At 40.7% G+C, this 72089-nt stretch overlaps 2 protein-coding genes, 3 long non-coding RNA genes and 1 pseudogene across 6 annotated transcripts in view; 4 read left to right on the plus strand and 2 right to left on the minus strand.

Moving 5' to 3' along the window:
* Positions 1 to 16441: 16441 nt before the first annotated feature.
* On the plus strand, positions 16442 to 18889 carry LOC146561534 (uncharacterized). Its single transcript, XR_014894751.1, has 3 exons — positions 16442 to 16545; positions 18376 to 18557; positions 18656 to 18889. It is a non-coding gene; the product is annotated as an uncharacterized LOC146561534 (long non-coding RNA).
* Positions 18890 to 21224: 2335 nt separating this feature from the next.
* On the minus strand, positions 21225 to 46806 carry LOC146561535 (protein TANC1-like). The gene is made up of 8 exons (XM_085242999.1): positions 46674 to 46806; positions 38005 to 38127; positions 35311 to 35592; positions 34865 to 35019; positions 31362 to 31593; positions 31085 to 31251; positions 23192 to 23252; positions 21225 to 21811 (listed from the first exon to the last, which is right to left on the minus strand). The coding sequence occupies exons 1-7, from the start codon at positions 46699 to 46701 to the stop codon at positions 23196 to 23198; spliced, it is 1044 nt and encodes a 347-aa protein (XP_085099125.1). The 5' UTR covers positions 46702 to 46806; the 3' UTR covers positions 21225 to 21811; positions 23192 to 23195.
* A 5870-nt stretch (positions 46807 to 52676) lies between these two features.
* LOC146561536 (uncharacterized) lies at positions 52677 to 54344 on the minus strand. Its single transcript, XR_014894752.1, has 2 exons — positions 54128 to 54344; positions 52677 to 53240 (listed from the first exon to the last, which is right to left on the minus strand). It is a non-coding gene; the product is annotated as an uncharacterized LOC146561536 (long non-coding RNA).
* Positions 54345 to 54439: 95 nt separating this feature from the next.
* Positions 54440 to 62862, plus strand: LOC146561537 (uncharacterized; annotated as a pseudogene). The gene is made up of 6 exons (XR_014888004.1): positions 54440 to 54534; positions 55315 to 55583; positions 59115 to 60130; positions 60373 to 60536; positions 60827 to 60914; positions 61348 to 62862. The product of XR_014888004.1 is annotated as an uncharacterized LOC146561537 (transcript).
* Positions 62863 to 64675: 1813 nt separating this feature from the next.
* LOC146561538 (uncharacterized) lies at positions 64676 to 66250 on the plus strand. Its single transcript, XM_085243198.1, has 4 exons — positions 64676 to 64718; positions 64923 to 65016; positions 65203 to 65290; positions 65404 to 66250. The coding sequence occupies exons 1-4, from the start codon at positions 64676 to 64678 to the stop codon at positions 65785 to 65787; spliced, it is 609 nt and encodes a 202-aa protein (XP_085099324.1). The 3' UTR covers positions 65788 to 66250.
* A 2155-nt stretch (positions 66251 to 68405) lies between these two features.
* LOC146561539 (uncharacterized) overlaps positions 68406 to 72089 on the plus strand; it is a 4653-nt gene continuing 969 nt past the window's right edge. Inside the window, exons 1-2 of the long non-coding RNA XR_014894753.1 lie at positions 68406 to 68538; positions 70389 to 70421. This is a non-coding gene — a long non-coding RNA (uncharacterized LOC146561539). The remainder of the gene's footprint in view (positions 68539 to 70388; positions 70422 to 72089) is intronic.

The following is a 72089-nucleotide window of genomic DNA, read 5'->3' on the forward strand; positions in this document are numbered from 1 at the left end:
AACATTTTACAAGATGATAAATGGCAGATTTAGGTGATTAAGGACTGTTGACAAGATTAAAAGACACGTCCGTCAGAGTTCAACAACATTACAGTTTGATTAAATAAAAAGTTTTTAAACTACACAAGGTTCATTTTCTCCTCTGATAGTAATCACATTAAACATGTCAAGAAAGAAAGAGTATAAAGAAAATAGTAAATGTGTGTCTAATTAAACTCTTCCTGTGAGCCTTACATCATCCTTTAATATGTTGTCATGTTTCGGCTGTGTGGCAGGCAGGAGAGGACCCAAACGCAAACTCACAGAGACAAAAGGTAAACTCAAAAAACACAGCTTTATTGCTGGCGTGAAGTGGGACCCGAAAAACAATACAAAATAAACTAAACTGGGAAAACTAAAGAACAAAGAGCCACAGGGAAAAATCACACAGCTATGATGGAGACTACGACACTGACAAAGAGAAACACAGGGCTTAAATACACAGAGGGATAACGAGGGAATGAGACAAAGGAGGGCACAGCTGGGAGAAATCAGGACTGGACGAGACAGAGACGCAAAACTAGAAACACTCACATGAGGCATGGACCTTCAAAGTAAAACAGGAAGTATCACACAGAGACGCGAACTAGACACAGTGGAGACAGCAACTAAGAAACAGAGACAAACCATAAGGCAGAGGTCTAAGAACCAAAATACACAGAGGGAAATACTCAGCTTTGAACACAAGAGACTAGACTAGAGGGAGTAACAAAAGACCAACCATGAGAACATAATGCACAATGCAGGGTGACAGAAAACAAGAAACTCAAACATGCAAAGACACACAATAAACAGAACAGAGGGGGCACAGAGAGACATGAAGGGCAGGGGAGACTTAACATGGGTTGAAACACAAGGGGGAACTAATAAGCAAATGAACATAGGAGGCCTAATGAGCTAAACATACTATAAACATCAAAATGAACTAGAATTCAAAACACTGGGTCCTAAGACCCAGGATCGTGACATATGTTCGGTGTTACAAACTTGAAGAAGCACAGAAAAGATCATCAGACATTAATCTAATCACTTTTCAGCCTTCATTCATATTGAAAAGTTGAAATCTTCCCTGCTAGACCCAAGTGCAGCGTTTAACACCGTTGGCCATAACATTTTATTACAGCTATTATTAAATGGAGAGTCCTCTTCACACACTGAGGTTAATTATGAAGCTCCACAGGCTTCTGTGCAAAGACCAGTTTTGTTTACATTATACGTGCTTTAGAAGGCATAGCATAGCATACATTTTCACTGCTATGCATATGATACCCACTTTTATTGGTTAAACTGCCGGGATGTCTTAGACACATAATGAGCTTTAATTTTCTGCTTCTAAGTTCAGATAGAACTGAGGTTATTGTAACGGGGCGTAAACATCTTAGAAACACTGTGGCTAACAAGATCCTTACTCTGGATGGCATCGTCTTGAGCCGCCTGTTGTAGTGATTTGGCACATTATAAGTAAAATTGAAACATACAATCCCATAGCACAACATCAACATTTATATAAAAAAATAAAAATGCTCTGTAGTTTGATACTGTCGTTACAGACAAAGCAGAAGTTTAAAGCCTTTGGACGCTCATTTGAAATGCACTCATTCTCCTTATCAGCTGGAAACATTAAAGCCGTAAAATGACTTTTTCGAACGGATAAAAACTATTGAACAGCAGCAATGTTGAACCTGTTCCAAAATTTGAATGTACATGTGTTGAAGGTGCGGGTCTTGTTGAATTATTAAACATACTTTCTTTAATTTTTCGAGCCACGAAAACAACAGCTTTTAATTTTCTTCTGCTTGAGTATTATTATTAACATTATCCTTAACACATTTGGCCCACATAAAGTACTATGGCCATCACACTGTCATTTAGAATTGTTTAAATAACTCGTGTCTAACGCTACCTTGTGGCAATTGTGAAGTGCTGAGGAAAATACTGTGTGTCTGATGGGGTGTTTTTATATAGGTGGGGCTACTTTCAGTTGACCTCTGAGATGTAGAGATAAAAGAGCACGATGTAAGGAAGAAAGGTGGCAGGCCTTTGGAGACTCTGTTGGACATGGTTTCTGTTGGCCTCTGACATGATAAGATAAGATAATGGAATTAACTGTTTGTGAAGAAACACCTTTGGGCTGGGATGCTCTTGATAAGGGAGCCTCTTTTGTTGCGTCATGACTTCTTTTGCAGACTGTTGGGAGCCTAAACCCCCCCTGTCTAACTGTTACAGGGTGTGGTTAGGTGTAAATATGTGTTTTTTAGAAGTATCTGGGATGGGTGCTGGGATGCTCTTGATAAGGGAGCCTCTTTTGTTTGCTTCATGCCTTTTTGCAGACTGTTGGGAGCCTAAACCCCCTCTGTCTAACTGTTACAGGGTGTGGTTAGGTGTAAATATGTGTTTTTTAGAAGTATCACAGTTTATTTCTAAAAGAATACATGTTCTGTCACCATGTAACCGTATTCTGTTTAAATAGATTTTCCCTGAGAAAGTTACTCTTTAGTGCCCCCTTTTGGCATGACCTGGTGTAACGTGCTCAAATCTGTTCTATGATGTCATCAGAAAGCGCATGTTATTGTTTGGGGAAAGGACTGTCACTACCCGATCCGTACCGGAAACCCGATCGGTACCCCGCATGCGCAAATCTTACGTCACTTCCTCTCTTTGCCAACATTGCGACATTCAATATATTTGAATGGTACGGTTAGCGCCCAGTTAGCTCCTAGCATTTCTCAACAGCTCTGCCTCCTTTTCGACTGCCCGGGACATTTAAACAATGGATAATCCGTATACAAAGAAATTCATGCTTTTCTCCTCAACAGAGAGCGTCCCCCGATTGAGCAACAGCGCCGTAAAATAAGAAGAATGGCGCCTAATTACAGAGTTAATAATGCAGACTTTGTAATATCTCACGTGTAGATTCATCAGCCAGATTAAGTGTTTACTGACAATTGACAGTGATAGCGCACATCATCATCACTATTCCAACAATCCTCTCCTCACAGACAAGCATAAACACACTCGACTATCGCTAAATCAGATTTAACACACGTTTGTAATGACGATAATTCAGTTTATAATAGGGTTTATTCGCTCGGTCAGCAGGTGGCGGTATCCTCGTACACTGGGGAGTAAACTGCCATTAAACGAACAGAAGAAGAAGAAAACATCTGCACATGCGCGGTACGGATCGGGTAGACCCGATTTGTACGGTCAGACTTTACACATGCGCAGTAAGGATCGGAGAGTCCTGATCTGTAACTTTCTTTTTATTTTTCGTTTTTGTCTACATCGTACTGAAATGCTTCATTATTGCAAACATTTTAAGATATACTTGTTATTCTTAACATTTTAACAGATACGCTGACCCATAACTATCGTAAAACGCTACGACCGGAAGTAAAAACCTTTCGCGCATGCGGGGTACCGATCGGGTTTCCGGTACGGATCGGGTAGTGACAAGGACTTCTCCCGTTCTCCCGTCCGCTGCTGTAGTGGCATTTGTCTCCCTTAAGACGGTCTTTAAGAGCATTGTCGGTATGTTATTCTGTTCCATCTTTACTAATGAACAATCTACTTGAAGAAATGTGATTGCAGTGTTTGCTTAATAGAAAAGTTTGTAAAGAGGGAATTAGCTAACGCTTTCGGCTAAACAAGTCATTGTACTGTTATTGTGTATTTCTCCTCATCTATGGTTTCTAAGAGCATTTCATGTCATGTTGTTTCTCAGTTTTACCCTACTTCAACTGGCCTAAGTAAAGGGAGTGAAGTCAAACCCTCTTGTCTGCGTGGTCATTTTGAAGAGGAGTTTAGTCTGAATGTCGACTCTAGCAAGGCGTTAGAGGCAGAGGACATGACAATACATGTTGTTTGTGGTGCTCTATTTAAAACTGTTGGCCTGTGAAACTTTTAGAAAAGTGAAATGCCCCTAAAGTAGTTAAATCATCTATGTGTAATCATCGAGTCTAACTGTTGCAGACTAGTAGATAATTATAAGACTAGTTGCATTAAAGCCACATTGGGGTTGATACAGGTGAATATGTACTTTTAGAAGTATCACAGTTTATTTCTAAAGGGATACATGTTGTTTGTGGTGCTCTATTTAAAAACTATTAGCCTGTGAAACTATTAGAAAAGTGAAATCTTCCTAAACTAGCTAAATTAAATGCTGTGTGGGAATACACGGTTTTTAGAAGTATCACTGTTTATTTCTAAAGGGATACCTGTTATTTGCGGCACTCTGTTTGAAAACTATTTGCTCCTAAAGAAAAAGCAAAATGCTCCTAACTAGTTAAAATACCCCCAAAGTAGTTAAATTAAATCATCTATGTCTAAATAACAGAACTCTGAGACCTATACAAAAAAAAAAAGTACAGGTATATTACTACTGACATTGTAAAGTTCTTCTTTAGATGTTGGCTGCTTTTTCTTCTGTTCTGTGTCAGGACTATCTTTTTGGGGTCTTTCTGTTGTATTCCTGCTTCAGTAATATTGAGATCCGGGCTCTGGGAGGTCAATCCATCATGGATAGTGTTCTACTGTATGTTTTTCTATCCGGGCCTGCTTTTACTGCATTGGCAGTGTATCATTGGCATGCTGAAAAAACAAAGCTGTTGCCAACCAGATGCTCTTTAGATGGTAGATCAAAATCTGATGATACGTTTCAGCTTTAATAAGACACTCACTGTTGTATCTCTTCTCCTGACAGTCCTCACATTTTTAAGGATACACTGCACAACATGCAGAGATATGCCAAGATATTCTAATAGCATTTTAACAGAAAAACTAAAATTTTATACCTGTCACACTGTGTCCTTTGTCATTTTTCTTTTTTACAGAATCAACTAAAGAAACGGGAACAATTATGTGTTTTTGTGATTAACAAAGTGCTCAAAGATTTGGTTTTACCTGTGCTATTTGTCAACTAACACCGATTCACCTGTGTTACTTGCCGTTTTATGCTTGACTGAGTAATATATAAAGAAATGAGGAGTAGATCAAGACTGTTTGCACAGGACTGGATATCAGAGATTGTAGCTTTCCTAAAATGCAGCCACAAAAGGATATAATAGTATTACCAGCTAACATCTGGCAGACACAAACAAATGCTTGTTGAGTTAAATGGTAATTAGACTGATTGTTATATAGTGTTTTTCTGCTCTCCTGGAGCCCTCAAAGCACTTTATACAACATACCACCTTCGACTATTCACACAAGCACTTTCTTCTATGCTTCTAAGCACTTTCCAGCTAACCTTCACACACATTCATACTTGAGGGGGGTTAAGACTACACTGAAATATTTAAGTCCACTGGGTTTCCTTAACCAAAACAATGCCAAGATGTGTGAAAAGTAAAACAAAATAAACAAGAACCCTAACCCTAATTACTTTTCCAAGAAAATAGAAACTTGATGGAAGCTAGCAGCTAACATTAGCTTACTCTTTAGCTTTCAGGAAATCACACCGATAAGCACATAAAACTGATATTAATTAACTTCATATTTAATACACGACTTAGCAGATTTTTAATGAATTGAAAACTGAAATAACATCTATGAAACCATCTAATTAATTTAGGTTTTTGACAGACCTTTACCTAACTAAAGTTTGCCAAAATGATAGTTAACTCTTGTAATGATGACAGCAAATCCTTATTTGCCTAGTATCATGTTTTATGTTGTTAATACTCCTAGACTGTAGGGGGAGCTAGAGAGCAAGGGGAGTTACCTCAGAGTAGACTGTGATGGCGAAGCTTTGTTTACATGTGAACCACAGTTCGATAAAATACCTTCTCTTCAAGTAATGGTGTCATTCTTAAGAACCCACAACAACATAAAGAAACAAGACATGGTGTCAGAAGATGGACTTGAAGAAAGGTAACGGACTACAATATAGCAGTACCGACGGATCAGCTTAGCAGTGAACGTAGTGTAGCTAACTCGCCGAGGGAGAGAAAAGAGACCTAGCGACGTAAGCATGGACGGCTTACACCCACCACCGATTCTTCAGTTGACTGGAAATGTGGCTGAAAATTGGAGAAGATTTAAGCAACGTTTCACGTTGTACCTATCAGCAATTGGACTTGACGAGGCAAGTGAGAGAGGAAAATCTTGACCTGGAAAAAGCATTAACACTGCAGAGCAGCTGAAACGGTGAGGGCACAAGCTAAAGAACTGCTTAGTGACAGCTGCAGAGTGGATGCTGTGAATAAGAACACACACAGAGTCAAAAAGGAGAGTGCTGCCGCTGAAATGAAACTGCAATTGAAATCGCCAGCAAACAGGGACAGAAAAGAAAAGACTTGTGGTCGCTGCGGAATGCAACATCCTCCTAAAAAATGTCCAGCATATGGGAAAAGATGCAATACATGTAACAAAAATAACCATTATGCTAGGTGCTGCAAAGCTCAAACCCTGAAACAAAGTGCAGTCCATACTGTGGATGAAGAAGACACAGAGGAACTCTATGTAGCTGCAGTGACAGACAATAAGACAGGTGAAAAGGACTGGATAATGACACTCAAAGTGAATGACACACTCATGAAAGTCAAGCTGGATACTGGAGCTCAAGTGAATGTCATATCAGAAGCAGAGTTCAAGAAAATCAGACCTAGACCTAAAATGCATGCAACGAAGGTGAAAGTGAGTGGATACTCAGGTGCAGAAATACCTGTGAAAGGAAAATGCATGGTTAAAGTGACACACAAAGACAAGGAGCATACGCTAACATTCATTGTGGTGCCGAAGACTGTGCAGCCTATACTAGGGTTACATGCCTGTGAGAGTCTGAACCTAGTGAAAAGAGTGCTCGTTGTGGAACCTGATGATGACATGGACTATAATGAGTTGATGAAGGAATATGGTGACCTATTTCAGGGACTTGGTTGCCTTGCTGGAGAACACACAATCAGAGTCGATGAAAGTGCAACACCAGTCATTCATCCATGCCGCAAAGTACCATTTGCTCTACAAAAAAAAAAAAAAAAAAAAAGCCACTGAAAGCCGAGTTGGACAGGATGGAAAACCTGGAAGTGATTGAAAAGATCGATGAGCCAACAGAGTGGGTGAGTTCTCTTGTTATTGTGGAGAAAAAGACTGCAAAGCTCAGAGTTTGCATGGATCCTAGAGATCTGAATAGAGCAATAAAGAGAGAAGATTTCAAACTACCTACAAGAGAGGAGATAATGTCACAGTTTGCAAAAGCGAAGTACTTTAGCAAGCTAGACGCTTCATCAGAATTTTGGCAACTGAAGCTGGACGAAGCAAGTTCAAAACTGTGCACGTTCAACAGCCCATTTGGCAGGTACAGATTCCGGCGACTGCCGTTTGGCATTGCTTCAGCACCTGAGGTGTATCACAAGACAATACACATGATCTATGAACACCTGGAAGGAGTCGACACGTCAATGGATGACATCATTGTGTGAGGTAGCACAAAAGCTGAACATGACATGAGACTGAGAAATGTTCTTGAAGCAACCAGAAAAGCCAATCTGAAGCTGAACAAAGAGAAATGCCAGCTTGGGGCGAAGGAACTGACATTCGTTGGAGATATCCTGAGCAGTGAAGGCATCAGACCAGATCCTCAAAAGGTGTCTGCAATTGAAAACATGCCGAGGCCGCAATGCAAGAAAGATGTGCAGAGATTTAATGGCATGATAAACTACATGGGAAAATTCATACCCAATCTCTCAGAAAAAATGGCGCCACTGAGACAGCTAACTGAAAAGAGAATCGAATGGGAGTGGAATCATGAACATGAGAAAGCATGGCGTGACTTGAAAGATCTGCTTACAAAGGAACCAGTTCTGAAGTTTTATGATCCAATGAGACCTATTAAGATCTCATCAGATGCATCACAGAGTGGGCTTGGAGCTGTTCTTCTGCAGAAGTATGATGAGTGGCAGCCTGTTGCATATGCATCGCGATCCATGACAGACGCAGAGACAAGATATGCACAGATTGAAAAAGAACTGCTCAGCATAATGTACGCATGTGAGAGATTTCACCAGTTTGTGTCTGGGCAGGCCATCAGTGTTGAAACTGACCACAAGCCACTGATAGCATTGTTCCAAAAACCACTAAATGACTGTCCACTGAGAATCCAAAAAATTATGATCCGGCTGCAACGTTACACGCTTAACGTGATGTACACACCTGGCAAGCTGATGTACACAGCTGACACATTATCCCGAGCTGTTGATCCGAATGAGCCAGCGAACACCAAGATGGATGATGATGTAAGAGCATATGTGAGCATGGTCACAAGTGCACTTCCTGTTGCAGAAGGGAAGATGGAGCTCATCAGAACGGAGACAAGCAAAGATGGAACGTTACAAGCACTGCGCAAAACCATCATAGATGGATGGCCCAGCTGTAAGCAAAACTGCTCACCTGTTATTCAAGAGTACTGGAACTGCAGAGCAGAACTGTCTGTAGTGGATGATGTGGTGTTCAAGGGAAGTAAAATTGTCATCCCAAAGAGCCTGTGAGGAGAGATGCTCAAAAAGATACACGCAGGGCATCTAGGCATGGAAAAATGTAAAAAGGAGAGCACGTGAGGTGATGTACTGGCCACGGATTAATCAGGATGTGACAAATGAAGTGTCGAACTGTTCAACATGTCTGACATATCAAGCAAGCAATCCTGCCGAGCCACTAAAGCCGCACCCAGTGCCAGACCGACCATATCAGAAAGTGGGGGCTGACCTCTTTGTGTCTGGAGGAAAGGACTATATTATGGTCACAGACTACTACTCTTTGTATCCGGAAGTATGTAGACTGCAAACAACAACAGCAGAGGCTGTAATCACCTCTATGAAAGCTGTATTTGCACGACACGGTGTGCCAAGTGAAGTGTTCACAGACAATGGACCACAATTCTCCAATATTAGGTTTGGGCAGTTTGCCAAAGAATGGGACTTTGTTCACACAACATCAAGCCCGCACTACCCACAATCTAATGGACTAGTGGAAAAGTCCGTCCAAACAGTGAAGAGGCTGATGAGTAAGGCGAGAGACAGTGGTGCTGACTTCTACCAAAGCCTGCTAGTATACCGCACAACGCCACTTGAGTGTGGTATGCCACCAGCACAGCTTCTTATGGGACGACGCCTGAGATCAAACCTGCCCATTCAGGATAATCTGCTTAAAACAAAAGAGGGAAACAGCGTGAAGAAGTTTAAGGAGCAACAAAAAGCAAAGCAGAAGTTCTATTATGACAGAGGAACAAAAAACCTACCTGAACTGCATGCTGGGGATCAAGTGAGATTCAAAGACAAAACCAACACATGGGCATAGAAAGCAACTGTTCTAAGGAAAGATCAACCACGATCATACATCATTCAGAGAGAAGATGGAGCTATGCTGAGAAGAAATCGCCGAGATCTTCTTAAGGGACCAGTAGTAGTGGAGCAGAGGTTGGAGGCTGCTGAACAACCCCAACACACACATGAGACACTATCACCTGAAACACCTATGCATACACAAGAACAAACACTGAGAAGATCTGTAAGACAAGTAAAGCCACCTATGAGACTGATTGAGCAGATGTAATGTGTTGACATGTTGTTTGGAAGATGATGTCATAGTATCTATGCAAGTTTCACTATGTTTGGTTACTAGTGTTGAATGGACCATAATTGTTGAAAACTAGTTGTGTTGTTAACGTTACTTTGATAAAGCCTGGTTTAACAAGTAAAAAACAAATAGAGACTGTTTATGTTTGTGAAAGTAGGTATGTTATTTTATTGTTGAAAAAAAAGGAAGATGTAATGATAACAGCAAATCCTTATTTGCCTAGTATCATGTTTTATGTTGTTAATACTCCTAGACTGTAGGGGGAGCTAGAGAGCAAGGGGAGTTACCTCGGAGTAGACTGTGATGGCGAAGCTTTGTTTACATGTGAACCACAGTTCGATAAAATACCTTCTCTTCAAGTAATGGTGTCATTCTTAAGAACCCACAACAACATAAAGAAACAAGACAACTCTGGGAACAGATATTCTTGCTTGAATGTTAGCAGATCCTATAAATATTTGCTAGTTTAGCAAATTTCAGCATACCCTGATTACAAACAGTTTCACAGCACTGTTCAAATGCTGTCATTGTGATGCTGAGGAGCAAATAAAACACCGTTGGCAAATAGTTTACTCACCATGAATGTAGCCAGGCTCAGCCATAGCTAATGTTAGCTGCTGGATTCCTCTTCCCTGCCTCCTTTCTTTCTGAATTCTGTGCTTGGTATGTTTTTGGTACCAAGCACACCATTGCTGATGGATATTTAATTAGAATATTAATACATTACTCAGCAATTCTTCTTTGTAAAATTACAATAGATGATTGGAAATGTGTTATTAGAATTTACATGCAAGGTCTAACTGAATATGCTCTGACTTCCGAAAACATTTTATAGAAGCAAAATTATGAAAATCAACCAGTGCATGAAGCTACTGTTAAAACGACAAGTTAAGCTGAAGATGGTTATTTCAAATACCCTTTATATCATATGTTGTGTAGTCTAATCCTCACAGTTTAAGAGTGAACAGGCATGGAAGATGGGGGATTTTTGAAAAGCAGTTAAGTGATGTTATCTTTTGCGCCTTTCTTTCATCCCTGGTACACAGAGATGTGGGGGTGGGAAGAATGGTCAGTTTACAGTGACCACCACTTAGCCAATAAAAGATCAGTGTGTGACAGAGAGGGAGGGAGAAAGAGGAAGCAAAGAGAATGTGAGGGCAGAGAAGGAAGAAGGCAGTGAAAAGTGTCATGTTGCATTATCAGTTTCTTGAGATGGAAGAGTGAGTGATCCTTTTAAGTCACTGTGTAATGTGTAATCATTCCTTTAATGTAGAAGTTGATTCTCTTTTTGATTACATTTTTTTTAACTACCACGACTTTGAAACCACCTTCATAAATACACTTTATTTATTTATACATTAGATACTGGAAGATTAAACTGGAAGAATTTAAGATTTAATGTTCACAATAAATGTCTGTTCAATGCAGGATTATGACACTATAATGTTCTCTAATGATGGCTGTAGAGTTGCACTTTCAGGTATCCATGTTTGGTAAGACTGGAATATCTCAAGGACCATTAGATAGAATTCCATGAAATGTTAAACAGGCATCCTTGGACTTTAGAGCAGGAACTAATGAGATGCTCAAATCTTTCTTCAAGCACTTGGCTGACTTTAAATGGATGCGACAAACATGTCACATTATGCTACGTGAGAGTTGGGGTGGACTGACAAAAACATTCTGGTTTAATTAGATGTTTAATATTAATAACTCTGTGTAAAAGAGTGGATTGTTGCCCCCCAGTGTTAAAATACAGAAGTGCCTGTTACAGGGCTAGTTCTTGGTTGACCAATATATAACAACAAAAAAGGGTAGTTTCTGCACCGCTAAGAAACAACAAGTTAGTGTGTGATGTCCTGCTGTTCAATAAAGGCACCTATCCACGTCCTTCTGTCCTGATCTTTTTAAGAGCCTAATCCAGAATATCACAACTGGTGACGAGGATTCTAAAGATTTCCACAGCGTGACAGAGGCTGTAGAAGGGCTGTGTTCACATGTAAAAAAAAAATACAAACAAAGACGTTTTCTTCACGGCTGCAGCGAAACAGCTTTTGGTGAGCTAACATGGCGATGCATGTGGGTCGTGTTGAAGAGTATAATGAATCGAAGGAAGATTTTGAGTCATATTTGGAGCGGTTGGAGCAATGGATGTTGGCAAATGATGTTTCCGATGAGAAGAAAGTGTGCACGTTTCTCTCTGTGATCGGAGCAGATACATACAGGCTGCTAAAGAATCTTGTGTCTCCGAGGGTACCGAGTACCATGGGATGTGCAGCGCTGACTGGGGCGTTAAGTGCGCATTATAAGCCGACTCCAGTGGTGATAGCTGAGCGTTTTCGTTTTCAGAAACGTAACCAGAAAGAAGGGGAGGCAGTTTCTGACTATGTTGTCGCCCTGAGGCAGTTGTCAGCCACATGTGATTTTGGACAATATTTGGATGAGGCCCTGAGGGATCGTTTTGTTAGTGGGCTGCGTTCTGATGCTGTGCAGCGCAAGCTACTATCGGAAAAAGATCTTACATTTCCACGTGCATGTGAGATTTCCGTATCCATGGAACTCGCTTCGAAAAATACGATGGAGTTCTCAGGACGCCAGGACCCTCACCACGTAAATGCCTTGACAAATGCTCCAAATTTTTTCAACAAAGGATGGAAAGGACAGAACAGGCAAGAGGGCAATAACAAGCCAAAGAACTGGAAGGGACCTAAAAAAGACACAGGAATGAAGCAACCATGTTATCGTTGTGGTGGAAAGCATTCAGCACGTGAGTGCAAATTTAAGAGTGAAAAGTGTCATGTTTGTGCAAAAATAGGACACATTGCACGTGCTTGCACGAATAAAAAATTCAGTCAGCAAACTCAGTATTTGGAAACTGAGGATGAATGCTCAAGTAGGAATAATGAAGCTGAACTTTTTGGAGTTTATTCAATGTACTCCATCACCTCCAGTGAGAAGGGATAGACAGTGGATGTTGCGCTTGGGAGCAAGAACACCACCATGCTGCTGGATACAGGATCAGCAGTGTCGGTAGTATCAGACAAGTATTATCAGATGCATCTCACTCATTTCCCTATAAAACCAGCCAGTGGGCTAAAGCTCAAGTCCTACTCAGGCCAACACATTGCTGTGCGTGGATATATTATGTTACCAGTACAGTATGGGACTCAAAACATCACCCTACCACTGATCGTTGTTCAGGGAGACAGACCAGCTCTGATTGGACGAAACTGGTTAAAGAAACTACAGCTGAACTGGAAACAGATTTTCACAGTACACAAGGTACTGGTGCAGAAAGAAGCAAAGCCAGGAGTACTAGAAGTGATTCAGCGCCATCAGGCAGTGTTTTCGGATGACCAAGGCTGCATAAAAGGATTTAAAGCTAGAATCCACACTAAACCAAACACCACACCAATTTTCTGTAAAGCTCGCCCAGTTCCTTATGCACTAAAAGAAGCTGTGGAAAAGGAGCTGGACAGATTGGAAAAGGTGAAGGTTATTTCAAAGGTTGAGAAAAGTGAGTGGGCATCCCCTATTGTTACTGTGCCAAAGGCAGACAAAACAATTAGGATATGTGGTGACTACAAAGTCAGTGTCAACCAGTGTGTTGAAGAGGAAAGATATCCACTTCCAAATACTGAAGATTTGTTTGCCACTTTAGCTGGAGGAACATCCTTCAGTAAACTTGACCTTTCTCATGCCTATCAGCAGCTACAGTTAGATGAAGAATCAGAGAAGTATCTGGTCACCAACACACACAAAGGTCTCTATAAGTACAATCGCCTCAGCTATGGTGTTTCCAGTGCTCCGGCTCTTTTCCAGTCTGTGATGGATCAAATCCTTCAGGGGATGGAGCATGTGACCTGCTTTTTGGATGACATCCTCATCACTGCTTCATCTGAAAGGGATCATTTGAAGAGGTTGGAGGAAGTACTCACACGTCTGGAGAAGCATGGTGTCAGAGTGAAGCTTTCCAAGTGCCACTTTCTTCAGAGCAGTGTGGAGTACCTGGGACATCGTATTGACAGGGATGGTCTGCATCCTTTAGAGGAAAAGGTAGCAGCCATAGCAAATGCAACAGAACCAACAAACGTCACTGAACTGAAGTCCTTTCTTGGTCTTCTAAATTACTACAGTCGATTTTTGGAAAATCCATCCACCATTCTTCAGCCTTTGCATAACCTGTTGAGAAAAGATGCTAAATGGATTTGGACCATGGAATGTGCAAAAGCATTCAGGGATGCAAAAAGTCTACTGCTGCAGAACAAAGTGTTGGTGCACTACAGCACAAACCTGCCATTGAAGTTAGCCTGCAATGCATCACCTTATGGATTGGGCACAGTCATCTCTCATGTCATGGAAAATGGAGAGGAAAGGCCTGTGGCTTTCGCATCAAGAACATTAACTGAAGCTGAGCGAAAGTATGCCCAGATAGAAAAAGAGGCCCTTGCCATAATTTTTGGAGTAAAGAAATTCCATAAATATCTGTATGGAAGGAAATTCACCCTCATAACAGATCATAAGCCACTGCTGGCTATACTAGGGCCAAAGTCAGCTGTCCCAACACTCGCTGCACTAAGAATGCAACGCTGGGCTCTTATTCTAATGGCATACAATTATGACATTGAATATAGAAGATCAGCTGAACATGCTAATGCAGATGCATTGTCACGTCTACCTCGGAATACGCCAGAAAACATTGCCGAGGAGGGAAGTATCTTCTATTTCTCACATGTGGAAGAGCTACCAATAGTAGCTAAAGACATTGAGAGAGCAACCATGAAGGATCCAATCCTCAGCAAGGTCTGGAGCTACACCATGAATGGGTGGCCGAGTTATATGCAAGACGAATCACTTAAGCCTTACTTTACACGCAGACACGAGCTGTCAGCAGAACAAGGATGTGTTCTTTGGGGACAACGGGTCATCATTCCACCGGTTTACCAACAGAAAGTGCTGGAAGACCTGCATCATGAACATCCAGGTATCTGTCGTATGAAAGCACTCGCTCGCAGTTACCTGTGGTGGCCAGGCTGTGATGGTGATATACAAGAACTGGTTCAAAGCTGCTCAGTCTGTCAGGCTGTACAGAAGTCACCACCCGTTGCACCACTCCATCCGTGGAAGTGGCCTGAGAGAGTTTGGCAACGGATTCACATTGATTTAGCTGAAAAAGGCAAGCAGTACTTTTTAGTTGTCATTGACAGTCATTCAAAATGGTTGGAAGTGTTCCCTATGCCATCCATTACCTCACACAACACCATTGAGGTTTTGAGAGGGTTATTTGCTTCATATGGACTTCCAGAAGAGCTTGTTTCAGACAATGGACCTCAACTTGTGTCAAAGGAATTCAATCAGTTTCTGGAGTTAAATGGGATCAGACACACAGCTGTTCCTGCCTATCATCCTGCATCAAACGGGGCAGCAGAGAGGTCAGTACAAATCCTGAAACGATCCCTGATGAAAAATGTGCTGGAAGCAGATGGTCAGGCCACATTGCCACTCAGTCATCGTTTGGCAAACTTCCTTATCATGTATCGCAGTACACCGCACACTGTGACGGGTCGTACACCAGCAGAGTTGTTCCTGAAACATCAGATCCGGACTCGCTTCAGCCTGCTGAAACCTGAACTAAGCAGACACATTGAACAGAAACAGTCTGAGCAGAAGCGACACCATGATTACAAAACCCAACCTGTTCGTGTTTTTTTGGAGGGAGACGCTGTGCGTATCCGAAACTTCAGGGGGGGGGGAAACAAAATGGACTCAGGGAACAGTTCTGAAGAAAATGGGAAGTGTTACTTACCTGATACAAGAGGGACAGAGAACACGCACAATACATGTGGATCACCTGTTACCATGGTAAAAATACTCTTTTGCAAGGTAAAAATACTCTTCTACTTTACTGGAAGAGAGATACCTATAGTCAGCATTTAACCGGTTTACTTCTTGTGCAGTTGTAGATGTTTCATTGCAATGTTTTTGTGAGGTATTTGTGAATTTTTGCAGTTTTTTTAATTCATCCTTTGATGGTCTGGGAGCAGACACACTCTTTATGGGAATGGGAGTTTTGGGGGGATGTCAGGAGGAGAGAAACTGCAGAGAGGCAACTCTGGTACCTGGATATCTGGATAATCATGTTGTGGGGTGTTTAATATAAAGACAACTCCCATTTCAGTCCAGTAACAGCTGCAAACCTGCCATGCAACATGAACAGCGTCAGGACGAGTAAGAGAACCCTGGGAGAATTTCACAATACAAGTTTCTGACATTCACTCTTCTTTTCTGTCAGCTAAGAGACAAAATGTATTTTAACCAGATATCTTATCTTTTGTGGAATTTCTGACAATGAACCATTATTACATTGTCTCACACATACACACACACAGACACACACACTGTGTGCACAATGTGTCCTTGCGTTATCCTTCTGGAATGTCAACACGTTCTCACTCCCAACTCGTCAAACTTGTGACGCATGCTCAGGCTCCCTCTGCTGCACTTATGGACGCGCAGGGTACCCCTCTCGCGTCGGGAATTGACGTGAAGGGTCCTCCGATTGAAGAGATTGCCGCGGAAGTGCCTGTTGTCGGTATATTTAGACATTTTCCAAATCACATTGTAGTGACGTATACAGAACACAATAAATTATATAATGTAAACAACTACCTGAAAAACAGGTAGAACGATACTTTTGTATGGTTTATTGCATTTATGGAGGGAGTGGTGTATGCTGGGTAATGGCACAGCTAGCTACTGGGTGACTTTATTCACCCGCTTCGGCTGTTATCAGTCCATAGATATGGGCCATCTCCAGCTAGATTGTTCAGAAGGTTGTTATCATCCATCCAGATGGAGGATCACTAACAGGAGCGTGGGAAGACTCCAGAATCCACTCTGGCTGCAATCCGGTGGATACAGCAGTGTTTACAGGTAATACCATTTAAACGGACAGCATTTATAGAATGACTATTAAAAGTCAGCGAGTGTCAGTAATGTTAATGTGGTTATGTTAGTAATACACCGAGTGCTAATATAACAGCTTTAAGATGCATTTATAGATGTTATTACGTGTTTTACCGTCTTTATGGTGCTAGCTTAAAGTTACGGTGTAAACGTTAGCTTATATTGGAGTAAAGCTGTTACTGTTTAAACGATGTTAGCACAGAAATATTAGCTTCTGTCATGACTGACGAAGTTACTAGTTAATAAAGTTTCCAGTAAAGTGTTTAATCGCAGCCACAGACTGACAGCAAATATCTCGATTAGCTTCAGTGCATCTGTAATAAATATGTGCAAGTTTCAGTGCTTCGTTTAAACTGTATGATACTTATACTGACCCAGGGTCAGTGTAAAATACAATCCTAGCTGTGTGAATAAAGCCTGGCTCCTTTAATCCTGCATGAAAAACCTCAGGATGCAGGCTATTATTACTCTTTCCTGCTGGCACACCTGTCACACCTGAGAGTCAGCTAGAAACTTACAGTGACGTGGACATCATGCAAAGACTGCCAGACTCTGTAATGCTGCAAATGATCAGTGACTCAAGTTAACACTAAACTTTAAACGGCACCTCTGTGTCTCTGTGTGCTGAACATCTAGGATTGAGTCAGGCTGCATCAGCTGAAGCTGTTATTTGTATATATCAGTATTTTTTTATTCAGGTGTGGGGAAAATACGTAAGACTGCAGTGAAGCGATGCACCAGATTAATCCCTGGCCAAAGGTATCGTACTTAAATCAGACTACTGATCCAGCCACATCAGCCTTTTGTGAGGTCTGTTTAAAGTAGACTAAAGTGAACTGCAGGTTCCTGAGAGGTGGACTGTGAGCACAGAAACACATGTTAATACATACAGCTGCAGCAAACTTATATTAATTTTAAATAGATTTGTTACTCTGATGTCTGTCTCTGTGTTAGTCCTCTGACAGACTGGTGACCTGTCCAGGTGTGCTCTACCTATGACTACTGGGACAGGCTCTAGCCTCTGTAAAAGAAATTTTCTGTTATTCTCATTTAAAGTATTTAAGTGCTTATGCATGTGCTTAGTTGTGACACTGTTATAGACTGTTCAGTGAAAGTTTCTAAAACTAGATGAACTTACTTCAGCGTCAGCAGTTTGAGAAAACAACTCCCTTTACAAGTGCTGATAAGGCCAAGGGCACCAAACAGCATAACCATTGATCCGTTAGGTTTCATAGCGAGACACGTGAAGTGTGGTAGGATCAGTTCGTAACTTCCTCCCTCTTCCTTGGAATGCATAAATGAGTAGGAGCACCACTTCTGTGGCAGCGCTGACTGTGAACTGTGATGTTTGATGTGTGTTGGCGCAGTAATAAATAGCTTGATCACAGCTCTTTCTGTGTTGCAGACTTTATTTTAAAAATTCCACGACCCCCCCCCCCCCTCCCACTGTGAACATGAATTGAATATTCAGAAGACATTTGTTTAAATAGTTCTACAAATCTGAGCTGTTGGTGTGTCCTTGGATTGTGTGGTAATAATATTAGAGCTAGTAATCTTTCTTACTGAATCTCTACTATGAGTCATGTTACCTGAGATTAATTCTATGTTTACCTGTCAGCCTGGACGAATGTGCTGTGTGAAGGAAATTAAATTAAATCAGATCTGAACATTTAAGGAACCTGTTCATATTTAATTGAAATATGAACCAGTGATTTTTTTGATTGCTGATTCCAAGAGAGTCTTTGTGGAAATCCTGTTTGGTTTTTTGTTATTTTAATTCTCTTCTCTGTTTTCCAGAACAGTTCTCCACAGTCACTGTCCATATGGGTCAGTGGGACCAAGAAGCACTCTGCTAATGTGTGGACTCTGACCAGCAACATCCAGCAGGACCCAGACAGCGTTTTCTATCTCCCAGCTGGAGGTTTTTGTTTGTCTGTGACTGGAGAGTCAGATTTTTGTTGAGCTTCACACTTGCAGAGGTAAATCAGTTTGCAGAGATCCCTCCCACCCTGGCTTTTATGTGCTAGATTTCTTATCTGAAACAGTAATATTTCAGTGACTGCTGCTTATACCACAGGTTAATACACGCTACTGATCCCTCATAGGAGAATCATCAATTTTGGCAACAAAGAAGCCTGGTGGATGTTTGTTTACAGTCTGATGATGGGACATCATGCTCTGCATCTTCAAAGTTTGCCTCCTCATTATTATTCATACCCAGTAATGTGAAGTATGCTCATATCTACTATAACTGAACCAACCTGGTGCTCTTCATTGAGTCTGAATGTTGGATGTTGTGTATCTCGTGTTCTCTGGGCTTTGTTGTCCTCAGTCTTTTCGCAGGATCAGAAAACAAAACCAGGAGGCGCGTAAATGTTTCTTCTCCATGATGTTTCTTCAAATGTTTCTTCTGGATGATGATAAGACTGACACGGGATGCCACCTTTGGTCTTGTGATGAAGCAAAGCTCAGGAAGAAGTGGGATTAAATGGTACCCACATGTTGAGAAGGATGTACAGGGGCCAAATCTGCAGCCAAATCCAAGCTTCAGTTGCAGAACGCTATAGACTGAGACATCTAAGGCATCAAATGTTTGATTAAACAGATGAAAAAGAGAAGTTTCTTCCCTATAATTATCACTTCTTAAAATCTGTAGCAACTTCAAGTCTGTCAGCGTGCTGAGCATGCTCAGAATGTGACAATATATTTTTGTTCAATATTTAATTTCTTTCAGTTGCAATTGTTAAAGGAAAAAAAAAATTCTTATAATTTAGCAAACTAATTTATCAAAAAAAAAATACATATATCTGTAGTAGTTTTAATGAATTAATTTGACACCTGTATTGAAATGTTTCTTCACCCCTGTGTGTGTGATATGTGATTCCTACATGCTGGCAGAGCGGCTGTTTGTGCTCACAGATGGTGACGGTGTGGAAAGACAGTGGTGTTTCCTCAGAAGAACCAGCAGAGTCACAAAGGACACCAGTCCATCTCACCACCTTGGCTTGCTGACTGATGTTCGTCTGCACTGCACAGAGGAAATCAACTGACCGAGGTTTGTCCAGTGGCGTGTTATGAAATGTATATTTGTTTTATGCTTACAGTTATGTTTTTCTTGACAGAGGCTCTGCAGAGGTCAGACAAAGCAGAGAAAACATGTGCTTTACATTTTACTGTGATTTATTGAGATATTTGTTGCCTGATGTTCAGCAGGAATGGAGAAATAGAATCAAAGGGAGATGTTTTTCCTGTTTTTGTAATGATGTAAGTAAATCTTCAATATTATTTATTTGCTTGGTTATATTAGGAGTGTTTCTGAGTGAGGGGGAGAGGAGTCATCATCCAGGTAAAGTGACGTAGATCAGTGGATACACTTGTCTCCCCTTTAAAGGAGACGATCCAAGTCATCCTTAAACGTTAGTGCTTTCAAATACACAAACATTTTTAAAGGACAAAAATGAACATCCAACTTTGACTGTAACACAAAATAAATCTTTGCATGTGTGTTTTCAAACTCTCAGATGGGCAGTATATCAGTCTTGGACTGTCTAACCTGCCGGAGCAGCACTGAATGACCACCGCACATGTGAGCATGTTCCTGCAACATTCAGCATCTGATCCTTCATCTGTGTGCTGCTGCTTTTGGTAAGTAGAGTTACCCAACTCCAGTAACTCTAAACACATGCCACCCATTTCTAATGGCCTGGTTACTTCCTGTCAGTTACTTTAGAAACCATGTGGTCACCTGACCTAACACTGTTTCTTCTTCTTCCCCTTAATGTTCAAGTGTCACATGTCAAACAGCTGGAGAGGAAACTACACCAGTGTACTGGGATGTTTCACCAACACGTGCCAGATGCTGTTCCTTCATGGTGACATTACCAGAGACAGCCCCGCCCACCTCAGGACCTCGCCATTGATCATGATGATTATAATGATGACAGCGAGCGGAACTAAGACTGTAAAAATCCACGACCAGAATTTTTCTTTCTAATAATTAATGAATACTGAGAGCCTCTTTCTGTGTTTTGTCTGTTTTGGGTTTTTACCTCATTTGTTACTAACAAAGTTCACAAACTCACACAGTTTACATTCTGTATGTTTCCATCTTTACCAGCCACACTCTAACTGCATTTAAGAAAATAATCCTTAGAAATCGTCGTTTTTCTCTTTTGTAATTGATGATAATTCAGTGAATATACTGCGCTGCTTCCTTCTATTGCGTCACACATTGCTTTATGTTTTTCAGTGTCCAGTTATTTTTTTACTGCTGTTTGAATTCTCTGTATGTTTGACCCTGTGGACTGTTTGATGGACTGCTTGTCTTCCTGTTTGTAACCGCCGCCTGTTTTTGGCTAAAGATTTGGATTTCTGACTTTAACACAGCCTCTGCATGTCCTCCCTTTGTGTCCTCTTCCTCTGTGAATGTGTTGCATGTGAGATTCATTTTATTAACAGCTTTCCCACAGTGAGTTGCATCAGCATTCATTCACAGCACATTTCAGAAGGATTCAGATTAATACAGTGATCTTACAGTCAGAATGATCCTGACAGAGTGCCACTGTAAATGATCTTTCATCAGGTAAATTTTAAAGTTCAGTATTTCAAAGCAGGAGTTATGAAGACTCATACTGGCATTAGGACTAATAATATGTACTTACAAAGTCAAAGTTTTTTAATTATGCTAGAATATTGGAAGACAATCAACTTTTAGTGTTTTCCGCATATTAATTATTCTGAAATAGAGACGTGACCCTAACTGTACAGAAGCACTAAACAACTGACAATCTAACAGACATCATTGGCCTGAGCTGTCATGCACAGTGAGTCTGATCCTTTGCTGTGAGAGTCTGACAAGCATGTTTCTGGTCAGTTTGGAAGAAATAATATCACAATGTTGATCTTTTTTTCAATATTCCTTCTCTTTTACAACATAAACTGTGATCAAGGATGTTCACAGCATGTAATAATACTGACAGTCCAGGGCATTGTGGTCTGTTGAGCTAGGGTTAGGGTTAGCAATTCAGACATATGTAATCAATATTAAACGTCTCTGACGTGGGCCACTGTCCGCAGTGTTGGGAATCCATACCAGGCTGGAACGAGTCAAGGTAGGTGAGCATCCACGAGAAGACACAGCAGATGCATCCTACTGACAGGACCAGGAGACTCCAGAAACCGAGCATCTTCTCTTCAGTGCCATCCTCTCCTGTCACCCTCTCTGCCCGCAGCTCTTTGAGTATGGGGTAGATAAGGGCGCAGAGAAACCCTTATTACTAATTCGTATTATAATTCAATTTTCATGAAATATTCATATTCAGTATTGGTCCTTTTATATTAATAACCACGTATCCACCCAGGCACATGGTGGGGCAGGGCTCTGTCCTGGGATGCTTGAGTACAAGGTAATGTAGACCTGACCAGGTATCCAGTCTGTCAGAATTATAATAATAATAATAATAAATTTTATTTATGAGCGCCTTTCAAGTCACCCAAGGACACTTTACAATAGGATAAAACAATTAGTGTTGAATAATTAGAATTGTTTTCAATATTTGGTTCAAAAACATGAGTGACAACAAAAATCCAACTAGGATTCTTGCATATGATGAATGAAGTCTGTCTTTGACTGTATTGTCCAGCTGATCCATCAAACCCCCAGCAGGTGAACCTTATTCATGACATAACACGGCAACAATGTAAAAAAATGAAACAGCAACAGTCTAAATATAAAGTGCATTCTAAACTACTCTTCAATAAATCATATGCAAAGAGTCATTCAGGACTGTAAAACGCGAACTACAGAACCCAGAGTCTTCATCATTAAATCTCTGGTTGCTTCATTTTTCTATCCTATGTCAGATACTTTAAGGTTAGGTTAGGTAAACTTGCATTCTCATGGTGAGGCAACGTGCTTTATGTGTGTGCGTGTCATGAACGGCTATAAAAGGCCTATAATTAAAGAAAGCGGGGTTTGAGTTCGAGTTACGACAGACTGTCACTACTTGTAAATGGAACGCAGCCTTCCTACGGCGGACAGCTAATAACAGGAATCGGACGCGGTCCAGCCAAGTCCACAGCAACCACCATAGCAACCGCCTAGCATGACCTTCATTCATTCATTTAATTCAGGAGGAAGAAATGTCAGGTTGGTGCAGGCTGGTTACATGCATTTGGTCCCATGCTGTCTTGAATTAAATGACTTGGTTCATTTTATGGCTGGGCTGTATGTGGGGTTATATCATGTTACTTGGGCAGGAGTACCTGTCCCCTGTTAGACTTAGAAAGTTTCTCCATAAGTAGAGCTTCTAACTCTGAATGAATGTGTTACAGTTAAACTGACACTGGTCAGTGTAAATGGCTCATTGGGACACAGAAACCTTTAAATTAAACCCTATCACCTGATATCGAGTGTCAAACAATATCAAAGCTGTAAAAGATGTTTACAGTCAGAATTTATAAAACTATGATTGTAAATAATTTCAAACAAGTGAGCTTTTCTCTTTGTGCTGAATATCAACACTGTGATTTCTTAGACTGTAAGCTTTACTTTAGCACAACCAGTTGTAGAAGCTGTCACTCCAAATGTCTTTTGATAACAAGAAAAAAATACCTTTTCAGTCCACGGCCTGAAGTTCTTCTCTGACATCTTCTGCCATCAGCTTTGTCTGCTGCTTTAAAGACAATAAACCACAAAAAGATGATTTAGTCACTTTGTCTGCGTCATGCAGCTCGAATGTGTCGTGTAACGATGTTGAATAGCCGTCGTTATCCCTCTGCTGTGAGGCATGCAGGAAAAGTACAGAATGGTGAAGGCAGAGTTGGAACAAACATTGGTCCAAAATAAAGACCTCCTTCAAGAGAGAGAGCAACAGAAAGAAAGACTGCCAGAAGAAAAGTGTATTATCAAGGACTTTGAGAGTAAAAATCAAAAGTTGCAAGGATTCTGTGATGAACTGAAGGTCAAAACAAGTGAGCTGGAGGCAGAAAAGGAAACACTAGAAAAACGATGCTCACACATGCAGAAAAAGATTGATCACATGGCCAAAAACAACTCAGAGCTCATTAAGGGGATATTGTTGGAATTCAACAACTTGAAGCGGGAAAACACAGAAATGCAGGCCCAAAAGCAAAAACAAGACAAAACGCATGAGGACCTGCAGTGTACGCTCCGCGATATCCAGAAAAGAAATGAGCAGCTAGAAGGCCTGCACAAAGAAGATCAAGTGAGAAATGCAGACCTGCAGAAGGCAAAGCTGACACAGGAGGCAACATCCAAAGACCTCAAAGAAAAGCTTGAAGAAACACAAGCAACATTAGAACAGGTGGAACAAACATGCAAGAAACTAGAGAGGCAAAACACAGAAACCATCGATGAGTTGAGAACCCTCATCCTGGACAAAAAGGCGCTCGTGGAAAAGTCCATGAAAAAGAAGAAAAGATTCTTCAGCTTTTTCCGGTAGAGGGACAATACTGCTTCTTCAACTGATGTAGCCTCGTCTTGCTCCACCTCTGTTCACCCCCCCAACCAGTCCCGGCAGTTGACTGCCCCCTCCTGAGCCTGGTTCTGCCGGAGGTTTCTGCCCGTTTAAAGGCAGTTTTTCCTCCCCACTGTCGCCTAGTGCTTGCTCAGAGGGGATTGTTGGGGTTTTCTCTCCTCTACCTTGTTTCGTTATTTACTTGTTAACTTTTTGCTCTTACTTCATTTAACCTTGTTTCTTTATTTACTTGTTAACTTTTTGCTCTTACTTCATTTAACCTTGTTTCGTTATTTACTTGTTAACTTTTTGCTCTTACTTCATTTAACCTTGTTTCGTTATTTACTTGTTAACTTTTTGCTCTTACTTCATTTAACCTTGTTTCTTTATTTACTTGTTAACTTTTTGCTCTTACCTCATTTAACCTTGTTTCGTTATTTACTTGTTAACTTTTTGCTCTTACTTCATTTAACCTTGTTTCGTTATTTACTTGTTAACTTTTTGCTCTTACTTCATTTAACCTTGTTTCGTTATTTACTTGTTAACTTTTTGCTCTTACTTCATTTAACCTTGTTTCGTTATTTACTTGTTAACTTTTTGCTCTTACCTCATTTAACCTTGTTTCGTTATTTACTTGTTAACTTTTTGCTCTTACTTCATTTAACCTTGTTTCGTTATTTACTTGCTTGTTTAACTTTTTTTCAACTTATCTAACAAAATAAAACAGTTGAATTTATCCTTTGAGTATTGTTCATCTAATCTTTACAGAGTTTTTCCAAAACACTTTCAAACATTCAGATCTGTCTTTCATTTTCTTCTTGAAACCTCATGAACGGTGAACTAAAAACTCTGGAACATGGTTTGAAACACTGAAATTGTTTCAGCTGAAACTGGCAAAGTCATACGTGCGTGTGTGAGTGTCACAGGTGATATGGTGTCACTAGTCCGGTCATCATGTTTAGGCTCATTCACTCCAGAATTATTTAGGCCAAATCTTTAAACAGTGTCACTGCACACACATTTCAATCACACAAATGCAGGATTAATTCTTTGCAGTATTTTATCTGATTTATTATGAGAATGTCACGCCTGATCATTTGCACCCACAACATCAAAAATGGGGGCAAAAGAGAGGAGACCACGTTTAATCGATTATAACACGAGGTCAGAAATATAAGTGCTGACATGAGTAGTGCCCACAGAAACCTCTGAATCTCAGCTAAAAACTCATGTAAACCATGTCTACAAACACCAAACAAAGAGCAAAGACACCAGACAGTTAAAAGAGCAGTTACTGCACCATGAATCTGTGGACAGGTAATATCCCTATTTTGATTTATGATTTTCTGGAGTTAAATGTGAACCAAAGCATATTTTCAAACGTGTTATATGCTATAAAATACTTTTAAAAATTAGGTGAGGGAAATAAAAAATCATTTTTTCTATGTTTGAGTCACAGTAACTTTTAAAGTGTTTGTGCTAATAACATCATGTACAGTAAGACAGGCATGGAGAACAGCACTGACTGGGAGAGCCTTTGAACAGATGACATTCAGTTCAATTCAACATATAAGACTTTAAGAATGAACAAGCATCTAAGTAAAATCTATTTATTTAGTCTATCATCTGTGATATTATTATGTATAATTATAATGTATTGTTCACCTCTCTTAAATAAACAGGCAGCCTTAATGTATGAAATATTCATTCATTAAAACACTAAAATTTGTCTGTTGTCTCAGTGGCTGATAGTGCCCACAGGCATCAATAGCTTGAAATAGCTTGAAGCTATTTATAATTTTTATGTTTAATGGGTGGGTGCTCACGATAAACAGATTTTGAATGAAAGCCCGGGAACTTCAGTACCACAAAAAGTGGCTATTCTCTGTGCCCATATGGATCAGTCCCTCTTATTACCACTATTCCCTTAAGCCTCAAGTTGGCTAGTTAAGTATCAGACTAACGTTTAAAGCTTTTACTTGAGTGAAGTAACTCACATTACTGCTACTGCTAAGTAATGTTAGCTATGTTTACAGCATATACCATAAATCACCATGCCATAACCAACTACTGTACTATCACACTCAGTGCATTTCTCCAGCACGTTTGATAGCTAGCAAAATAATAATAATAGTTTTAAAATTAGCATGTGTTATGTACACATACTCGAAAATTATTTACTAGGACTCACCTGTCATGTGACTCAGAGTGCAAATTCCACCAGTGTCGTTTTCCATCAAACACTCATTAAAACAGCAACGTCAAGTTAGTGCACTCATCCCCAGGGGGAGGGCGGGGTCACACATTGAAACAGACTGGCACGCAGAGGTGCAAGGCAGACCAGATGGAGAAATTTTGCTTTCACACTTTGTGACTCATTCAGTTATTTGTGTTGAATGAAATATGGTTTCAACCACGTTTAAGCACCACATCTAAAATTCAAGCACTATTCAAACCTTGAAAAGACAATATTTAAATTCAAGCCTTTTTTAATGATTTCAAGCACCCATACAAACCCTGCATATGAAAAAGCCAGAAATCCAGAAAGATGGCCAAATGAAACCAAATGTCTATGATCACAAGAAAACTACATCAGTAGAGTTGTCAAGTAGTCACAATATGAAAAGTCCTCACCTTAGCCTCCTTTTTACAGAGCAGCATGACTTGTCCCAAGTGTCCTGCAGCAGCTGAGAAGCAGAGGGGGCTCATGCCGTTTTCTGAAACAACATCCACGCTGGCGCCGAACTCGAGCAGCAGTGAGACAATTTCCTGGTGACCGAGGTGACACTGGACGCAAATGGATGGGATGGTAGCTAGCGGGCAAGCAGAGGTCTGAACTAGGGCTCACATTTCAATCTGTGTCCCAGGGGTTGGAGAAATCAATGCACCTTAATCCTCCAATCCTCTGCCTGTCTGAGGCTAGAGAAACATTGCCTCCGCAAGATAACATTTTTCCTCTCCCTCATCATGAGAAGGCAGCGCAAACAGACAAACACACACAAGCACATGTATGCACACGCTCAATAAAACATACCGAACACAATCCACAAGATTGGGGGGAGGGGGTGCAAACAACACCTCAGAGATTGTCCAGATATTAGTCTAGCAGGCAAGGGCCAATATATTGAACCCTTCCTCCGAGGTGAGATGCTATTTGTCTGTTCAAAGCACAAAACAATAGCGTGACAATTTCATCTCTATGCACAACTCTGATTCTGTCTGCAAATAAGAAACATTTCATGCCTTCATATTTTCTTGTCTTAACAATGCTATCTTGATTATTCTTCCATGATTCATTTTTGCTATGCCCCGAGTTAGTCGGGCAGTAAAGCAGATAAGCTTTATTTATTCACTGAGGGGTTTTTTGCAAGAGACACCTGAGTACAAGCGACAAGTACAAATGTACACGCATAATATTACAAGTATGAAGTGATAATGCTTTAAAGTCGATCATTTAGTGCTTCCAATTTCAAGCTAAATTGCAGCTTATACAAACACTAAGCTGCAGAGTTTCTGAACTTGTAGCCGAAAGCTTAGATAGCAAAGCCATACACACACAGACGCAGGTTTACCGATGGCTTTTGCATATTAATGATGGCCAAATGGTTCAGATAACTTACAAAGCCGAATGTAACCACTGTCTGCACTGAATGGCAATGCTGCTGACTGCTGTGTCCAGAGCTTTAATGTTAGGGGAAACGGTATGAGAATACAGCATGGAGCGTACAGTTTGTGCTTTTGATCTTTTGTAGGAACTTGCTCTAAAAACTTTTGAAGGAAGTAGGAACCATCATCATTAGCTCATATTTCAGTTTCAAGAACCTTTGAGTAATGCAAGTGTATGGTCATTATAGTCTATTGCATGGAGCAGGACTGACAACCATCATGTCCAAACAACATTTTATATACATTTTCTTTATTTACTGTATTTATTTCTCTATTTATTTTATTTTGAATGCTGTGCATGGTCCAGTTATCGTAGAATATCTTCAGTTTATCATTAATTCTGTTATTAAGCATTGTGCTGTCGTTATGTGTCATGGCATGTGGTTGTACGCAGCCCTGTTTGTTCATTGTTTTCATTTTGAATTCTGCTTTTGTAATATTTCTCATCACGTCCCACCGGACATAGAGAATTTAATTTTGGAATTTCTTTGTGATTTTGCAACCATTTCCTGCATCTTACCCAAATATGTGGACTCGTAGCCCCCCCCCCCCCCAAAAAAAAAAAAAACAATAAAAAGAGAGGACATACAGGGTTTTTCTGCAAAAGACTGCCAACTCTCTTAAAAACTATTTAACTGACATTTTCAGTCAGTGACTAACAGCCTTTCCATTGCACTTAAAGGGAACTTACTGAACATCATAGGAGCCTGATTTACAAAAACATTGTCAAACCGACTCCGAGGTTTTCACATGCGAAGTCGTCATATAGCTCCCATTAAAACAACAGTGCCATTCGATTCATTACTGCAGACAACTGCTAAGTGGTTACAGTGGGAATGTGAACAAAACAGAAATATAACAAGAAAAATATGATTACAAGAAAGTAAAAGACACATATGGCATGGTTAACAATGTGCTATCCTTTGCCACAGACCAGCATGTGCACAGGATTCACTAACAGAGGTTATAAAAAAAACAGCTACTGTTACATATGCCTTAAACCACACGTTTCCTTTCCAGCACAGTTGTTACTATGAAATCTACCACACGGACAACAAAAACACATCTCCGATAACCGACTGCAACCTTGTTGTTGTTGCTGTTCTTGCTTTGCCAGCCTCCAGGTGGCTAAAAACGTCACCTTAGCAAATTCACACAAACAGTAACTCCCTCTCATTAAACACTGTTTCACTTTGTCAGAAGACATTACAACACATATGTTGCAGTCTTCTGCTTATGGATGGATGGATGGATGGATGTTGCAGTGTAGTCGAAATGTATTACTTTAAGTGCAGTCACCTGGAACATCTTTCCACGTCAAAAAACCAATTCTAATGCATTAATAGAAGAGCATAAGAGGTGAATACAAAATATCAGCGCTACAATATATTGATTCACCACACTGACAGGGCCTTGCCTGAATTCTTAATAGCTAGGCTGAATTCACTATATAGTACAGCCCACACTGATGGACAACACTCGACCCTGGCTTCTGACTGAGCAATAATAACTCAAATTCCAGATGTCAATCAAAAACCACATTATTATCCAAGGCTCAGTGCTTTCTTTTTTCCCCCAGCAAGGAAAATAAGTTTTCATGTAGTTCATCAGTAGTGTCAAAGCCTCAGTTGTCAGCAGCGTGAATTTAATCCAAGTCCATAGCATTTCTGGAACTGGTCAACCTAGTGTCAGCTCAAAGTGACTGACTCATCTCTCTCCTGCCCTGCAGGTCATGTGTCTCAATTCTTTCCTGAATGTTGCTGGATATGCCTGACTCTGTAAAGAGTAGAATAACAAGCGGGAGCAGCTCAGGAAACACTTGTCAAAATGTAAAAATGTGCAGGGTCTGGTGACAGTGAGTGAGTGCCTAGAGAGGTGACGGCATGTCCAGCTAGACATTTGTTAAAATGAGAGAATTTTGATTCATTTCTTTTCTAGGGTTGCCACAGTGTTAGATTTTCCGATTTAGGATATGAAATGTTCTGGTCAACAAATCAATAAATGTGTTTTACAGTGTTTTATGGATTGGGAAACAGGGCCAGTGTGAACTGTAATTGCAGGAGGACTGTTGGCTACAACCGGCATACTTTTTTTTTCTGCACTATAAGCCGCACTTAAAATCCTTTAATTTTCTCAAAAATCGACAGCGTTGATGCTTTATCAGGTGTAACTATTAAGTTCAACATCCAAGCATCCATGAAAACAAAATTTATTAAATTTAACGGAGTTAGAAGTTAGCTCACTAGTTCCACCTAAACATGATATACATGACTAAGAGATTTCTGAAAAAATTTAAATGTACAGCTCTGCCGTCCCTTTCGACATAAATGAAGACAGAAAACTAAACAGCAGTGACATTTATAGGGTTACTGAAGCTTGGCTAGCTGGTATAAAATGATATGCTAGCGACACAGCTATGTTAGCATAACATAAACACAGTGAAGCTAGAGGATGAAGGCTAACTTTTTTTCACTCATAAAAGTTAATGTGAGGGTTCCCGAGGGTTAGGGACAAATGCAATCGCATGGCGGGATGCTGTAAACGGACCAAACTTCAATCAGGAGAACAACTGAGGTAATCCATCCACAATACAAAGGTTAGTCATTAATATGCTGCAACAACATGGGAATAGAGCAGCTGCAAGAGAATTCAGCATTTATGAATCAATGTGGATTGGAGGAAGCAAGAAAAATGAGTTGACTTATCTGACTGTTTTGTTTCGCTTAATGCGCCTTATAATCCGGTGCGCCTTATGGTCCGAAAAATACAGTATATTAAGTAAGTGAAAACTAGCACTAATAACATTAAAATATATTAAAAGGTAAGACTGTAAAAGCACTTAGTTAAAGATGCTTAGTTAAACCAGCCTGTGCAAATTTCATTCAATTTGTATAAAAAAATATAACAACAGAAGTCTTGAGTGTTCAAACTTTTTGATAAGCTTCAGCTCAGAGCGCTTGGAAAGCAGATAGTAGAGGATAAGAGCAGACACGAAACTGGTAATTAAGTTAAGAATCAAGCCCTTAACAGCTTGCCTGTATCCAGTACTTCACTCAACAGTGTAACAGCCAAACTGCACCTGTGTGAGTTCATTGTGGGAAGCGAGTCTCTGAGTGTGTGAGAGAAGCAGCTGCAGCAACAGAAGAGTGAATGCCATTAGCAGTAGTTACTTTAATCAGCCGTAAAGTGTGCGGATAAGCAGAGTAGTTACCGAGAGGGAAGAAAGAGTGATAAACTTTTTAAAACTAAAACTCATCACCAGTATAATGTGACATCTGTAATTCTGACTCGAGGTGATTATAACAGTGAATATTTTGTCATCTGAGTGAACTCAGAGCCATGCTTTATAAGTTCTTTCTTACCACCAAGTTGATTCGAACAGTGACAACCAGTTTTAGCCAGGAGGGGAACTTGGCAATGATTTTTGTGACGAAGGATGCAATGGTGTCTCCATAGTCTGGTTTGTGGAACTCCGCTTCATTCAGCCCGTCTATTAAGATTATGTAATCTTCCTCTGGAATCCTTCGCTCTGCAAAGACATTTACAAATAAACTAAATATTAAAATACTATGAAATGAGATTAGTGGTCTCATACACGATGAAAATGAAATAGTGCAATATACAACTACAGTGTTTTACCTTTCCGAAGGTTGGCCAACGGTTCCAGGACTCCTCTCCGGAAAGCAGCCATGGGGTATTGGACACAGGAGCGCAGACTGAGCATGCTCTGGAGGTGGGGCTCTTTCAACAACAGCTCCCGGTACGCACTCAGTTGATGAGCTCTGCACAGAAGGGCTGCGATGCTGTGCACAAATTCTGGGACCAAGCAAGTGTACGTGTTATCTGCCTGGCAATAATGATAAGCCACCACCTGGAAGACAAAAGGAACGAGAACAAACGCGAGTGAAGCCATTGCTTTTTGAGAATCAGGAAGAATTAAAAATATGATTCACTGACTGATGGGTACATTTGATAACTTTAAAGCGTTTACAAACACCAACATCTCTGGTGACTGAAAAACTACCATGACAAAGTAAGTAAGTGAGGCTTTTGATACCAACAAGCCTCCATAAAACTACATATTATCTCTACAATGTCAAAGACATGATTTTATCCTTTCATTATTTCACACAGAAGGGATGATGAAGAGATTGGGCAACGGATGAAAAGCTATAAAAAGAAGTGAGTAGATCCCAGGTGGATATCTAAAGGTAGAATCTTCTGTACCTGAGCAGGTTTCCGCAGCATTCAAAGGAGGTCTGATTTAAAAGGAAAATGTAGGGACAGAGGTGGAGAAGAAGGAAGATGACTGTACTAATTACAGTCCAACCTGGAGGAGCTGACACACTTCCAGGCCCACAGGAGGAGGAGCAGGTGATCGGTTCCTCTGACGGCTCAACCTCAGCTGTTGCTGTTTAGTTCTCCACAGAAAACCGATGACCAGCTTCTAGAAAAATGACTAAAGCCTCAAGATATGAGACTTTTTTTTTTAACATTTAGCATCAATAAATGTTTTGGACCCAAACTTCTCCCCACAGCACAGATCTAAATGCATATTTATGGTTCTTTCTTTTTCAAATAATAACATATAACTCACATGCCAATAAAGGCACAATTAAAGCTAGCGCAAATTAGAAAAGAGGGAGGTAAGATTTTAAAAATTATAGCTGAACTCCCTGGATGTATATAACCCATCTTTAGTAAGGAAAACATGTGACATCCAGTCAGAAGATGGACCAACTGAAACAATAACACAACCACTGATTCACATCTTCTCCAGAAACTGTCAAAAATCACGACCACCAGAATTTTTCTCTGATGTTATGCTTTACCCTAAAAGCAGCAAACGTCTGAGAGAAGTCCGAACACTCCTTTCTGTCATTTTTGCGTCACGCGTTTTTTGAGCTTCATCACAAATGTGACATAACAAAGAGGGAAACTGATATATTGAATGCCTATTATTGTACAAAGTCAAGTAACCTGCTGTGTGCATGAACACAACTCTTAATAAGCCCCCTACTGCAGTGATGATTTAATTTAGCATACAAGTCACGCAGACTCATCAATGAGCAATACGAATCTCGACACACGATGATGCAAGGCTCTGCAGTCAAACCTCGGTAGCTCATCTGCTGGCAAAACAATAAATGCATTTTCAGAAATGTTACCTAAAGGCACGTCTCGATAATAAGAATAAAGCAGAAAGGGTAGTAGCCTCAGTGCTCCTGTTATGAGACCACTTTTAAATCAATGATTAAAAAAGCACTGGCAGAATCTGACAGAAGCTGCTCAGCGTTGCATCACACATCACAGGAACAGAGCCCCTGTGAAGGCGCCTATTGGAAACACTTTTCACCATAATTGGCTCAAGAGATACTGCTTGAGTTTCACAGACATTTACATGAAGCTCACTGCATTACCCTAGCTGTCTGGTGCATGAACTGTCCCCTTTGACAGGGTCACTAATTAGGAGGCCTCCCTGACAGGATAAGAGTATTAAATTCTAAAGGTGTTAGAAGGACAACAGGTTGTAATCAGTACCATTAAACGCAGCAGAATCAGTAGGAGACGTCACATCCACTGAGAAAGTCCTTCACAAAGCTGCCACCTATTAAATTACCTTACAACCTACCATCACAGCACTATTCAAACTCAACTGACTACAACAGTGGATCACAAATCTTCTCTGAATCCCGGTGGCCCCCAATCATCTTTATTAGACCTGCTACAAGGCAATAGCAGTGCCAAAGTCATCAAATGGTGCTTTTAGCAAGCAGTATTTCCAAAATGTAGTGAACGTGCACCTGCTATGTGACTGAACCCTCAGCAACACAAGAAGAGGTGGTGCGAGTAAAGATGCGGGAGTGAAAAATCGACAGAGAAATTTCAGTGGAAACAGAGCGAACAATTCCAAAACTAAAATAAAAGAGTCATAGGCAAAAACCGCACACTGCTTAGTCGGCGTGCATCGAGAGAGGAACATTTTAAAGTGAAACATCGAGGACTTGTCTGTCCACTTCACAAGTCTGAAAGAGAAAGATGTGCAGAAATATGCTCAGTGTCTGGTATGCATGTTTGGGGGGGGGGGGCGGGGTTCGGTCACAGACAAGTGGTTAACAATGTTACTGACGGTGTGGGGGAGTAACAGAACACATGTAAAGCTGTTACCGTGCAGTACTTTATATCTTGTGAAAAATGTTGACAAGCTTATACAAGAAAACACTTAATCTTCTGCTCAACAGCGCTGACACGTAAACTTCCCAGAGAGGCAGTATTTAGACTTTATTTTGCGAGCCTTGTAACGCCAGAAAAATCAACAGATGGAATATTCATCTGTCAAAAAAGTAAGCACTATCCTCAGTAGTCAGTGTTGCTCCGCTTCATGGAATTTTGAGGATCCTTATCATGTTCAAACATCCCAGTTCAACACTTGAACAGGCGGCCTTACAATATATTTAAGCACCTATTTGAAGTTGACACAGGAACGGATACCAACCAGTAATTAAGCAGTAGTAGTGCCATACATGTCGGTATAACTGATAGCCGCCTAGATAAATGGTGTTGCTATTTGAAACGTGTGTTGATGTTTGTAAATTCCTAAATGACGTCTAATATTGATGAAGCTGGCTCTGTTTGACGTTGGTGTGTGTTTACATTCTGTGCTCTCAGGTCATGGCTGACAGGGCTCGCTGTGGGTTGTTGCTCCCTGAGGAGGTTCTAATCACTGACTAGTAAACTGCAACCTACCCTTATTGTTATGTATAATTTTATGCATCATTCAACAGAATATATCACAATTATCTGTGGTCACTATTAAAGAGGAGTTTTCAGAAGTCAGACTGAAGCTGTTGTAGAAGTACTTGGTAAAACCTGAGATGCTTTTTGGTCGATTTTCCTTCTTTTTCCTTTTTTTTTTTTTTTTTTTTTAAAAAGAAAGGAAGAAACAACAAATCCATCCATCAAAAACAAAAAATAATCTACTCACTGTTGAAAATTGTTAAAATTACTTTTTTTGATCCAGTGCACACACCAAACATTTTTTCCCTGAGTAAACACCACCATAACTAGTGCAATCTTTTTTCAGCTTCTTTGATTCCTGCTTCTTTGTTACTGTGAGCTCTCTTAGATGTTGAAAGGCGCACCTTTGCAGCCAGGCGTTTGACAGCCTCCTCCCTGTGCCGCTGCATCTCGGGAGTTCCTGGGCAACTGCTGGTCCTCAGTGTGTTGGCAGCACTGGATGGTGGAGTGGGCTGTGGAGGCTGGCTGAGAGGAAGTTCTGTGCTTTGTCCTGGGCCAGCTGGAAGACATGCACATGGTCACCAATATATAAAGTTATTACATTAATATAAACTAACATCTCTCTGTATATGTATATGCTAGCATTAATAACATTAGTTGTGTGTGAGGGCATTCTTTTGTAAGGTAAATGTAATATTAGTCAACTTGATTTTATATTGCCAACGAATATATAATTACTTCCCTCCCACACTTTGCAAGCTAATGTTGAAATGAAATTATAATAACATTAGCTAAACACGAGCAGTTAATGTAGTGCTCACATCCAAAGGCAAATACTAAAACTAATTACTTTTCGGGGAGGCGCTGGGACTGTTGGAGGCGATCTGACGCATGCGTCCTCCATGGCAGCTCAGCGCCACAAGTCGGGAGATGATGGCCGTCTTCCCATACCCCACGCTGCCCACCACCACAGCACCGTGGTTCTCTGTGGACTCGCCGGCCTTCAGGACATCTTCCAGATGCTGAAAGAGCCAATCTCGGCCCACAAACACAGAATCTGTGGTGATGCTGGGAACCTCGAACAGCAAAGGTTTGAGCATGATGTCCACGGGTTTGTAGGGAGCAAAACGCGCTGAAGGAAACGGGAAAAGAAATGAAACAGATTAAAATTGTTTACACTACTTCTATTTTTTTTCCCCATTTCTCCGGGAAGTTAACAAATGATTACTTCTTTTAAATGCTGGAAACTTTACTGTAATAAATCGTTTTCCGTTGCAGTTAACCTACAAACATGCTTTGAGCATCTCCCGCATTCTTCTTCCCAGAAGGAGCCACATACATGAAAAACCCTGAACACTGTAGAGGATACATTTTCAATTAAGTGGAATCAGAGTGAAGACCTGAAAGAGGACTCTTATCTGGTCTACTTCAGCACTAATTAGATCTCATAACACTTGTTAACTAACATCAGAAAATGACTGCTACCTTTAGTGCTAATGCACCTTTCAACATTACAACTATCACTGCTGTTAGCTGCTAGTGTTTTCACCTTGCGAGTTTGCCTGTGTTCACAAAAGCCTATTGTAATTGGAGGGGCAGTTGAGAGTGTTTATATTGGCAGGTGTAGGTCTGTTTATGTTTCTAGTGCCCTACAATGAAACCAAAAAGCGAACGAGCTGGTTCTGAGACACTTGAAATGATCACCACCTTCTACTATACCAGCAAAATAAGTACAGTGCTTGAAAAACTCTAACTTGAGCAAAAGGAGTATCGACGGGAACTAGAAAAAGAGTTATCTTTTATTAACCTCTCTTTATTGGATCCCCTTAGATTTCAAATCCATCTTCTTGAATATAAAGCCCCTAATGACCATGACTTGCTTTTTCAGTATCCTAAGCCGGAATGACAAGCAGAGGCTAAAGCTGCTTCGCTCCTGTGGAACCAGCTGGCTGTTTAGGGTTGGGAGCCAAACCCAATCTCTAATTTTAAGATTAGCCTCAAAACCTTTCATAGATTTATAGTTAAAGCTCGCTCAGCTAACGTCTGAATCACCCCTTACTTATTATGCTGCGACAGGCCTTTGCTTTCAGGAGGCCTCACATGGTGCACCGACATCCTCACCTCTTCTCCATTTCATTGTTCATGCATGTCAGTTTGTGTATTCTCTCTCCCACAGTTGAAGCTTTTCTCCTTCTCATCTTTTTTCCCCCCTTTCTTTTCACTCTCCTCTCATGGCAATCAAACGAGTGCTGCTCATCCCGAGTCTAGTTCTGTCGGAGGGTTCGCCCAGTCAAAAAGGAAGTCACTAAATGTTGCTCAAATCAGAACTGTAAGGTCCTCAGCGTACTAGGTTGAGTTTCCTAAGATGGCACATGTTGGGATTTTTGCAATATATGAATACAACTGCAATGAACTGCACTGAAATGTTGACCTACTGTTGCAAAATTTAGGTAAAGGTGGTGCCATCACACCCAAATCTGAAAAACAAATACCATAAATCATATAGATAGGGCTGGATCAGCTGACCCTGAATCCTCCCTTAGGTATGCTGCAATAGGTGTAGGCTGCTGGGGGATTCCCATGATGCATTGAATATTTCTTCTTCAGTCACCTTTCTCCCTCAAGATGTGTTAATAGACCTCTCTGCACTGAATCATACTTGTTATTAATCTCTGGCTCTCTTCAACAGCATGTATGTTATCCTGTCTTCCTTCTCTCTCTCCAACCGGTTGCTACAGATGGCCGCCCCTCCCTGAGCCTGGTTCTGCCAGAGGTTTGTTCCTGATAAAAGGGAGTTTTTCCTTCCCACTATTTCCAAAGTGCTTGCTCATAGAGGGTCATATGATTGTTGGGTTTTCATCTGTATGCGTTATTGTAGGGTCTACCTTACAGTACAAAGTGCCTTGATGCGACTGTTGTTGTGATTTGGCGCTGCATAAATAATACTGAATTGAGTTGAACTGAATCTCCCATAAAATTTATAGAAAAGAATCCAATTGTTTAAGATTGTTGCGTATGTACGAATTCATGTAGAAAAAACCCGCTCAGAACCACTGACCATATGCTTATGTATCAGCTTCATGTTTGAGACTGAGTGAAAATGAAAGAGGACATTTTCAAAAGGAAGACTAAATAGTCTGAGTATATATCCAGTGATGACTTATTCAGTAATTCATGTTCCCATGAAATATTTAATCTGCAGGATCTCTCAGAGGATTCAAAACACATAACCAAGATAAAAGTTAGCTGGGAAAAAAGGCATGATTTAAAAGCCAAAAAAAGGCTTTTGAGGATAATGTTAATACCCATAAGTGCTGCATTGTTTACATTGCAGTGTTCAAGTATTTGCACAGTTTTGTTGTTGGCTCTGCACTCAGACGTGGTACTTTGGAAACTTCAGAACTACCGTTGGCTGCCTATTAACTTCAGGGTTTTTCAGAGTCATACCACATAACATTATCCTATGTACTGCGATATTTTACATGTTTATTTTACAAATATCTCCCCTGAGTGCCTACAGCAGTAGTATGAATAGCCCAGTCACCTTTAGCGTCCTGAGGGGGCCTTCCTCCTGTATTATGCCAGGGTAGGCGAATGGATGTCCGGAGGGGGGTATTGCGCTGTTCATCAAGAAAGCTCAGGTCTTCAAGCTTTGTGGAACTGGTGGCTGTAGACAAGAGAGAAGACATACACACACACACACAAAGAGTGAAGCTGACAGTCTAGTACCTCCCGAGTACATTTGTCATCACAACTATAAAGAGAAAGACAGAAACACACACTAGAGTAAAACCTTGTGGCACTTATGCCATGTCTGAGGGTGGATGAGTGAGGAAAGAACAAAGCCAGTGCGCTCTGACATTTGCAGGGGCAGTGTGAGCAGCTACCAGCATATACTGTGGCAGGAAGAATAGCAGTATTCTAAAGTCAAGAGCAATATGCACCGATTCTCTTTGATTTGAGCTGACAGCTGGACACGATATAGCAATGAGAGGTCCATCCCCACAAGCACGCCTGCTAGGCTGTACGGAGAGGGCAGATTACCTTTACCTTTCATAAAACTACAACGAGTTATAGAAATGCTTCACCGCGGGTTTGGCACTCATCACTGTCAATCTACAGGACGCACAGGTGTAATCTCAGGACTTTTGTGTACTACAAACTACAATATCTGTAAGTCATTTGACGTGAAATGAAATAATAAAATTAATTAAAACCAGATCACAACTTGAGTTGTTATGGAGTTCAAATCTACTGAGATTTCATTAGGATTTAGCTTCATTTTGAAGCAGAGAGAGAACAAGTCTCAAAGCAGGCAATGATTTCCATCCCCAAACACAGGATATCTCCTGAAACTACTAGTCTACAGATTAAAACCACTTGATGAGCCAGTGATTACAACTCAGCTTTTAATTTGAAGTCTAAGACACGGTCTGTTAACATAATAAAAATGTGCATTAGTGCGGCGAGGCCTCTCCTCCAACTGCTGCTCGTTTTTCAACTATGCTATCGCCGTTGCGATCCACTCTCTCCTGGGCTTAGTGAAGAGCAGAATCAAAGCCTCTCTTCTTCTTCTTTATCAATATCAGCTGGGAAAGACTGTCACTAACGCTCACTTCACTCCCTCACTCGGTCGCTAACTTACTCTCCGGAATGTCCCGCTAATTAAAACCGGTCTGCTGGCAAAGGGAACTGAGGAAGCTGCCATCAACGCAACTTTGACTGGAACAGGAGAAGGGCCTGATGTTACTTTTACTGCAGTGCATTGTGCATACACAAACATCTACACTGGATAAAGCTTAAGGAATTGCAAACAAAGAGAAAAGAAAACAATAAAAGCAAACGCGCATGACCTGGAAGACCTTTTGCTGTAAAGCAAATGCCACTTTTCATCAGCTACAACTACTTACATCTAAGACCAAAGCAAGGAAGGATGGTGGGAATTCTCAAAGCCCTCTCTATCTCCCCAGTGACGAGATACTTGGGCAGGCATACAGTCAAGTAGGCAGGGTGTAAACTCACAGCTAAATCTCTGGAGAGTGTTCCCAGTGGACGAGGGCACAAAAGCGATTCCTCCACCCCGGTGCTCCCATGCCGGCACTCTGGGAGCCGAGCCGAGTGCTTGGCTGTTTCCTCTCTAGTGTTCAGTCAGTCACAGCACCCACAGCATTAGGCACTTGCTAAATGAACGCGCTGCCTTCCAACAGAGCATCACCCTCTCTACAATTTTAACACGTATGCGTACATCATCTCTGTCCACATGCTGCACGTACACACACACACATAAATAACTCGGTATGCAAGCAGCAGAGGGGGAAATTGAGAATATTAGAGGAAATATAAACGGAAAACCAAGAGATTCACTTCGCAGTGGTTGATTAAAGTTTGTTATCCAACGGCTGCAGTATTAATCAACAATCCAGACTGCACAGAGATGGGGTTAAAAGAGGGGAATGTGGAAAAAAATGAAGGCGAAAAAGCAGCAGACTCATAAATGAGTGCAACAAAGAGTATCACGTGGATTTTGTGGGAGGTATGGACAAGACTCAAAAGAGAATAAAGAGAAAAATCAGCTTTATGCAACAAATCGCCACTAAATCCTCATGCTGACATAGGAGGGCCGCAAGATGTCAGTCTATTTTCCCCCCTTCCTTCTTTGTTTTGCATGGAATAAAAGAAATAGCACAGTAGAGCTTTATTCAACAGACACGTAATACCGAATTTGACTTGCTAAAGGAGCTGCATAGCTGCATAGACTCCTTGATTCACGTCCGTGGCAGACAGCGCACCCAGCACCATAACTACATTTCTCTTTTGTTGAGTCGTTATCAACATTTTTTCCCAAGGCCAAGATTTCCCACACGATTCCTCCTCATCCCTCAAATCCTCCCCTTCATTTCTTCTCCTCTTTTTACTCCCGAGTTCCCTCCTATTCTTCCTCACCTCTACTCATTGATAAAACATACATATGATACCTTGAAGTCTGCACTTGCAGTCACTTTGAAGCTGCACAAATGTGTCAAGACTGTATTCTGATGAAAATGGGATTCTTTTTTCCTCGGGCAGATCTGCCCTTTGAAAACCCCCTGTTCTGTGTTTCCCATGACAGAACAGAGAAGAGGACTGAGCTCCTTTGCTCTAACCACCCCCACCCTCCCTCCCCAACTTGACTCCCTCTCGCCTCCTTACAAGGTGAATCTACTAAAGAGGAGAAGGGAGTCAAATACTCCCTTCACATATCTTCCTGTTTTTATAGTAGCCAGTTACACTTTACCCATTTTGTGATTTTGTATGAATAAATCAGTTCTTGGCTGTTCTCGGCTTATAGCCAATGCAAATACCCATTTTCCTTTTATTTGGTTTGATTTTGCTGGTATAAACACGCCTTAATAGCTTTTCATGACGAACGTTTGAACATTCAGACACAAATGAGAGAATCTGATCCCTCATATCGATAAACGTTGTTTTATTTGCAAAGAGGCTGATATCAGCACGCACTGATGTTTGGTCCATTTGTCTGCCTATTACTCCTAAGACCCGAACTCTTCCACGGCATGCATTTTTAATTTCTCTTTGATATTTGGTCACATTGGGGCCCGATGAATGTAAAAACAAAGAATTACCAGATTTTCTTTTTAACCTTATTTTTGTTTTTTTTTGAAAAATAAGAGCCACATATGAGGATATTAGTTTAAAATTTTGAGAGAACAGTAGCAGTATAATGTCCTCATAAGTGGATATCAGGCCCTTGTAGAGCAGAATTGAGTATTTTGGTCTAAATAACCCAAAATGTGATGTGGTAAATATTAAGGGATAATTATTATTGTAATAATTGCATAGCCTTATGCTAAGATCAACAACATTTACTTTAAAAAAAACAAACCACCACTGTAACTGCTCCATAAGCTATTTCATATATATAAATGCCTCTGTGGTTAGCTAACGCTCTGTTCCTTTTAAGATTGGGCATTTGATAAGCCCTGATCTGTCAATGGAGTGCCGAGCACAATTTTAAAAGGGGCTTTCAAACGGATTGATCTGTAACAGATTTTATTTTTCTCCTGCTGTGACAGCTGGACCAAACAATTCTCTGAAAAAAGGGCACGTTAGAAGATGTCTCTGTGACCTTTTCATGCTCGAGAAAATGAATGGGCTTTCTTTCCTCTTTTTGTTTTCATTTTAAACTCTGCACTAAACAGATCAATATATACATGAAGCCAGAAGCAGAAGTGACTCCCGTGTCTACCTGGAGACATCGCACACACTGTTGGCATGTCTTTAAACATGATCACACAGCCTAAAACAATACAATAGACCACATGGTCTCAGAAACTACCGGGAAAGACAGCAAATGAGAGCAAATGAGATAAATCAGTGTGAGATTATTAAATTTAAGGGCTACGCCACTTTATGAGTTTGTAATTACTGTGTGACCTTTGCAAACATCTTTAAATCATAGGTTGTATTTATGTGGAAAAGGTTAAGATGATTTTAGTCGTTCTAATAAAACACAAAAGCATTCAGATGTTACCTCATCAGTGTTTTAGTAGACAAACAACATATCCTCGAATTTGCCTGTCAGCAGTCCACAGTCTTGGCTCCGTTATCATTCGTGAAGAGAGCCCGGCGCACGAGCTTTGCCAGAGGAATGTATGACTTTGGAGTACAAGCGAGCAATGAGTGCGCCATACCTGACTTTGTCTCAAACCACAAAGCTCTGCTGAATAGCTAAACACCATTCCTCCGCCACGGTGACCCTCACTCAAATCTCCCTGTCTGAGAAACCCAACCACAAGCAGCTCAGGCTAAGATTTCAAAACCATGGAATTCCAGTGGCCAACACTAATATGGCCCTTTGACTCTGTAAGCCTTTATAGAGGAAAAAAGCTCAACTCCAATTACTCAAAATTAGGATTCTTATAAACTGAGTATATCACCTCAGAGAGGAGGTGAAATTCCATCAACAACTCTAGTTTATACAGAAGATCTTACAATAGAGGCGACAGATAGATGTAAATAGTGGATTGCAAATAATAAAACAAAGAAAACACCAGAGCATAGAGTTAATTTACAAGTGCTTATTACTAATCCTGATGCTGAAATTTGACATCAAGTTTAATTTACCACAGCACTGCTTTTTGGTTTGATGGAACTATTTGGGGGAAACAGGGCAGACTGGCTTCACTTTCACAGAAACTGATATAGAGAAGTTCACAAAGCACCTGGAAGCCCGGGAAAAAGCTGTTCCCATTTATTTCAGGCTCTTAGTGCATCTTACACCCAATGCACCTGCCACGTTTGTTAGATTTAATGAACAGCTGTTGTAAACATGATTACACGTAGATTATTTCACGTATTAGATCTTTAAATGCAATATTTCGATGCCAGATGAAAATCAGTAACAATTTTAACAACCTTTTAAATCTGCCTCAGCAGCAGTTTCCTTTAGGAGGTGGACAGTAATATACAATCCCTAATATAAAGCTCTGCTAAAGACAAATCTAAATGAATTCATGTTGTTCTTGTAACATTTGTGCAATTTGTTACAGGACATGTTGGCACCAAAAAGTGGCGCTCCCACCAAAACCTAGGGACACCCACGCTACATGCAACATCAAGGCAGTGCAAACGACAGTTCTCAGCAATATGCAGACATTCCTTCTACATAATTACGGAGACTTCAAGAGGCCCAGCAATGCATCTGTTGATCGGCATCAGACAGATGGCCAAAATACACTCTGACACTAAGAAAGTGTGACCTTTGTCCAACAACGAGCCATTTTACAAACAACTGTCTGGTGAGTCTTGATTTCTGCTGTGACACTTGAATGCTTAAGGTGAGAATTTAGCTTAAACAACATGAAAGCATTGATCCATTCTTGGTGGTGGTTCTCTGCACTTTTTAGCCTGTTAGTACCAACTGAACATGGTTTTAAATGCCACAGGCCACCTGGGTATTGTTGCTAACCATGTCGATCCCTTGTGTCCAAAGTGTACTCATCTTCTGTCTATAAAAACGAGTTTACAGTACTCACTCTACCTCCACAGTCACCAGATCTCAATCCAATAGAGCACCTTTGGGATGTAGTGAAACAGGAGATTCACATCATGGATGAGCAGCAACTATATCATGCCATAATTTCAATCACTCTGAGGAATGTTTCCAGCACCTTGTCTTTTTGGTGGAGATAAGATAAGAGAGATAAGATAAGATAGAACTTTATTAATCCCTCGGGTGGGTTCCTCTGGGAAATTCCACTTCCAAAAAAAGCACAGCAACGACCGAAGTTACAGTTACAGAACTGTTATATATATATATACACACACACACACACACACACATATAAATACAGAGACAAATATAAATAAAATATACAAAGGGGATAAATAGAATAAATAGGAATAAAAAATAAAAATACAAGTGAATTGCACATTTCAAGTATTGAGTCTATTGCACTGTTGACTATTTACAAAAAGTATTGCACAAGGTATTGTACAGTGAGGTGCAGAGGCACTACAGCTTAGTTGTTGATAATCATAAGATAAAATTAAAAACTAATAGCAATACTGTAGCATGAAGCAATTATGCCCTAAATGAACTCATGATTATTTGTTTGCTTCTGCCTTTAATCTCTGTGCTCCTATTTAATATCTATCAATAAAATAAAGAGAAATTTATAGATTAACCAGACAGCTCATTATCTCAGATGCTGTTTCACAAACACAGGACAAACAATAGTCACCAAGGTTCTGGCACAGAATGAATGCACTAATGATGAATACATATTATGTTTCGCCGTGGTAGCTTCTTTTCTCTCATTGCTTCTTTAGACTCGTTACTTTTTGGGGGTTTTTACCGAATACAATTTCCTTGAACAGAAGTGCCGTCTCTGCTATGCTGTGACCCCAAGAAAGATTTTACACTGTGTGACGAAACCCTGGGAGAGAGCATCAAGGACGCGATGAGACAACTTCATTTATGGCCTGAACCAATCTAAGGTGCGTGTTCTGCCGGTCTCAGAGGGCAACACTGCATAACTATGACATCAGCCCATAAACTCTGGGAGGACAGACAGACACAAGCACACCGGTGCTCACACGCAAACCAACACACATAAACAGCCAAACATTTTCTGGTCTGTTAAGCTTTATGAGCCACTGTGCGCCTGGACCGTCCAGGTTTATGTCACACACAATAATGATGAGATGTAAAAATGGTACGGACTCTTGGAACAATAGAATCATCAGGGAACAACACATCCAACTGTGGGCTGCAGAAAATATCAAAGCAGTGGCCACTGTGTAAAATACATGCGCAAGCTATGAGCTATGGTATGCAAGGAAATATCAGTACCGTGAGCCTACCATGTACTACTCCTTACTTCTTCTATAGCTTGTCCTCATCCCATCTTACTCCATTACTGCCTTCACAAGTTAAATTGCTTACCTGCTTCTAATTGTAAGGGCCTAGAGTGGACATTACACAGTTGCATTTCTCTGGTATGTTGAATAGGAACTGGGACTAGATTTTATCAAAGAGAGAAAACAGTCTAGAAGTAGACACACGGGAACTGTTACTATATTTCATCAAGAATAAACCCAAGGGAGGCAGGAGTCAAGTATCTGAACTTCAAAACATTGGCAGCTGCTACATACAGACTAAAGAGGTAAAGCAAAACAACATATTCAAGGAAGATTCTAGAGGAAAAAGTCTCATGAGGTCTTTTAAACTTTGAGTCGTCTCTGTCTAGGCCAGGTGTTTGACCTGAGTCACTCATGTTTTTATGCTTCTTTTCACAGCTCAGCCCAGGTTGCCCCTGCTGTGATTTTCCCTCACTGGCAGAATTGTCTGCTTTCAAAATTCAATGTAACAAACATTTCATCTGTGCTCTAAACTGTTTGTCTTTTCTTCTCTTTCTGTTTGCTCCTTTGAGTTGGACTCTAATGTAGTCTCACTCTTTTGTTTCTACAGCCTTACAGTTAACATACCACTCTGGTCCGTCAACGTTTATTCAAGTGTACATTCATTCTATCAACAAGCATGGGCAGCCCTGCTAATTATGGAGTAAAATCATTAGCATAAGCTTGCATTAACATTTGAGCCATAAAATATACTCCTGATTAGTTCAAGATTCACTTACGTGTCAAAATACAGATGCACCGAGTCTATGTCCATGCGGAACATGTACACGGCGGTGCAGGCAAATAGTCGCAATCAAACTTACAGCTACATGCTAATATGTTGCTAGTGTGAAGTATGTCAGGGAAAGCTGGGTATAATTCTTTGTGCCTCTTTGCAATAGCAGAGCACTTTATTTTCAACTAAGTGTGAGAAGATCTTGCAACTTACTGCAGCTTGAGGGAAAGTTTGATCATGTCTTTTGTAATAAAAAATAATATTTTGCATTTGAAAGGTAATTTTTTGGGGGGGGTCCTGCGCATCTCTAGTCAAACCTGTCCAGGGCGTACCCCACTAGGATAAACTGCAGGCAACGCCTCCAACCCTGAATGGGATAAGGAGTAAAGAAGGGAGGTGGGTGAGTGAGTGGATGATAAAAGCTGTACATGACTCATACTGTCAGCTTAGCTACAAACTGCATTTAGGCAAAATTATATATAGGAAAATGCTAAACGTACTGCTGTTTGATTCACCAAAAATAGGCCGAGGTCAAAAGCAATAAGGTATGAGGAGACCTGGGAATAGTATGGGTGAAAAGACATAAGGGAAAAGGGGGTGAAGGGGGAAATATCAACAACTGTGACAGCTGTGTGGATATGGTAAGCTGAACCACAACAGGGAGGCTCCAGGGCAGGAATGCAGAACAGATCAGCCAGACCGGAGCGTGTGCTTAGGTTTGACATGGCGAGGCAGTGGCGAGCCACACCACACAGCAGCTGTCTAATCCCAAACTTCTGCCTTGATACTCCTGTTCTGAAAAGCACAGTCCGTTCTTTGAACTATTGACTTCTTATTTCTTCTAAACCTACTACAGATGCTCTCACTCTTCGGTGTCTATCACTCGCTTGGATTAAACTGACATGCCACATGTCAGCCTCTGGCACGCCACATGTCAGCCTCTGGCACAGGTCGTATCTCACGGTTACGATCTTGACAGGCAACACAATGCAGTCACAGATGAAAAGTATACAGAGCATTTCCTGTATACTTCTTGAGCTCCAGATGTCAAGACCTCAAAAACCAAGGAGTCTTACCTGCTACAGAGTTTGGCCTCGGCATCATGAGGGAAGCTGATGTCTGTGGCGGGTACGCAATGGGTCCCTCAGGTGAGTGACTTGGAGGGTGTGGTGGCCCTGGAGCACCCGCAGATATGTTAGGGTGCTGCTGGTCTGTCCTGGATGGGGTGTCTGCAGGTGTTGCTGTGGCACTGCTGGAGTCTTCTTCGGCCACAGGAGAGCAGGTGTCCGCCCGCACGCTCTGTGCCAGGCCATGGCGACCGCTGCCTCTTAGGCTGCCATCTTTACTCCACTCCAGGCTGGAGCCGCTGCGGTCATCATTCTCTGAAGAACTAGTGATGGTGGCTGAGAGCAGATTTAAATTTAAAAAAAAAAAAAAAAAAAAGAGAGAGAGAGAGAGAGAGAGAGAGAGAGAGAAGGGATTTTCAGCAAGTGAGGGAGGTGAAATGAGGGGAAGAGGCACAAGATATATCTGAGTAATGGTCTTTATGTGCGATGAACATTTATCCGTCTTAATCTCTAGTGAGACACCGAGCTGTAATGGAACTTTCAGCTTTGAGTGGCTTGGTGGTTTTGCTGATTGCCCTATCAACAGTTCTCAGAAGCTCATTTTATATTTACAGCGATCGTCTTCCTATACTCGTGAAACTCGGAAAGTAATATTGCACAGATTTATAGAACGTAATGTATTGTTATTGTTAAGAATCAGCGTTTGAATGATTTGGAATCATCCAGTGCAAACAGCAACTGCAACTGCAACAACTAGTCGGAGGGGAAAATGCAAAAGAGCAGGAATAACAATATAAAACCAAACATGGACATTTTTTTTTTACCCCTTCAGTTTAGACAGGTGTCTCTTCTAGAAGAAGAACTCCTTTAATCTCCCCTCGAGCCAACACAGCGACCTACCACAATCTTAAACGCAAAGGAAAGGACTAACTCTCCATGATGACAGGCAGCTGGATACAGGAACATCAGCACTGTTAGTGGACTGGAGCCGGCCAGCCAGCTGGCCATGTTTGCATCACACACTACTAATCTGGATTTCATAATGGCGCAGCACGTTGCATCACCACTAATATTAATACAACAAACACATCTTGGACCCTGTGATTCCTGCGCTGGTTTCCTGGGCAAACATGAAGTCCTCTCATGGCAGCAGTCACGATAAACCCTGCTCGGACCACGGCATTAAAAGTCATCGTGATCTGACTGGCTAAACTACAGGACCTTGCTAAGAAGAATATGTAATTATTTATTCAAGCTTAGTGAAAATTTGAATTTTTATTTTATAAACAACTACATGCAGTCAAGTCCAGGCCCCTCGTGAAGGACCTTCTGAGGGAGCTGTTTTGTAAATGTTAAGACATTGCAAAGTCTCACTAATTCCATCAAGGAGCTTTTAATGCAAAACAAAGCCAAATTAATGTGCTTCTGAAATCAGAGTCAAAGTGAAACTTCAAAGAACAGAGAACATTAATCACAGGCATCAGTCTGACTTGTGGACGCACTGTGACTTTGTTCTTTCTTTTCCTTCCTGCACAATTTTATTAAGGAGTGTGGGTGGGATGTTGTAGACCAGTGGTACTTTACACCCCCTTCCCAAAAACACTCCACCCGCCCACTCAAGTACATAGCAGACTAGCATGCCATAGTCACCGATGTAACAATTTAATTTAACATCACTCTGCTGCAGATTTAAAAGCCCTCTGCTGCAGATACAGCTCAAGAATCTGCTGTTAGCAGTGAAGCAGCCAGTCAGTCACAGCTTCAAAGGATAGCTAAACACAGCTAATTAGACTCGAAAATTACATGCACATGGCATTTCATAGTTTGTAATGGGTGTACAATAAAGGGGTCGTAGAATTAGGGATCAAGAAAGGAAAACAAGCTGACCATAGTTATAGCACATGCTGCATTTCTGCAAAACTGTGTTCTGTCCGTTTCAAAGTTCAGGTGTTTGATAGTTGCTCATAACGTCTTCATTACTGACAGATTTTGATGCACAACTAGTGTTACTTTCTGCATGTCTGTGTGGGTCTGTGGGTTTGAGCAGCTAATGCACCCTCCCAGCAATCTGTCTGTGACCACAGCAAAGAGCTGAGAGAGACGGAGGCACCGATTTCCATTAAGAACTGGGTTTTATGCAGCATGACTTTACTTCATACCAGCTCGTTTCGCTAACTTTCCTGAAACCTGCTTACTGAAGTTAACAACCACACTTGCAGAGATGGCATTCTCTCACAAAACTCATTTTGAGTTAACTAAAGTAACGTAATTGCGTGCAACTGACAGCAACACATTTGGCACCAGTGCACATCTTATCCTGGGTGGTGTCAAAGCTGCAAGCTGGAAGATACTATATCGCAGCTTACATAAATTATTCAGCACGTTAGCAATGATATTGCTTTGGGGGGCAGAATGACTGAATCATGGTAATCATTTATGTCAACTCTGGAGTATTGGAAATCCAAATTGTTGTGTTGGATCTTGCTTTGGCATGCATTACTTTCTCCTGCATAACTATAATTTTCATCAGCAAGTCCGATATTCTTATTAGTTCAAGAATATCAGACAAATATAAGGGCAAGGGAAAAGTTTAAAATCTGGCACCCTGTCCTCTAGTCTAGGAGTGCAGTCAGGGAAAAAAAAAAAAAAAAAGGGGGGGGGGGGGGGTTCAACAGTGGATAAATACAGCATCATAGAGTTACAATTTGCTATTCATTCCTCACTCAGAATGGAATCCCAGCATTTTTATAGGCACTGGAGGCTTTGTGAGTAGAAACGGCAGTTGAATTAATGCATCAATAGACTATGCCATCTTCCTGTCAGCTTGAGTAAATCCCCTGACGTCTTTTAGGGCTATTACTACAGATACAGCACAACGTCACACTGTGGCAACTGTCACCTTAACGCCGTCTCATGCCGATACAGCTCTGTCTAAACCCAATGACGTACATGGGGAAGGATGAATATAATGTGACACAGATGGTATTCGATCCCAAAAGGTTTCACACAACGAGTAGTGACTGACACTGCACAGGTGTGTTTTCTTTGTTCTAACTCATAGTGCAGATGAAGCAAGTCAGATTGCAAATTAAAATTAGAAGAGCTTCACAGGAAGTGATTAGTGATTATAAGCAATGCTGCAAAGGGGACTGGGTGTCCATGCTAAAGTGCAAACTAATAGACTACTAAGGAATCAGCAGAGCTGTTGGTATTATTAATGTTCTCATCAAACCCAGAAACCAGTGCAGGCACTGGTAAGCTACAAGTGATAAATTGGAGGCTGGTGTTACATTTTTGTCATTGCTATGAGCTGTGCTACTAGTGCATCTCGCACCAAGCTGCTCAGTCATGCAGGACACATGGTTGAAAGGGTGAGGTGGGGACTAATTTGCACAGGTCCATGCAAACTAAATGAGGAGGCAATGGTGAGGCCATATTTCTGAGCTATGCACAAAAGAAATTATTTTCACTGAAAATTTCTTTTTTAGATTTATGTAATTTGGATTAAAAGAGATGATGTGAAAAGTAACAGTTTAATCAAAGACCATTCATTTAAATGAAATTTAAGTGCCACCTACTTCCACCTCTGACCTGTGTATAGCTGCTAGATTATGAACAAAGTAAGACATTTTTAAATGCATACAGCGCAACCCTGAACTTCTGTACACATTACCCCGTAAAGAGTATTCAAATATCCTTCAAAGTCGACATTAAATGTTGTTTAATCTGTCAGATCCTTAGTACAAAGTACAAATGGACCGATCAACTGGCCAGGGATCGGAATCAGACGATATTCAACTTCTCGACATGGAGTAGTGACTGGCTGATCAGCTTCCAGTATGTCTGATTACAAGCCAGCTAGTTTCATATATGTGCACAGTGCCACAGACATATAGGCACACACACTCACAGACACACACTAACCTGTTGTTAGAGGCAAACCGCCTCACTGTGTTTCCAACATCAAACTCCACAGACCCTTAAATCACCCTCACCCAGCTGAACATTGAATATTTTAAAGAAGGTAAGGAAGAAGAAGATGTTGTTAAAGTTAAAGCTATCCAGAGCTCATAGCCAGCCCCAAGCCAGCAGCCTTGGTATGAGTAAAGATCAACACAAAAGAAAAATTCCAGAGATGAGTAAAAAAAAAAAAAGCGAGAGAGAGAAAGGATCAATGCCCTGTGATCTGGTGAAGTTCCTGACATTTGTTTTGGTATATGAATCTGTTGTACCTGCTTTATTTGTAAAGGTAAAATATGTCAGGCAGTGTGGATGCACAGCAACTCATTATTAGACAATTCTTTGAACTTGTTTCCAATAGACACATCATGCTCATCTGATCTGATCTTCTTTTGCTTCCTTAAAAAACCAGTCATCTTTAACGGTGTGTTCACACCGAACGCGATGGACGCGAATAGAGCGTCAGGTTTACATGTAAAGTCAATGGAAAGGCGCGATGACGCGCGATTGCGGGTCCCGCGAAAATTCGGAAGCAGATTTGCGTCGCGAAAACGCCAAAACGCGTGAAACGCGCGTCAGTGTAGCGCGTCTGGCGCGTTTGAGTCGCGAATAAAACCACGCGCGTGAGTTTTTGTGTTGCATTTTGTGCATACGCGCGTTTCGCGTCTACCGCTCCAGTTGGAAAAATCTGAACTCCAGCGTCAAATCGCGCCGCGACAACCAATCAGGAGCCTGGTGACGTGGCTGTTACCTAGGTCAAAGGGGCAGATCCAGCCAAAGCCTTTCATACTTCAATGGAGGGGAAGGCTAATCAATGCGGTAGCAAACAACTCCGAGCTGTACAACACCAGCTGCTTTCAGTACCGAGACAGGAATAAAAAGGACCGAGCTTGGAGGAAGATATGTGAAGAGATCGGGCAACCTGGTAAGTTCATTCATTTCTCTTTTGAAAGTTTTCACTGACCCGGGGAAGCCGCACAAAAGCTAGCAAGCCACCGCTATTTTCCCACTGACGTACAAATACCGTTCTGCTTTTAGGCATGTTGTCATTTAGGAATATATTTTATTGTTTATTAATAAACAGCACACAGTGGTCCCGCTGTTCATCCGTCACTGCTTTGCTTTTTCGCTGATTTTTTATTGCACAGTACAGCATTGCATTCTGCAGCCTGATTGACAAATTTATCACGTTTGGTTTTGATAACCATCGCGTCCAATAGAAAAAACAGCACAAAAACACCCATAACTATGAGCCTCATTCGGAAATAGACACCTGCACCGTGAGGGAAAAAGGCGCACGAAAGTGGCGGGCAGATGAAGACAAACCGCGGCATAATAATACTTTTACGTTTTGCAATCTACAAAGGTTTGCACTTTGAGAATCAATTGTGAGAACTGTGACCAGGGGCTAGTTATTCTGAGAACCCCTGCAATAAATGAGGGACCACTGTCTACTCTACGATTATTATATCCAACCTGTTAACATTTAATACTGTATTGATAGAACCAACTGATTCTGCAGCAGAGCATCCCCAGTCCCTGAGCTCCTGCTGCTGCACCCACAGATATGTACAGCAAGCACTGATACCTTTTTAGTCGGTGGGATTCCCTTGTGATCACCTTTACTAAATATCTACAACCAATCTGATTATATCCTGTTATTGTTTTTTTTTTTTTTTCAATGTTGAAATTAAAATCTAGTAGCAGCCTTCTCATTTCTTTGTGTTTTGTGCTGTTTTACAGGCCCACAGAGGAGGACGGCTCCGAGGCAGATGAGGGACGGGTCCCAGGACGGTCCATCGGCGGTGGAGCTGGCCATCCTGGAGTCCCTGAAGAGGCCACACCAGTCTCCAATGGAGCATTTCCTCCTCAGCCTTGTTCCTGCTCTGGAGAGCAGCTGGTCCTTTTTATTCCTGTCTCTCTGTAAATTCTTATATTTTATATATTTATGTTTAATGTTTTTCTGTTTGAGACTTTTAATATTATTTCAAATAAATTTTTATAATGACTAATGTCTCAGTTCTACTACACGTATGTCCTACTACACACGACTTGACACATGTAGAATTTATTTCATATTATACTAATGACAAAATATACTGATACAGTGGGATGCAGAAATTTGGGCAACCTTGTTAATAGACATTTTCCTGTATAAATCGTTGGTTGTTACAATAAAAAATGTCAGTTAAATATCATACAGGAGACACACACAGTGATATTTGAGAAGTGAAAAGAAGTTTACTGGATTTACAGAAAGTGTGCAATAATTGTTTAAACAAAATCAAGCAGGTGCATCAATTTGGGCACCACAAAAAAGAAATGAAATAAATATTTAGTGTATATCAATGTGTGTGTCTCCTATATGATATATGGGGTGCCTTTGTCTGGATGTGCTTCCCATCCAGAGCTGCACAGCACAGAGGAAAGTTCCAGCGCTCCTGGAATCCCTCTGTGATGGACCGCCAGTCTCCAGGTGAAGGCACAGCCATGAAGTCGTCCACTAGACAGTCCCAGATGGACGTCGCTGCCTGGGGGGTGATCTGGCTCACCGTGGACACACCGACTCTGAAACTGAACGCGATGGTCCTGAAGGAGTCCCCGGTGACAAGGAACCTGGACAAAATTGTTCAAAATCAGTATTATGTGTACTGCAGTTACAAAATACATTATTCAAATTCCAAAATACTTTTGTGATGTCAGATATAAATCACAAAACATGAATCTTACATAAAACATTTTGTAATTATAAGGATAATTACAAAATGTATATTAGATAATATCTAAAACAGTTGTGTTTTGTTTTAACTTTAACATATCATAATTTGATTGGTAGCAACTTTCACAACTACAGTGAGCCAATCACTCATAATTCCTAAACATGTCAATCAGGTAGGAATGAAGTGAGACATTAATAGAAATAAAGAGTTGTATGTTGACATGTAGCCCTTTCCTTGCTTAAATCATTAATATTTTTGAAAAATTAATCTGTGATAAGACAGCTTATCAAGATAGAACCATGTAACTAGAGATGAACCAAACTGTTCACAGTTTTATCTAACTCTGTTTTAATAAAGGCTGTGACCCCTGCTATAGAGTCTGACAGCTGCAGGGATTATATACAAATATTCAACTATCCCAGAATTAAACCAGGTCTAAATATAAAGGAGTGAGTATCACTACAAGGTTAACTCAGTGGTCCTAATGCTACAGTTTGATATCAGCAAACACCGAGCGCATACATTGATGTGACACCACAGCCATGCTATCATCGCAAACACTGATAACAGCATAAATCGAATTAAATCGGGGCTTGATGAGACCTGAGTATCACTAGAAATATTATAAACAATCGTCTCTGTACCACAGTTTGCTTTCAGCAAACACCGACAGCATTCACTGTTAGCATAGCACATCCATGTTAGCCGTGTATAACTGGATGGTTTAGCATATATTAGCACAGGTATCAATAAAGGACTACCGTATTAAACACTTTTACTAACCTCAGGCAGACGGACAGGCGCTCTGCAGGTGGGATTGAGCACCTGTAATTGGTGTCTACACTCTAAAAAGTGAATTTCAGCAGTAGTTGAAGTTATGTAAAGTTCAGAGTCAGTTTCATTAAGATTTCTGCTTTAGTGGAGCCAGTCTAAATTTGTGGAGTATATCAACTTGTTATTACGTGTTGTTCCCTCAGTACACATGTAACCTGCTATTCTCATTAGAGTCAACCTGCATCAATTAGGTTTCTCGTGACGCAGTCTGATGTCATGAAGTCTCCGCCTTCTCCAGAATTTTCTACTTGCGGTTGAGAACAACAATTTGAGAGGCACTTGGCTGCAGGCAGGACCTCGTGAACAATTTGGTCAATAAGGTAACGAAGATATTACTTTTTCCATAGTCCTTGAAGGTAAGTCAAATGTAGAACACATATTTTAATATATTAGATATAAAAATATTCCAACTGCATTGTTAAGTTTGTTAAGTGTTTAGTAAACTGACCTGACCAAACCGCTATCATTCAGCCCTGCTAACATTAGCGAAATGTCAGACCTGTTGGTAGTTTGTGCTTGGACATGTAGGTTAAGTTAGTAGTTTTCCGGCGGTACTCTCTTGTTTTAATATCGTAATGCTAGCTTAAAGTTGTGTATTCATGCAGTGTGTCGGTGTTGGCTTACTGTTAGTTATTCATTAGCATTAGCACATTATAGCGGCAAGCTGGGCCGCGGTTCTCTTCAGACTACGTTACTTCGGGCGCGCGCATTTATACACGAGTGGTTGTTCGCAGTATGCCTGTCGGCGCGAATAGTTCATGCGGTCACGGCCACGGGTGATGTAGGAGGTAAAGTTTAGCTGTGGTGGCTCCAGGAAGCATGCATTTACTGCCGCTTGCATTGCTTTCAATGTACATGACGTTAAGAAGGCGAGGAGAAAGGGTGCGTGCAGCGCTCGTACACGCACGGATCAGCCGTGTGAGAAGGAGATGGTGTGCGGCAGAAAATCAAAATTAGAAATCATAGAAGAAAGTATTACACTATTGAACACAGAAAATACAGCCATCAGATTTCTTGTAGACCTAGCACACTTCTGGTCTGTGTCTGAATACATATATAAGTACATAGATGCAGATGAACACTGTAAACATGATGAAAGATCGACAGACTAACTCGAACATATCTTTAATCTTTAGGATCTTTAGGTAGCGCTTCCTTTCCTTCCTGTCAACCTCTCTAGAGGGGTGTCTGCTGATGGCAGAAAGATTACATCACCTCTGGTTGGAACCCTGGACAGTGCCACAACCTTTGGCTTGGTGTCCAATGTGATGCCCCATCGCCACCTTCTGACCTAACTTCTTCTCAGCTCTGTGACTACTTCAAGAGGGGCATTCCTGTGTGGAGGCGTGCCAGGCAGCTCGTTTTACCTGTGAACTTGCGTACTTTCACTTCATCAACAACAAAGGTATGCAAGTTCAAAATAGTAATGTCTCATTTAAACTTAATTCAGTTTTACACTGAACAGGAATCGGCTTTATATATAAAACAATTGCAAAAAAAAAAAAATGTACCTATGGGCATTTGGGTTTTGTTTTTAAACTTTTGTTTTGAACTTATCCCTTTAAAATCTAATTAGAGAGGGCTGGCTACATTTGATGAATACATTTTGTGTTTAAATGATTTGCTTTGTGTTGGGCAATGTGGCAAAAAGCTGAGATGAGATCTAGTCTCATATCACCATATTGATATATTGTAATATTGCCCAACTCTCCCTCTGTGTTTTCTCAAATTATTTATATACACCCAGTAAAGCGTGTCTCTTTGTTTCTCCAGTGCTATGCTTCATGTGGAGATGCGAGGACTGTGGGACAACATTAACAAAAAGATCTGAATTGCTCAAACACTACAAACTGATTCATAGGCATTACGGACGAGGCCACTCATATCCATGCACTTATTTAAATTGTGCATGTAGGTTCAAGACTTGGAACGCCCTACTGAGCCATCTATCAAGAAATCACCCTGCCCAACAAGCAGTCTCCAAAGCTGCGTCCACATTCACTTGCCATATTTGTGGCCATAATCAACTCTCCACAGAAAGAGAATATTTTCAACATATCTATCAGCATCTTAAAAATAAGGAGACTGTAACATGTGTGTTCCAAAACTGTGAATATAAAACCAATGTCTATGAGAACTTCAAAAGTCATAAATACAGAAAACACTCTGGTACAGTGAACACATTTAAGCCTGGAATAAGTTCTGTTGATGAATCTTGTGCCAGTGTTGCCAGTGATATTTCAGATGTGGAAATTATAGAGAGTGATGTAAATTTAAATTCTGCTTTTGACAATGGGTATTCTGATAACTTAGAGAAGGATATTGAGCTTAAAATTGCTTCAGTGCTCCTTAAGTTGGAACACATCTTTCTTGTGTCTAATGCAGCTGTAGATGAGCTTTTGCAGGAGTTAAACTATTTGATTGGTTCTGTTTCTGTGGCGATTACCCAAAAGACTATTAGCCAAGTATTACAAGACAACGGATGCCAATTTGACCAGTCAGTTGTTGAAAAGCTAGCCAGTGTACTCTGTGAGACAAACCCTGTAAAAAAAGCAATTGGAGATAAAGGTCCACTTTCCAGTCCTTGGAGACGAAAAGCATACTATAAGAGCCACTTTAAAGTAGTGGAACCAGTGGAATATATACTTGACCGAAAAAATAACAAGTCATTCCAATATATTTCAATTTTAAAGTCTTTGCAGCATATTCTTGACTGCCAGACAATCTTGGATCAGGCTGTTAATTTGAATACTGTAGATAATCAGCCTCAAAAAACTTCTGTGCACTACAAAACTATCTTCGATGGTGACTTCTTCCATGAAAATGGACTGTTGTCCAAGCAGGAAAGCATTTCATTGATATTATACATTGATGAATTCGAAATATGTAATCCCCTTGGTACATCACGGAGGAAGCATAAAATTTGTGGATTGTACTGGGTTTTGGGTAATTTGCCACCAGGCTGTAATTCTGCTTTAACCTCAATCTATTTGGCTGCTTTAATCAAAAGTAATGATCTGAAGTGCTATGGGTATGAGAAAGTGTTAAAACCTGTAATTAATGATCTTGTAATTTTGGAACAGAGTGGGATATTTCTGTCAAAGTTGGGCAGAACAGTAAAAGGCACTGTTCAGTGTGTTGTTGCCGACAACCTTGGTGCACACAGTATTGCTGGATTCTTTGAAAATTTCTCAGGGACATACGTATGTAGATTTTGCACTGCAGAAACATCAGAGTTCCAGACTATTGAAGTCAGAAGTGAAGTCTTTACTTTAAGAACAAAAGACATTCATGCAGATCATTTACGAATTATCGAGGAAAACAAATGGCCCAGTTATTATGGTGTGAAATCAAAGTGTATTTTGTCAAAGCACCTCTCACATTTTGATGTTACCACTGGGTTTCCACCTGATGTTGTACATGATCTTTTTGAGGGAATTGTTCCTTTTGAACTTGCGCTTTGCCTCAATTTGTTAATCAAAAAAAAGTATTTCACATTATGTACATTGAATGAAGCAATATCATCTTTCAACTTTAAGTGGGCTGACAAAACAAATCGACCTCATCCTGTGGCTCTCAGTTTTGCATCCAAAAAAAGTGTAGGAGGGAATGCACACGAGAACTGGAGTCTTACCAGATTTTTGCCTTTGTTCGTTGGGCAGAGTGTACCCTGTGAGGAGCCTGCTTGGCACATCTTAACAGACTTGAAGGACATTGTTGATCTTGTTGTCAGTCCTGTTCATACTGAGGACTCCATTGCATATCTTGGTTTTAAGATCTCCGAGCACAGAATCAAGTTTCAAGAGGTTTTCCCAGATGTTAATCTTAAACCAAAGCACCACTACTTGGAACATTATCCATACTTGATCCGTAAGTTTGGGCCACTGGTTGCACTATGGACTATGCGATTCGAAGCAAAGCATAGTTTTTTTAAAAGAGTTGTAAGGAACATCAGATGCTTCAAAAATGTACTTCTTTCCCTTTCACAGAGACATCAGTATCAGATTGCATATCATTTGCATGCAATTAGCTTTGCCAAACCCCCACTGGAAGTAACAGATGTTTCCACTGTTCACATTGATGTTCTTAACAAGGACATCTCAAATGCACTGAGACAGAAGTCTCCAGATATGGACAATGTGTGCTTGGCTAAAAGTGTAGCATATAATGGACTAATCTACAAGTGTGGGATGATCTTGATCCACGGCTCACTGGGAGGACTGCCAGAGTTTGGTGAAATCATCCAAAAGGTGATACTGCAGGACAAACTAATCTTCATTCTGAAAAAGCTTAGCGGATGGTATATGGAACACTACAGAGCTTATGATCTCAAAACATCACCAAGCAAAGAAGTGGAACTTGTTGAGCCACAAGAACTGCATGATACCTACCCACTGGCAGACTACAAAATTAGAGGGATGCGTCTTGTCACCTTGAATAGATATGTCCATGTTTAAAGGGTGAGGCCTCAAAATATGATAAAGTATTTTCTTAAGTGGGAAAACAAAACCCAGACCCATACAATACTAATGTGTTCTCAGAACATATTTATTTTATACTGCAAGCCAAAGTGGTGTGATGATGTCATTGGCAATTCATCAGTTATGTCATTTTTTTAATGCAGGTTGCTGGATTCCAGTCAGTGAATGCTAATCCTATGCTCTTCCCCCCTTCTGCTTCTCTTCTCTTTTTCTTCTTTCCTCTCCTTGTTGTCTCCTATATTCTCCTCACCTCCTCTCCTTCTCTCTTCTCTTCAATGTCTCCCATATTCTCGCCATCTCTCTTCTCCTCCCTTCTCCTCTTCATTTTCTCCTCCCCTTTCCTCCTCTCTTTGCCTTCTCTCTTTTCCTCTAGTTTGACATTAAATTCTCCTAATTGGAAATGTCAGTGGTTTACATGTTGATCCTCACTAACTGTGCTTGTGCTTTGTTCTCAGACCACCATGGCTGATTCAACACCTGCAAGACTGAAGGTGATTTTAGGAGAGAACAACATTGAAAAGCTGACTCTTCCAAATGGCATCCCAGAGTCACTTGAAGACCTTCTCAGCACGATAAAGACTACCTTTGGGTTAAAAGGTAACTTCAGACTGCAATACGTGGACCAAGACTTTGGCAACGACTTCTTCAATCTGAATTCTACCACCGAACTTCGGAATTTGGGGACAATCAAAGTGATCCACCAGCAAACAAATCCACCTTTGATCAGTGCCGATCAGTCCACTTCATCTCTGTCTCTTTCATTTGAGTCTGATGACGGTATTTCGGTGGCATCAAATGACACAATTATCCTCTCATCCCCTGAATCTATGTCATCTCGAACACAACAGTGGCCAGAAGACTTTACAATTCCCCAATTTTCATATGACACAGAGCTACAGCTAGAGAGGGGGAATACTGAGTACCGTGTGAGCCAAAAAATGTTGACTTTAAGCGCCCGAATGCTGTCTGATATCCTGAAAAGAGTTGCAGAAGAAATTTACCGTTACAAGGCCTATCCAGAGGATGCACATTTCTGCGCAGCTGCAGAGGCCCTTATCAAAAAGCACCCATGTTTGAAAGAACCTGGATCATTCAATGGTTGCTACGGTTGGAAACAACGACTGAAGTACAAAATGGCAAACTACAGGACCCAGCTCAAATTACAGGGGTGTCCAGAGCTGTGTGTAAACTCACTGAAATCTAAAGCTACTACAGATGCTTTCCCTAAGTGAAGAAGCCAAAACGTTCTGAAGCTAACTTTTATCCATCCTTTCCTACTGGTGAGACTCTGGACAGCATGGAAAAAGTGAGATTAGAACTTCTGACAGAGATCGGGATAAGGGATAATGAAAGGGTCATCGCAGACAAAATGGCTAACACGTTTGCCTACAGACGACATGAGGTGGTAAACCAAGAACCAAGCATTCAGGAACTGAAGGACAGATGGCCTGCACTCTTCACACAGAAAGAGGTAAGAATGGAACTGAAGTGATCGAAGTCTGTATGCTTCAGGATTTATTGCAGTTAACTTTCATGAATCGGTCATAACTTGATGTGGTTGAGATTTTATAACACTGAACTTAATGAAAGAATTTACATTTTGAATTCCCATATATGTTATACTTTTTGGGATATAGACATTTTGGCATACAATCAGTTTCAGCATTTTGTTCCATAATACAATATCTACTGTCATTTGTGTTTTGTTTTTAGATAAATACAGAGTTCCAGAGGCTCATGGCTGTTCCTCTTGAGTGGAAGTTCATGGCCCAGTTAGACATGCACTCAAGTCAGCTGATCAAAGTCATACGTGCCAAAGGAGGAGCAACACGCCAAAAGATTGCGAACATCATGGATACATTGGACCAGGTAAATCTGTACCATCAAACAAGATACTTCGTAACTAAGAGGGCTGTCAAAATATATCTGAATCCTTCATAAAGACAATATGGGCAGGCCAGTGCTAATCATGGCTTTCATATGCATGAATGTTTTTAGCGACTCAAAAAATACACCACTGAACTCATCCCCTTTTCTTTCTGTAATGAATCTCTGGGCTTGTGAATTACTGTTTTTAAATAAAGTACATGTAAGTTAAGCAATAAGAGTAAGAATGTCTGTCTTATGAAATTTAGAGTTTAAAATTAATCAACATTTGTTGTTCTAGACTGTGGACATTAATCATCGAATGTGTGCTGAAAGCCCTCACCATCTTCCTGGGAGAAGATGCAGATGGCCTGATCAAGGAATACCTTGTAAGTTTCAACAGTTTGTCAGCACATCTTGTCAAAGGGACACAAAAAAAGTTAACTGTTAGAACAAACATAACACGTGAACCCTAGTTGGATTGCTGACATGTATTTATTATCATGACCATATTGGACATTATGTAATTCCCAGCAACAACACATTACATATTGGATTGACTTTGTTTTAAGTAAGACGGGCTTACTTGATTATTTAAGTTCAAAGGAATAGTTTGACATGTTGGGAAATCTTATATTTCTTGCTTACAATTTGTTTAGAGTCAGATTGATACACCTCTCTCTGCTGTTTCTGGTGTGTGATGACACCCAGCCAAGAAATAGCCCAGCACATAACACATATTGGTACATCACCCAAACACTTAATCACAGTAAGAAGTGAGGCTAATGATGATTTGTGTTTGTGTCTTGTACCCATCTGTAGGACTGTGGAGCAGATGATGTTCAGAGGGACCTGGAGGAGGTCACCATGGCAGTGTATGTGATTCGGAAGGAGGGGGAGGGACTGCAGGAGCCACCTGAAGACATTGGCATTGTCATTGAGGGTGTGGAAGTGTTGCATGAACTAACTTCGGTTGCCTCAGCTTGTGCCCTGCTTCTAGGTTTGATCTATGCACTCAACCTAGCTTATCCAAAACCCTTTCGCTTCACTTTTGAAGTGCTCCAAAAAATCTTCATGCAGCTTGATCAGCACAAGATGTCCCCCAAAGTCCAAAATCTGTATATCAAACTTCAAAGCTCCCAGTAATGGCACAGAACAATGACCAACAAATGGCCCTGTGCCATCCCAGCCAACATGTATATATGGGCCCCACCTGGTTTTTGCTCGGGCTAGATGGGTACCATATGGGCATGGGCTCAAACTGGTCTTTTTGTATGGGGCCTACTTGGGTTCTTCACATTAAACCCATGTGGGCAATGCCAAGTGGGCACTTTTAGTAGGTCCTAGCTGGGTCAAACATGGGAAACACTTAACTTGGTACAAAATGGGAAACACATGTAGGACCCACTTGGGTTTTTCACATGGGTTAGATATGTGCTAACATAGTCTTTTAAAGAAAAGCTGTTTTTGTGTGCCCCAGGTGGGGCAAACTGCATCATTCCATGTTTGGCATTGATCACCACCTGCACTCATGTATCTATCTACTTAGCACTTTTAATTCTTATTCTTATTTTTATATCTATTTAAGCGTTTATGACAGTATGTTTGCACCAAGCACCGCAGCAATTTCCTAATGTTGTAAACCTGCTCAACATTTGGCAATAAAACCCTTTCTGATTCTGATTCTTTTAAGTGAGGTGTTGCTATTGTTATCATTACGATATATTCTGTCAATTATGCTTTTATTATTATGTTGTTTTATTTTTATGTTATTTGACAATTATTACATATGATTTTTTAAAACATAATAACCATTCCTATACTTAAAAAACTAAGCAAAACTAAAATTTATCTGTTTAACTTGTGCATGGTTTGCCTTTTAAAATGTTTGTATCAGGCATAAAATGACTTTTTAAATAAAGTTGTTTTTTAAAGTGAGCGGTTCCTATAGGGCTTTGGAGAAACATCGTGACTGGGTTCCAGCGCTACACAAGGGACCTGCTTCAAACATACCACCATGCCAATCAGATTACTTCTTCTGAGGGTGAAGAGGTGACCCTCCTGGATAAGATGGTGAAGGTTTGCTGCGTTTGGTGAACAGTGTGATAATAAAACCAGGGAAGAATGAAGCCTGCTCCTGTTAAATATTCTTAAGTCTTGTGCTGTTAAAATTGCTGTATTTTTTCAAAAGATACAGTAAATAAAGTAATGTTAGTAGTGGGTGATATCATGTAAACACTCATGATTTGTGTAAACATTTTGTCATTTGTAAACTATAAATGACATGGATTCTACACTGTAACTGATGTGATGTTCTATAAAGTGGTTTTAATAAAAAAAGAGGCAAAATTAGTTTGTTTCTTTATTCAACTTTTGAACAGTGGGACTCAGTCAGTAGATATTCAGTAAATGCAAATTATTTACACGGCAGTGCACTACAGGCATAAATCTAGACCCCTAGATAAAACATTATGGGTCATTCCCACAACCCACAGCTTTACTGTGTTCCAGCAAAGTATCCAATAGCAGTGACAACTCCTCCACAGTAGCAGGTGGGATTTTTCTTTTTTGAGGACGGCTCCTTTTACCTTTCAATACGGATGGTCTGTTTATGTTTTGATCAAGAGTCTTTTTTTAGGCAGCTGAAGAGGAGAAGTCTATCTTATGGCCAACCTCTGGCTGTATCTTGGTATTATTACCCAGCAAAACCCAGTATGCAGGTTCATCTGTAACAGTCCTTGTGCCACGGATCAACACTGTTGCTTCTACATTAAACAGAAGAGCAGCGACATGGCTGCAGGTCTCTGCGACTCCGGCCTTACAGCTGCAGTGGGCGGCTTCAACCTTCCCTGTGATGCTCACAGTGACTCATGGCTGCAATGCTGGTTCATTCAGTCTTTGAGAGTGCAGGACCTGAAACACACACAAAGTTCATTTAAAGACAAGAACTATGAGCCAAGGCCGACACAAATGTGTTTTATCTACTTTATCATAAATGTAACAAAGTGTATAGAAAGTTAGCACATACATGTAATTTTTCATTTCTTTATGTGTCCATCTATAGAACGCTGCATGTTATAGTGTAAATCTGTCTGTTCTCTGTCAGAAACCTGGCTGCAGAAAATGAACCTAAAGTATGTAATGCAAGGATGTCATCACTTTAGCGATGTAGAAAGCATAAAGTGACAATTATGAATCACTTAATATGATAAGGAGATTCTGCAGGTCATTAATCAATGTATAAAATTAAAATAAAATGTATTTTTAGTGACACAGGATACAAACATGGAAGCAAGATGTATAATTAGGATTATTTATGAATAAATTAGTGCAATTTCTTTAACCATAAAGAATAACTAAATCCTTCAGGACAATGTCTCATCAATGCACTGAACTCACTATGTTATCCCTCTAACAGCCTCCACATGTTCTCACTGTAATTTCCCCTCATGAATGAATTTATGCTGCACTAATGTGAATGTTTGCAGGGAAATCAAACGCATTTCACACGCAGTACTCGAGCTGACTTACCTTTGTTTGAATGACGACTTGTACGCGCTGACTCCACATTTCCTATGCACGCTATTTTCTGCAAGTACCGCTGCTTTGCCTCTTGACGCAATCGGTCTCTATACAGTCCATTCTCTTTTGAGCTGCTTTTAAGCATCTTTCTTGTAGTTGTCGTTCCAACACAGTTGTCGTGTCCAAATTCATGGGCTGCATCCTCCTGAGGCCGCATTTGTAGACAGATTACGTCACAGCGACGCGCCGAAGGCTGTCCAAATTCGTAGACCCCTCCGAATGCAGCCGACAAATGCGTGCTCCTTTTTCCGAATTTGAAGGATGGGTCGGGTGTGTCCTTCGTGGCCCACCATATCCCAGAATTCATAGCGCGGCCCAGCCAAGCTCCAGTTTCCGGCTAATGGCGGCCGCTACTAAGTTTTAAAATTACTCTTATTAATCTTTCTGGGTCACAAAATAAACTTTTAACATATTTTCAGGCGAGAATGTGGGTGTGTAAACTTCAAATATCTGCTTTGTTTGTCAAGATATTGCATATTTGCAAAAGTGCATGGAACGTTTTCGGTGACGTCTGTCACCCCACCGGCTCGATAGCTTGCCAGCCCAGAACAACTTCATTCACGTAACGATGGCGGCACAAGATAAACCGGGAGACGAATACACTTTTAAATGTAAGTATGTGAAAATATGGTGGTACAAAAATTAAATTTTTATAGCGGTTATGTTGTTAGGGTTGTGAATTTGCATAGACTTGTAATATTTATTTAAACAATCTTCATAAAAAGTGTCCGTAAACTAGCTTGTATGGTGGGTCCCACGGTTTTTCATTGGCGCTTACATTTTTCCCAATCAACGTTTTTGTGATATGTTTATAGGGAGCAAAGAGCAAACGGCAGACTTTATTAAAACTAGAGGAGAAAATGATCACCTCTTCACCGGGGTAAAAAATTCAGTGACTGTGGGATGGAGGTACACGAATAAATCAATTTACACATCATATTCATCTGAGTACGGTTTCAATAACCCTCATTCTGTACAGAACCTGTGATGTCCAGACGTATTCCTCTTGTGTTCTGCTGTGAAAACTTTTGGATTTAGGGATTATCATAGTTGTTATGGTTTTCTCTCTTCTCTTATTTTTTTGTGTGCGATCAGGACTATTCTTGAGAAGATGGGCCTGCAAGGGAAAGTCACCCCCTTACAGGCCAAAAAGAAGTGGGACAACTTAAAGAAAAGATACAAAGTATGTGTGCTGTCAAGAAGATAATTTTTAAGAATGAAATTTAATAAATGTACATTTACTAAAAGTTGTATTGTTTACATTTGTCTGTCATTTCTGATTTCCTCTGCCTTTAGGATTGCAAGTGTCCAGGGTCAGGTGAGGGAGTCAGTGGGAAGCCCACTGCTGCTACTTGGCCCTGGTTTGGCCTCATGGATGAGGTGATGGGACAGAGGCCTTCCATTAGGCCCCCTGTCCTTATTTCCTCTCTCCCTGAGGACACTCCAGGGCCAAGTACAGCAGTGGATGACCAAAGCGAGATGGTAGGGGAGACGGATGAGGAAGGAGGTCAGCCAGCAGCAACGGGAAGGAAGAGGAGAAGGGAAAGACAGGATGAGCTCCTTGAGCTCATCAAAGAGGACATGCAGTACCAAAGGGAGGCTGAGGAGAGGAGAGAACGGGAGAGCAGGGACAGGATGGACAGACTTTTTTCCATACTAGAAAGATTAGTTCCGAAATAAGTTAAAAATATATTTTGATATGTTCTTACTTGTCAATTTGTCAATTTAAAACTCTTCAAAGGTAAATAATAATAAAACAAGAATATTTCTAAAACATGAATTTTAGTCAGAGAAGGATAAATATATACAAATATTTACAAATTTTCACACAGGATTAACCAAAGTGACCTGTTCCTGGACCGTTTTTTTTTTTTTCAAATATACTTTAAAGATCACACAAACAGAAAATCTCTGGCAGTGTTGCTGGATTTGCCGAAAGAAGATCAGACATGGATGGGGTGCTGCGACTGTGACCCGTGGTTTGTCTTTTCTGGTCAGAAAGTGGAGAATGGCACAGGGTGGTGTGCAAATAGTTTTAGGATGCTTCCTCCCTCTGTCCACTGCATCGTCCATCCATGGGTTTGCAGGGCTGACTCAATCGATGGCTGCCACACCACTAAGAGGTTTTTCAGAAATATGCAAACCAGAGAAAGTGGATTCACTACTAGTATAATACTTGTGACTCTGTAGCAGACAACAGTTTGAAAAAGTGGTATTAAAAAAGATGCTTAGATAAATGTTTACTTGCCTGTTAACAGTAGTCATGGTCTGGTGGTACCTCCTCCAGGGCAGACACCTCGGCAGACAGCTGGTCCCGCCACAGAGCACCACTGACTGCCTCCAATCCAGCCTCCCCCTCATCATCCTCTGCTCCATCTTCCTCAGGTTCATCCTCAGGAGCCACAATGTCACCAGCACTGAGGCAAATGTTGTGGAGGATGGCACATGCTGTTACTACCTGTAGTGATATACATATACACATTATTCTTTCATACACACACACATACATACATATATACACACACACAATTAATTTGACATTGGGTGGTCACTTACATGAGGTACAAAGGTGTGGTGCACCTCCAGCGCTTGCAGGAAGATGGCCCTGAACCTGTTCTTCATCATCCCAAAAGCACGCTCTATTATGGAGCGTGCCCTGGAATGATGGCTGTTAAAGCGCTGGGCTCCCACACCTTGGACTGGCCTCTTGTAGGGTGTGATGAGGGGGAGTGGACGCCCGAGGCATGGGTACCCTCCATCTGCGAGGATGAAATGCCCTGGAGGAGGGTAGACGGACTGTCTGTACAGTGGGCTGTGGCGGAGCACCCTGGAATCATGCACCGACCCAGGCCAGCCCACGTATGTGTCGATGAAGCGGCCCCGATGGTCACAAACCGCCTGCAAGATGATTGATGGAAACAGTTTTCTGTTCCTATAGCACTGACCATCAGGGCCACTTGGACACTTGATGCGTATGTGGCAGCCGTCGATTGCACCCACCGCTTTCATAAAGGCTCTGTGGCGTGCCAGCCCTGCAAACCCACGGGACACTACCTCCAGGTCCTCTGGAGTTGTTGGGAGGTGGATGACCTGGTAGCAAATGGCCAACACCTCTTTCGTGACTCGGTGGACGATGTAGTGGACAGTAGAACGCGGCATCCCAAACACTCTTGAGACCACCCTGTAGGATGCTCCACTTGCCAACCAGAAAAGAAACACCAGGATCTCAATTGTGGCACCCCATCCATGCCGCCGATCCTGGTTCAGGAGATTTAACAACACTGCCAGAGACTCCCTGCTTAGCCGAAAATCAGGCCTTGGATCCTCCTGGCTAAAAAAATGGTCCAGGACTGGTACACTTTGGTTAATCCTGCAGTACAACGGCCTTTTCTGGTTAAGGAAAAGGTGGAGAACAGCATAAACAGTTTTAATAGAAAGGTATGACTTCATTTATTTTATGACATCAAAGCATTATTCTGATTACTAAGCTTGAGTAAAATATACTAACACTGAGAAATAACATTTTATACATTTCATCTGTGTAGCTAAGCTTTTTTGTGAACTCAAAAATAACGCTGTTTTTGGCTTTCTGACAATTTTACTGCAATTTTATGTACAAAAATAAGTAACAGATCATATGAATAACTGAAAATAAATGTAAACTTATAGAAGAACATTTTCTAAGAGATTTTGTTCATATATTTTGAATGACCGCCGTCATTCAGTCACTGAAATTATCCATAAAACTAGCTAAGTAATTCCTAAATGCGTCTAGTTTTACCTGGATATGATTTTCTCTGATGAGCCTGGAGTACAAAACATGCCGGCGATGACGACCGCGACACAGTTTTTTTAGATCGTTGATAATTAAAAATGAACACAAAAAACGGAGAAAGATTTCGGGGTCCATTTTCGTGCCCTGGCGCTGACGACCGGAAATACTTTGAATTAAGGGCGGGAGTAGATCGAGAAGGCTAGACCGTCCAATTTCACGGCCGTTTACTTCCGGCCTACCCGATCTTCTGAGGACCCGGCCCACATAGACCGCGAAGGCCGGGTCCTCAGGAGAATGCAGCCCATGAATTTGGACACGACCAGCGTGTTTGTTTTGATTCGTAGACCCCGAAAATGGCGCTGCGCTCCCACAATGCATTGCGGCGTGACGTCAACTCCAAAGCCCTTCGCGGTATTTTTTGTTTAAATGAGGGAGGAGCGGATTGCGCCGCCTATGAAAAAAACAACTTTTTAAATAAAGTTGTTTTTTAAAGTGAGCGGCAACCAGTCTTCGCAGTCTTTTTTGTTGAAATGAGGGAGGAGCAGATTGCGCCGCCTATGGACTAGTGTGGTCTGTCCTCAGTTGCGAGCAGATTTTTGACTTGCTGGTTCCTGGAGGACATCGATTATTTAAAGGAATTTAAAACTAACACCAAGGTAAATACTGAAGGTTTGATAAGTTATCATCAATGGTTATTTTAGTTGCTTTCTATACTTGTCCTAAACGGTATAAGGGAGAGAGGCATATAACATCCTTAGCTAGCAGGTGAAACTGGGTTAATTTACTGTCATTGTCTTTGGCGAATATAATTAAAAGTTACTCACAAAACTCCTACTGCCTATATTCTACTCAGTAAAGTACATTTTATCTTATCTTATTCTGTTTCCATCGCACCAATATCTCTATGCAGTTTGTGAATTTACGTAATATAATGTACACCGCGTTTTTTCTCCCTCTGTGCATCTGCAACCAGCTATTTTTAATTAATTCAAAAAGTAATGATTTTTTTATTTTTTAGTACTGTGCTTTAGTGGATTCCCGCTCAGGTAATGCGGCCATTATGCACTACTCAGTAAACAAAATGGCAGTTAGTCGTACAGTACCACGTGACATACATGTGCAATGTGGCAAGCTCACTTTATAGGGGTGTAAAATATGAGATGATTGTTTAAATTACTGCAGTAGATGCCTGCAGCTTAAATGGTAATGTTATCAGATGCATTTATGGTATGCAAAAAGAAGGGGGCGGGGGGGGGGGAACAAACACAGCTTTTTCAGCCTAAACACTGCCTGGATCACTCTCTTAGGCTACGTCCACACGTACATGGGTAATTTTGAAAACGGACATTTTCTGTTTTCCTTAAAAAAAAAAAAAAAAAATCCCATCCACTTGTAAAAGCCAAAACGCTGCTGCTAAAGCAGCAGGTGGCGATATATTCCTAATGTGTAGAAATGTTGGCCAATCAGAAGTCATGAAGCCTGGGTGGGAAAGAGTAAACAAAGATGGTGCATAGAAGCAGAACTGAGTCCTATGTGTGGAGGGACAGTAACTGTGTGTATGTAAGCATATTAACACTGCATAGAGTAAAATTAACAGTAATGGTATTTTTTCTAAGTCATTGTAGAAATTCATTTCACCGAAGCAATAACCTGGCACATGGTGTGATGTCAAAAAAGGCACAGACCTTTGATGCTGCGTTTCCTCTGTTTCCCTCATCCACACCTAAACGCAAAAACGTTTTTTGAAAATCTCCACCCTTGCATGAGTTTCAAAAAAGTCTCCGCTTTCAAATACTGGTGTACGTGTGGACGTAGCCTTAAATACTGTGCTGTTCCATCTAGTTATTGGTTACTGAAAAATGTCCAAGGCAGTTATTAATTTAATAAATAAGTGCAGCTGTTCAGATCAGATGGTGATGTAGGAAAATGCAGAACATCTTACTATAGCTGAATGCTGTGTAAAACACTAGTATTAAATCTAACTCCCATTGATGGCTTAATTAACTATTTAATAAAATTAAGTCTTTCACTAAATATCCCCCTATGCATAGTTAAGTAGTCTATGTAGCAGTCTACTGCAGGGATGTCCAAAGTGCAGCCTGCAGGTCATATGTGCCCCCCTAAGTGATTTTGTGTCATTCAACTGTAAATGAAACATGTTAAAATTTTATAGTGCTTGTACAGCACACAGTTGCTGAAGATAGACAATTAATAATATTTTTATGTTCAGATTTGTTCTGGGATATGTCACCATTTATATATATATCTTCCCGTGACTTTAAAGTCTGTCAGCTAGTTAGGTACATTTTTGCACTGCCAGTGTTTGCTGTTGGAGTTGATCAGTTTACCATATAAACACTTGCAGTGCATTTCAAACTTATAATTACACTGTTCATTTTGTGGATTAGTAAGTAAATCTCCTATATTGAATTATCCTGGAAAAAATGGAAACGTTTGCAACTTTTTCTTTCTCATGTACTTTCTTTTATTTCCTTACGACATTTAGATTCTTTGGGATCTCAAACACCATCTTTGACATGTAAGTCATTTTCATATTATTTGTATTACTTATTCATTAGCTTGCACGGATTATTTTGAAAAGTGATGGTTAATGGGACATCTGTGAAAGGAGTGCATTACTATTTTTTTTCTTCTGGTAATCGGTATAAATGTTTATTTAGCTGCAGGAGTCAATGACCAATTTCACAATTAGACATCTATTGAAATTTCAATGTTTTGTGCTAACATAATGCCAACAGTGCTCTCTTCACATGTCCCACAACTCTGACAGTTTTGCTCCTCCCCTCACAATTGGAGTTCTCTCTGAGCTGCTGCTGTCAGGTGCATCAAAACATTTTACATTCCCTTGTTATTCTAATCTCTATCTGAGTTTAGGACTCCAAACATTCACACCTGCTGTCAGTAACCAGAGCTCACAGGACTGTAAGTAGTGCAGCTCATTAAGGTGAATTGAATTGAAATCTATACTTTATAGGAAGGTTTTTACTGATAAAAGTGGTAATAAACATGGTAACCAATAAAAATGCAGTGCCGCTTTAAAAAAAAAAAGAAATTACTCCTGTAATTTCTAACAGTTTTTTTTAACACCAGGTGTGAGCATCCATAGTCGTTAAGCTTTGGTAAAGATTTAAAAATAACATAACAGTAAACATTAAATAAGTTTGATGGTGTTGACAGCAGCAGCTCAGTGTTAATCAGCGGATGGTGAGGGGAGCAGGAAAGCACTTTTCGTCATAGTTGTTGGAGTTGTTTAAGATGCTGGTATTCATGGGAACAAAAATTAACTGAGTTGTTTTCCATTCTATAGAAATTGTGTATCTACTTTTTAATAAGTCTTTATGCTGATGTTCTTAATTATCATGTATTGCAGATTTTATTTTTAAGCAACAACATTTTAGAATGCAATCAGATCAGATGCAATCAAAATCAATCATCCCATGCAATCAGCCTTACAGTACAGTTTTGTAAGCTGTGCACACAAACAGACTGTTAATTTACAAAATTGATCATTCAACAAATGTAAATCACTGCAGATTTTTTGTTTTAGGTGCACTGTATGGGCTCAAAATGTGGTCATAAATATTTTGTATTTGTAAATCAGGATTTGTATGTGTAAAAAGAATTTGTGTGTGTGTAAAAAAAGATTTGTCTGGGATAAAAGCACACACACTCACAGCTGATTTTATGACACTTTTACAGCTAAAACAACAAAATATTCACAGGTGTCCTGCTTAACATTATGGATAAATGATAAAGGGGTAAGGAATAGGGGTGGGTTTTGATTATATATTTATCAAATAAAACCTATTTTAGTTTGGAGAAAGTAAATGAGAGCAGACACGCATTCTGCACAAAGATGTAAACACAAAGCGCGGACCCGCCGACAGATCAGAATCAGTGAGATGTGGCCTTTCTCAGCCGACGGCACTTTGTGTTTTTTGTGCTAGATTCTGAAGCTGCAGGTTTTATCTTTCTCAAAACAATATTGACTGAACCAGCAGCAAAAGAAGATCCAAACTACACTGAAAATTTCGCTTCACGTAAACATCGTCATGAATTCCCTCTTACTTTTGCTGTTTTGGTTGTCCACCATGGTGGTTTTCCATGACGGTACTGGAATATTTCTAACATTTTGAGTTATTTTCCAGTATTAGAAAATCAGCACTGCTCAGTGTTAACCATTGTT

This window comes from Mchenga conophoros, linkage group LG13 (assembly GCF_057382185.1).
Source record: "Mchenga conophoros isolate Kocher_MC1m ecotype Shallow Benthic linkage group LG13, M_conophoros_male_GT1.1, whole genome shotgun sequence".
Lineage (NCBI taxonomy): Eukaryota > Metazoa > Chordata > Actinopteri > Cichliformes > Cichlidae > Mchenga > Mchenga conophoros.

Excerpts from the sequence above, each read along its gene's own strand:
- LOC146561538 (XM_085243198.1), top strand. The coding sequence starts at position 64,676 with ATGGCGGCACAAGATAAACCGGGAGACGAATACACTTTTAAAT. Across the intron at positions 65,017-65,202 it reads TCAGTGACTGTGGGATGGAG|GACTATTCTTGAGAAGATGG; the intron begins GTACACGAATAA and ends GTGTGCGATCAG. Across the intron at positions 65,291-65,403 it reads ACTTAAAGAAAAGATACAAA|GATTGCAAGTGTCCAGGGTC; the intron begins GTATGTGTGCTG and ends CTCTGCCTTTAG.
- LOC146561535 (XM_085242999.1), bottom strand. The coding sequence starts at position 46,701 with ATGATGCCGAGGCCAAACTCTGTAGCAG. Across the intron at positions 35,593-38,004 it reads GCCCCCTCAGGACGCTAAAG|CGCGTTTTGCTCCCTACAAA; the intron begins GTGACTGGGCTA and ends CGTTTCCTTCAG. Across the intron at positions 31,594-34,864 it reads TCAAACGCCTGGCTGCAAAG|GTGGTGGCTTATCATTATTG; the intron begins GTGCGCCTTTCA and ends TTTGTCTTCCAG.